The following is a 60626-nucleotide window of genomic DNA, read 5'->3' as shown; positions in this document are numbered from 1 at the left end:
TTTCTGTCTACCAAATCCACTCACAAGGCTTTGGTCGGTCTGAGGCTATAGTAGAAGACACTTGCCCAAGGTGTCACACAGTGGGATTGAACCCGGAACCATGTGGTTCGTAAGCAAGCTACTTACCACACAGCCACTCCTACACCTGAAAACATATTGCAGAAAATATAAATTCTGTTTTTTGGTGGATAATTAATATCATTATAGGAATCATACCTGCCGCTAAGGGTCTGCACTGCCCTTTCACTATTCAATATTGTACCCTCAGATTTACAATGATACACTTACTTCGAAACTTCAATTTAGCATTATTACAAATTAGTAGCCACCCAAAATATTCTGAAGCACCCCTCGACACCAAAGTCTGGTGACAAGCCTGATAGGAATAATCATGAAATTTAATTATGGAGCCAAAGGTTTAATGTACAGCTGCTGTGTTGTGTTGTGTTCCTCAGAACAGATCATGCCGGAGAAAAATTGATCCTCCAAAGCAGTTGGACATTGTTTACAACCTTGTTCTAGCAATTCCTGTGGTGATGCCAGTACCAAATTGTAATGGCTGTACTGTTCCTTTGGATCCATCAGTGATGTCGAGAGAGGGGACATGCTGTATGAGCAATGACCTGTCCTCCAAACCATATTGCCCAAGCTTGAATCCTATTAAATACCCTAAATGGAAGAGATAACACTATTGTGGAGCACAATACGAGTGGGTAACACAACCAAGACTGTCACTCATGGTCATTAATGAGAGACAGAAGCAAAAAATATGGTGCAAAACAGCTTTTACTTCTATTAAAAGTTTGAGTCATAGGTTGGAGGAAGGAATGTTCAGCTGTCAAAACATGGTGAAAAAAATAAGCAAATATTCAAACACAGACACAGGCATGGTTGTGTGGTAAGAAGTTTACTTCCCAACCACATGGTTCTGGGTTCAGTCTCACCATGTAGCACCTTGGACAAGTGTCTTTTACTATAGCCCTGGGCCAACCAAAGTTTTGTGAGTGGATTTGGCAGATGGAAACTGAAAGTCTGTCGAATGTGTGTCTGTGTGTGTGTGTGTGGTGTGTGTGTGTGTGTTTGTCCACCATTTGATGATTAGTGTTGGTTTGTTGACATCTCTGTATCTTAGTGGCTCAGCATAAAAAAACCAACAGAATAAGTACCAGATTTAAAAAAAAAAAAAGATGTGCACAGGATGGATTTGTTCATTCAACTAAAACCCTGCAAAGACAGTGCTCCAGTATGATTGCAGTCGAATGACTGAAACAAGTAAAAGATAGAAGATATGCAAAAGTAAAAACTAAGGAAAATATGGTATTTTGTCTGTGTAACAAGAAATAGATAAAAATAAACAAGTCTCTGTCAAAAGGAACAAAACAAAGTGTAGAATAATGTTTTATTATAATTCATGTATAGTTAAAAGTACAAGAACAAAATTTTGAACAGAATAAGTTCAACTCACATTCAGAACAATCCTTTAAAAAAAAACTCAAAATTTATTCAAGTATTTGGGTGAGAGAGTGTGTTAAATTTTGGTAAATAATTTTGCCATCACACGCAGATTGTCAGTTCCAGGTTTATGAAGATTGTTATCATGCTTGAGTATTTGCTCTTCAATATATCACAAGAGTTTTCATCATCGCCAGAATGTTATAGGAATTGTTTGAGAGATTTTATTCAAGAAGCAATATGGCTTGTACTTGGATTCATTACAGAGTTTTTTTAAGAGGAACAGAAATTATAGGGTTTGTGGTTTATGCCAGTCTTAGGAGATTCATTCCACAGTTATTATTTTTTTTTTTTGAGTTTACTATAGAGTAGAAAAGATATAAATGAAGTAGGGCTTTGGTGTTGTTAACAAAATCATTATGGCCCAAAACCACAGAGGTTGAATTCACAATATGAACCAATGGGATAAAAGGAAGCAAAAAATCCCCTAAAAGAAAAAAAACTGGTAAATTTTGCAATGCACCACTGTGCATTCTATTTTAACATCTTACAGCTAGATCAACAGGGTTCATAACAGCTAAGAGCCTTAAAGATAAACACAGAGCAGCAAAGGTAACAGGATACAGATCAATCATTTAGCTGATAGCCTCTTTTGTCTGTCCAACTCAGCAAACCCCTTCTTTTGTTTAAGGGTGTAAAGAATATGATGAATATAGTGAAATGAAATGGCTACAACTGGAAATTAAAACCATCTTATTGCAGTTTCAGTTTGTTGGGAGAACTTGCAGCACTTGTCAATGTGGTTTGTATTAACATGTTTCAGCTTTCATTTTCACAGTAACAGCAACCACTAAAAACCAACAGGATGTACAAAGAAACCTCTACAAGCCAAAAGGTGACAATGTCATCACATACATAAACAGGGAACCATAACAACATATAGCAGTTTAATTCACTCAAACACTATCACTGATCCCAGTAGAACTATAACTTGCCTGCCACCACATGGACATCTTCCTTATAACCTAAAGCTGGCTCATTATACAAATACAAAGTCCACCCCTCTAAGATAACTGGTCTGACATAACACAGAGGTACCTCTAACAACTAAAAGCTATTCTGTTAACACAAATTATACTGAATATTACAGTGAAAATGCTGGTCCACCGTCACTTAATACAGATAGAAATATGATGAAACTATCTTGTTTATAATTTCAACAGAAACCTTTCTAACCTTTATCTTTTAATATCATATATCATGTACATACATGATGACCATTAACAAACCAACAACTGAGAAGTTATATTTTCTACTACTTCTATCATATCAGAGGAGAAAGGACAATATCCAAGACCTTTTCAGGATTTCCAAGAATGGTAAGGAAAAGAGACTGGAAACCTCAACAGATGTCCATCATGTTTAGAACAAAAAATAAGCAAATATTCTACAGCTACTGAAGATACAGGTGGTGGTGTTAAACTGAGTAGTAGATAGGGCCTATAACTAAAGAACTGGTATTTTCCTTCCAACAAACTGCTACATCAGTGGCTATGATAAAAAGATACCCAAAGAGCTGGCCTATGGGATAGACCCCAAGCTATGTAATTTCAAAACAAACTTCTTAACCACACGGTCATGCCTACATCTATTCATAATCACATAGCTATGCCTGTGACTGATTCACTACTGATAAATGGTTAGAATTTCATCATATACACCTCAGAAACCCATTCCTAAAAGGCATTGGATGTCAGTAGACATTACTCCTTCACTGTGGTCAGTACCAAAAATATCCAAACAATAACAACAAAAGATACGATTAACAGTTTAGAAGAGATTATTTGACTCTGTTCTAAACTGCGAAGAATTAATTTTGAAATATCAAAATAATTAGGTAAAAACAGAAAGAATCAAAATACAAAAGAGGACACGTTATTTGAATATAGACCATCATCATTTTCTGTTCACCTTTTGTGATGGCATAGGTTAGACAGGTCATCATGACTGAAATCAGCAGATATTTGGGAGTACTGCTCACCTAGATGGTTTAGGGAATCTAGTTTCACTCATGTTTCATTTTTGGCAAGGTTTCTAAGGTTGGATGTCCTTTTAAATAACACACACATAGATATATTTTATAAAGGACACATATATGCTTCCTCTCTCTCTCTCTCTCTCATACACAAACACACACAAACACACACACACACACACACACACACACATAAGGAAACATGCTGCTAGAGTATTTAGGGTATAAGCCATACATTCAAATCTTTAGTTGAAAGTTTATATGTATCATTAGTTGCTCACAGTAAAAATGTGTTTTTTCCTCAAATAACCATTAAGAACATTTGGGAAATAATGGTTTCAGATATTTGTTGATTACATCTGACATTTGTCAAGCATGTATATATATATGTACACACACACCGTTGAAAGGCATGCTGCTGCCTTTGTTTTTGTCTGAGAAAATCTCTTCATAGACATGCTGTGTTAAAAAACAATACATATAAGAGTGAGATTAACGTAGTTCCAGAAATGACCCATAACAATATCAGATTCATTTCCATTTCAGCTTCCTTGGTCCTTGTCAGCGACGTGTATCGGCTAGTCTCGTGTCACAATAAAAACTGTCCCCTCAAGTCTGATAATGTACAAGGACAAAGAGAGATAAATTGAGACTTTTGTCAAATATTGTAAATAGAACAAATCAGCTGGGTGAAGCCATACCTTTTCTACATTGGACGTAACTGGAAGATCTTAATTTAGTTGTATAATGCTGCATTGACAGCCTTTTCCCCTACTTTCTTTTTGCTTGCTGCTACTATGGTCATGTAGCTTTGTAATTAGTGTATGAACTTTCAATACTTGTTTATTTACAACTGAATAGAACTCGAAACAATGGAATGAATTGTATGCTTGTGTATTGTAGTTACTGACTCAGCATAGTGCTTTTAGTATAATACAAACTGTTAGCTATTCAGATGGTAGACCAACACTTATTAACTCAGCAAACTTCAACATTCTCACAGAGAGAGAGAGAGAGAGAGAGAAAGAGGGAGTGTGTGTGTGTGTGTGTGTGTGTGTGTGTTGAGCATAGCCCAATCTTACATATTACTAATGTGTGAAAACATTAAAGTACTCAATATTTATTTGTAGAGAAATTTCAGATTTACTATATGCATAATTATATTTAAAACTCCAACAACAGCATAATTATTACATACATACATACATACATACATACATACATACATACATACATACATACATACATACATACATACATACATACATACATACATACATACATACATACATACATACATACATACATACATACATACATACATACATACATACATACATACATACATACATACATACATACATACATACATACATACATTGTGACGGCTAGTGCAGGGCAACACCTACATTTCACAACTAAAAGTAAAAGTAATCAATATGTACTAGTAGGTATAATTATTCATTGGTACACAGCTGGTGTACAAAAATTCTTTATGCTTGAACAAGCATGTAGAGTAGGAAACACCAGGTAGCAATGGAGTGAAATGCCAGTTTTGTGTGTGTATTTATAAAATGTATATGTATAAAAGTATAGCTGTGTGGTAAGAAGCTTGCTTTCCAACTACATGGTTCCAGGTTCAGTCCCACTGCATGGCACTTTCGGCAAGAATCTTCTACTATAGCCTCGGGCCAACCAAAGCCTTGTGAGTGGATTTGGTAAATTGAAACTTTAAGAAGCCCATTATATATATATATATATATATATATATATATATATATATAGAGAGAGAGAGAGAGAGAGAGAGAGGAGAGAGAGAGAGAAGTTGTATACTGTCAACTTAACATGACAGTCCCATAAAGGGAATCACACCACCACTATTTAGCCCTAGGAAGCATCAACGCTTCCTGTCGGCCTTGACACATTTCCTGTGTCCTTATGTTTACAAAGGGGAGACAAGCACCCCTAACAGCTAAGCCTGCATTCAGAGATATATTTCTGAGTCTTGCTTGTCATCAGTCTGGAACAGCAAGGCCTGCAGCTGAAGATACTTGTCTAGACTTTGTAAACATATATATATATAGATATATTTTCAGTGAAGTATATTCACTGACCTTGGATTCTGCTGTGGATGCACACAAAGTTTTAACATTCTAGCTCACATCTGCTGTTTACAGCAGTGCTTGGAAGGAACATGTGTAGCATGTGTTAGGAAAAAAAATGCCATGCAAGCATTTGCTCTGGTATTTCATGTTCTGGGTTCAAATTCCACCAATGTCAACTTTGTCTTTCATTCTTCCAAATTTGCTGTGACCCAGTCAAACCGTCTGAGTGTATGGGCTGCACATAAATGTACAAGTGGTTCAGACGTTTTCAAGATGGTCAAAAAAATGTTGATAGTGACAAACATTCTGGGAGACCCACAACCAGCAGAACTGGAAAAAAAAAATAGTGTAGATGTGCATGCAGCTGTAAGGAGAAATCATCGAATCACCATCTGTGAGTTATCAGAAGATGTGCAGATCAGTTATGGTTCAGTTCAGTCTATTATCACTGAAGACTTGGATATGAGACATGTGTCTGCCAAGTTTGTGCCAAAACTACTTTCAGCTGTCCAAAAAGACACTTGGATTTCAGTTGCACAAGATCTTGCTTTTGTTGAAAATGATGGAAACCTTTTGAAAACAAGCACTGCAATAAACAGGAGAAGTGAGCTAGAATGTTAAAACTTAGTGCACATGTACAACAGAATTCAAGGTCAATCTGTGCCAAGCAGCTTCACTCTGCATGTCTTAGCTTCATTACTATGACATCCCAACTGACTGTATATCAGGGATGAGCTTATGACAACTACACTTCTGTTATTTAAAATATGTAATATCATAGAGATTTGGCAACTATTTTTAGCATGTCAAGTGACAATACACAGGCTCCCTTGTTGCCTCCTAGTGAGTTGCTTGTTTCGCCACAGATCAGTTCTGATAATGAAAGGCATTTTAACCACAACCATCCTATCTATTTTTTAACTGGAATAGTGAACCACGGATTACATTATCCAATGTGTCTATTTTTTGTTTTTAAAAATCTATACAAAATGAGGAAAATAATCCACAATTATGCAAGACAATAATCGAAACATTGCTATTTTTAATTAACCTAAATGAATCCAGTTTTTTTTGTTGTTTTTTTCTTATCTTTCATGTTAATGGCTCAGAAGAGGAAGGCAATCCTCCTAGGCTTTATCATAACTCCTGAGATTGGTGGGAGACCTGGACCCAAATACCTGCAACAGACTGAACTCCACTAAATGCACTCAAGAACATGATGATGGCATTAATCCAGGTAACAGGGGTTCTTTTTAACTTATTCTTCCGTTCATTCATTTTTAAGCCTGTTTTCCATGATGGTATGGGTTAGATGAATGTATTATTGAGGGCCTTATTTTATAGCAGGATGCTCTCCCTGTCACTAACTCCAAACTGTTTTTCAAGTAAGAGATATTTTACTTCATACCTAGCGGACAGTTTGTTGATAAGAAAAATAGCAACATCATCACTTGTAGCTTGCAATTTTTGGAGGAGAGCAAATACACACACACACACACAGATAGATAGACAGACACATATGATTGGCTTGTTTCAGTTTCTGTCTGTCAGATCCACTCACAAGGCTTTGGTTCAAAGATGGCTCAGTAGTGGAGATATCATAGCCATAGCTCAAGAGTTGTTATAGGCATTTTGGTGCATTTCTTGGTAGAATACATTGTTACATTACCAAATAGACATCAATTGATTTAAGAATGTTACCTGCAATAGTATGTAATCCCAGCCAGATAAAAATATTTCTCTCTCATTTGTTCAGTGAATGCACTGAAATTAGAATTTATAATACCGACCCTAGAATGCCCTCTGGGGAGGCCTAAGATGCATTTATTCTACTTTGTACCTTGTTATATTTTAATGATTTGGAAAAAAATTACAAAAAAGAGAAAAAGCAGAAAAATTGTGGAACAAAGAATTGAGGTTATAGAAGAGTTAGCGATGAGCAAAATACCGCTAAGAATTTCATCCAGCATGCTAACAATTCTGCCAGCTCACTGCCTTTTTAATAATAATGCTTTCTGCTATAGGCACAAGGCTTGAAATTTGGGCGTGGGGACTAGTCAATTTCTATAAAACAATTTTCCTACTTTAAAGTGAGGTAAATCAAAACCTATTGAAACTATTTCATATTAGTTTATGTTCCAGCTTAATAATGATAAAGTCATTTTGCTAAATTCTTCATTATCTTCATATTTAATTGAAACAGAGGTCAAGGAATTTCAACAGAAATACAGTAATGATAAGACTGGACATAGAATGATGTATTTGTTTCTTTTGAACTTTGATAGTTTCAATTCACAAATGAAAATGATTGGTGCTGAAGTGGTGGTTGTAGTTAAGCTCAATGTCAATTTCAAACAAAACACACCTATGATCAAAGACATTCCAGTCACGACCATCCTGTCTTTTTCCTCTGAGCAGAGAACAAAGCCAGGGGTAAATGATCCAACATGTTCTATTTTTAAGACAGGAAGTGTGGTATTTGAGGGAAGCTTTGCTACTGTTTCTAGCAAGTAGAATAACCGTGTAGGAGCTATCTCAATGGCCCACAAGGTTGTCAATGAAAATGTTTCTTTAATGAAGTAATTGGAACAATAATAATCAACAAAAATTAACTGGGTTACCAATGACAGCAGCTTGTTAGTCAATTTATTTGGCTAAAAATTAAAGCAATTTTCAACTTCATTAGGTATTGTATTGCATTACTGGAACAAATAATAATAGAGGTTTCAAATTTTGGTACAAGGCCAGCAATTTTGGAAGCAAGGGGTAAATCAAATACATCAATTCCAGTTCTTGACAGGAACTTATTTCATTGACCCCAAAAGTAGACTTGACAGAATTTGCACTCAGAATATAATGGTTTAGAAGAAACACTGCAAAGCACTTTTTCCATCTACTTTGCCAGCTCACCTCCTTATTGATAATAATAATAATCCTTTCTACTAAAGACACAAGTCCTGAAGTTTGTTGGGAGGAGATTGGTCAATTACACCGACTCTAGTGTTTCATTGGTACTTAATTTATCGACCCTGAAAGGATAAAAGACAAAGTCAACCTCAGCAAAATTTGAACTCAGAATGTAGCGATGAGCAAAATACCGCTAAGAATTTCATCCAGCATGCTAACAATTCTGCCAGCTCACTGCCTTTTTAATAATAATGCTTTCTGCTATAGGCACAAGGCTTGAAATTTGGGGGTGGGGACTAGTCAATTTCATCGACCCCGGTGTTTTACTGGTAATCTATCAACCCTAAAAGAATGAAGGGCAAAGTTGACTTTGGCAGAATTTGAACTCAGAATGTAGCAATGGCGAAATACCACAAAACATTTCATCCAACATGCTAACAATTCTGCTAGCTCGCCAAAATTTTAATAATAATAATAATAATAATAAGTGTTTCAAATTTTAATATAAGGCTAGTAATTTTGAGAGGAGTGGGTATGTTGATTACATTGGTCCCAGTACTTAACTGGTACTTTATTTTATTGACCCCCAAAAGGATGAAAGGAAAAGTTGGCTTCAACTGGATTTGAACTACAAGAAATGCTGCTAAGATTTTGTCTGATGCTCTAAGGAATTTGTCAGCTCGTCTTTAATAATAATTTTTTCTACTAAAGGCCCAAGCCCTGAAATTTTGGTTGAAGGGACTAACTGATTACATCAACTGGAATTTATTTTATCGACCCTGAAATGATGAAAGACAAAGTTTTCCATGGCAGGATTTAAACTCAGAATGTAAAGAAACACAAGAAATGCTGCCAAGCATTTTGTCCCATTTGCTAATGATTCTGGCAGCTTGCCACCTTAATAACACTAATCTATATATATAAAGTGGAGGCGCAATGGCCCAGTGGTTAGGGCAGCGGACTCGCAGCCATAGGATCGCGGTTTTGATTCCCAGACCGGGCGTTGTGAGTGTTTATTGAGCGAAAACACCTAAAAGCTCCACGAGGCTCCGGCAGGGGATGGTGGTGATCCCTGCTGTACTCTTTCACCACAACTTTCTCTCACTCTTACTTCCTGTTTCTGTTGTACCTGTATTTCAAAGGGCCGGCCTTGTCACTCTCTGTGTCACGCTGAATATCCCCGAGAACTACGTTAAGGGTACACGTGTCTGTGGAGTGCTCAGCCACTTACACGTTAATTTCACGAGCAGGCTGTTCCGTTGATTCAGATCAACTGGAACCCTCATCGTCGTAACCGATGGAGTGCTTCCATCTATCCATATATATAAAGCTGAAGTTGTCTGTGTGTGGCAGGTTTGGTAGCCTTCAACTAACACTATCTCCTCCGAGATCCTGTGGCACAAGTTGACCAAAATTGAAAGTATGATAGAAGAAGGCTTGCTCTTCATTCCGTAGAAGATAAAATTCAAATCGGACCATGTTAAGACCAAAAATTATTTACATCAAAAAGGTGCTTTTTTTTCTATGAAAATCCCTATTTTTTATGATTTTTTTACTACATTTTTCAGTGTATTTCAACCAGAAAAATGTTTAAAGAGAATAACAAGCTACATAATGCAAAATTTTTACTTCTCAAAAATTCCAATTCCAAAGGGTCGAAACAAACCCGAGCAATGCCGGGTGATACTGCTAGTAATGATAATAATGGTATTATGGTTTCAAATTATGGCACAAGGCCATAAAGTTTGTGGGTAAGTCGATTATATATTGACCCCAGTAGTAGTCAATTGGTACTTATTTTATTATCCCTGAAAAGATGACAGGTAAAGTTGACCTAGGTGGAATATGACTCCAGAATGTAAAAACGAACGAAATGCTGCTAAGCATTTTGCCTGACATTCTAACAGTTTTGCCAGCTAGCCACTGTGCCGGTGGCATGTGAAAAGGCATTCAAGCAAGATTGTTGCCAGTGCCGCTGGATTGGCTCCTGTGCAGATGGCATGTAAAAAACACCATTTGATTGTGACAACTGCCAGTGACACCTGACTGGCCCTTGTGCTGGTGGCACGTGAAAGCACCCACTACACTCTTGGAGTGGTTGACGTTAGGAAGGGCATCCAGCTGTAGAAACTGCCAGATCAGATTGAGCCTGGTGCAGCCATCTGGTTCACCAATCCTCAGTCAAATTGTCCATCCCATGCTAGCATGGAAAGCAGATGTTAAACAATGAATAATAATAATAATAATAATAATAATAATAATAATAATAATCCTTTCTACTATAGGCACAAGGCCTGAAATTTTGTGGGAGGGGGATAGTTGATTGCATTGACCTCAATACTTAACTGGTATTTATTTTATCAACTCCGAAAAAATGAAAGACAAAGTCAACCTTGGCAGAATCTGAAGTAAGCATTTACTCCAGCATGCGAAGTATTCTGCCAGTTCGCTGCCTTAATAATATTAATAACAAGAGCACTCTGAGAGTGCAAACCTCTGCCAAAGCAACATCAACGTCCTCAATGATTAGCCAGAGATGATTTTTTTTTAAATGAGAATATCTGAAATAGACTTGACTGCTCTCACAAACGTGAATACTAAAAATGAACCAGACTGCTCTCAAAAATTAAGTAAAAAAAAAAACAGGAAAAATAATCCAGAATCCTTGTCTGGGACCAGATCGATCCCAAAATCTAATCAGTTCGTGCCAGTCACGAGGCCAAACATCCCTGAAATTTCATCTGAATCCATTCTGTGGTTCTTGAGATAGCTTGTCCATGGACAAACAAACAAAACACAAATGCAAACAATACCTCCACCTTAGCAGTAATAATAATAATGGTTTCAAATTTTGCCACAAGGGCAACAGTTTTGGGGGAGGAGATGAGTTAATTACATCGACCCCAGTGTTCAACTGGTACTTATTTTATCAACTTCAAAAGGATGAAAGGCAAAGTCGACCTCAGTGGAATGATAATTTCAATAATTTGGTACTCAATATCTAAACTTGAATAAAAATAAAGCAGCAACTTGTCCTCTCCTCAAAAAGAAAATTGCTTCCAAAGTTTACTATGAGCTTTAGACTTTTGCTGACTGAATTGATACACATATTTAAACAACTTGTTCGTCCACATTCGTTCATGACATTGCTCATGAACATTTCAAGGAGTGGACAAGTCTGTTTGTCTCCCCACCACCCAGGTGTTGGCAACTCTGGACTGTCTTAGCTCCCACTTTTGCCCAGCACATTTGGTGAGTCTACTCAAACACAATGGTACCTTTACTTATAAGGTTTCATCAGTGGATCTCTCAATAGTAAGACTCTCCTTTGGCTCTGAATTGATGAATTGATGCTGAAGTGTTTTAGAGTGGTCAGATACATACAAAATTTTATACACACACAGACATGTGTATATATTCTTTTATTCTTTTACTTGTTTCAATCATTTGACTGCAGCTATGCTGAAATACTGGCTTCAAGGGTTTTTAATTGAACAAACCGACACCAGGACTTATTTCTTAAGCCTAGTACTTATTCTATTAGTCTCTTTTGCTGAACTGCTAAGTTACAGGGATGTAAACACACCAGAACTGGTTGTTGAGCAGTGATGGGGGACAAACACAGACACACAGATATATATATATATATATACACGAAAGGCTTCTTTCTGTTTCTGTCTACCAAATCCACTCACAAGGCTTTGGTTGACCTGAGTTTATAGAAGACACTTGCTCAAGGTGCCACACAGTGGGACTGAACTCAGAACCTTGTAGTTGGGAAGCAAGCTTTTTACCACTCAGCCACACCATACATACAAAATATATACATGACCACCAAGCTGATGTTTAAATTCCAATGAAAGAATCTTGTTCCAAAGGTAGTTCCTCTGAGACTAATTTGAAAAATGAAACAAAAACATTTATTGGTTTCAAATTTTGGCACAAGACCAGCAGTTTTGGGGCTGATATACAAGCATTTGCTCTTGCAAATGCACCACAGTTTGGTATATATCCAAACCACAGTTTGGTATATTTCAAAGCATCACAACACTGGCGGGACGGTTTCCTTCAGCGACATGAACTTTCTCTGAGAAGGCTGACAACTGTTCAAACTGGAAGATACAGAGATTATTAAACGTGCACTTGCATTTAAGTCCTTTGTTGATGGGATAGACTTTTCTAAATAGTGTCTCTCCAACATGATTGCTATGGATGAAACTGCAGTGTTCATGGACCAAGGATTTCAATCGACAATTGATCAAAGGGGTGTGTTGTCAATTTACATTCCCACCATTAGTTATGAAAGTGCACAAGTTACATGTATTTTGGCAATTCGTCTTGATGGAAGTAAAGCCCCACCTCTAATCAGCACTAAAGTCAGGAAGGATAAAATTGAGTGCGTTTCAGGTTCTGGAAACTGAAAAGGCATGGTGCACACAAGCAGTTTTAAGAAAGTGGATCAATTTCACGCTCCCATTTATTTTGCAAGAAGGCCAGTGCAGTCTGATAGTCTGGAATTCAGCCAGCATGCACTGAGCAAAAGACATGAAGATCTTCCTTTCAGAAAGAATAGATCAAATCATGATTCCCACATGACTGACTCTTGACATTGCATTAAATAAACCATTCAAAGACCATTTATGCATGGAAATCAATGACTACATTGAAAACAGAATGGTGAGTAATCAGTGTGGGAATTCTGTGAAACCCAGCCTGCAAGAGATTATGACTTGGGTGACAAATTCATAGAATAAAATCACAGACAGCTGTGTCGCCAATGCACTACAAGCAGGCTGCCTGGACAAGAACTTCTCATTCAATGAGACTGCAATTGCTCGAGAGATTGGGGATGAAAGTTCTGCAGAAAATAGAGTCACACAAAAACTCCACAGGAATTTTGGAATCTGATGATTTGCAGAACAACATTCCAGAAGATGATGACATGACTGTTTTTGAATAAATTGTTGTTAATGAGTTTCAGAGTAGAAGAACATGTAAATCATTAAGTAAATATAGATCGTTTTTCATAATTTCAGTTAAATAAATTTCTGTTGTAATAAATCCTTTTTCGTCAATTTGTAATTTTTCCTTTTGCAATGTTGTTTTACTGTACATGAAAAAATATGAGCTCCATTGAAAATAACCACTAGTGCGTCTTTTGGAGTGAAAATTAATATAAGCCGTCTTATTTTCAGGGAAACATGAATATATAAGTGTGGATGTGTATATATTTGAAAAAATGAGTAGAGATGGCATTTTTGTGGAGATAATTTTTATTTTAATAATAATGTTTACAGCAAGTTATTCTGTTTATGAGTTTCAAGCTTCAAATAGCCCTTAAAATAGTAAAATATATTATGAAAATACAAAAAGCATGTGAAGAAGATGTGTGTATGTATATATACATATACACATGTATGTGTGTATGTAGGTGTGTGTGGCTATATGTGGTGTAGACGTGTAGATATGTGTGTATATGCATGCATGCATTTGTATGCGTATTATATATATATGCATGTATATATATGAGTGTATATATGTGTGTGTGTATATATATAAATGCATATATGCTTGTATGAATGTATGTGTGTGGGAGTGTATATGTGTGTATATATGTATGTATATACATATATTTGTTGTATTTTTGTGTGTATGTGTATATATATATATATATATACATGCACACATATACATACACCCACAAGTTTTTTTATTCTCTCTGTTTATTTCCTCATATTCCTTTCTGTTGAAGAGCATATGCTCAAAATGTAAAAGACTTTCTAACCTTCCCGAGCATCAAACTAATATACCTGCTTGTTGTTTATACACCTGTCTTCGTTTTTTGTTTCTCTGTAAATTTCAACTATATATATAATATATATATATATATATATATATACACACACATGTATATATATATATCACCATGACCAACCAGGCTATCAGATGTTGCTACACATTGCTGGTCACAATGCGCTTTGCATTGCTTTAACCTTCAAATGATGCCATCCCGCATGCTAAGCGAGCAGGCTAACAGAAGAAAGAATGAAAGTTGTGGCAAAAGAGTACAGCAGGGATCACCACCACCCCCTGCCGGAGCCTCGTGGAGTTTTAGGTGTGTTCACTCAATAAACACTCACAAAGCCCAGTCTGGGAATCGAAACCGCGAGTCCACTGCCCTAACTACTGGGCCATTGCGCCTCCACACATGTATATGTGTGTGTATGTATATATATATATATATATATATATATATATATATGTACATGTGGGTGTGCATATGGATGTGTGTATATGTATGTGTGTATATATGTGTATGTATGAGTATGTGTGTGTGTGTATGTATATAAATATACATATATGTGTGTATATGCATGAAAATGTGTATATGTATGTGTGTACATCATACCAACTATGAAAACTGAATGAAAAGGTTACCTGAAATCAGCAGACATCCCACTGGTCATCTTCTGACAGGTCAGTAATACTGACCACTCCAAAGTATTCCATTTCTTTATTCTCTCTATACTTAACTCTTCCTCCCCCTATGTTCTTAATTACTATTTTCATATTTACTTTTACTTTCAGCTTTATTTCATTTTCCCCTTTCCTTTTTCTTTCTTTCTTCTTCTTATACACAAATGCTTTTGTATTTTTACTATCTAAATTTTTTGCTACTTAAGCAACCAGTAAAACATACTGAAACTCATAAAGAGAGTAACTCACTGTAAACATTATTATTAAAATTATTCCCACAAAAAAGCCATCTCTTCTCATTTTCTCAAATATATAATACTGTAACAAGAACTTTCTTTTTATTATTTTACTCTCTCTCTCTCTGTATGTATATATATATATATATATATATGTTGTGCATGTACACATATATAAATATACACTATACATGTTGCATGGTGTGCATATATTTTAAATAAAAAATATTGTTTATTTTTTTCTACTGCACAGTGGAACAAATAGAAAAACAAAACAAAGGAAAAAAAAAAGACCCCAAGGAATAATAAATTAGTGGGAGTTTCTTGATCGGAACCCCTGATGATTAGATGATCAGCCCTATAGATTTCAGCAAAATTCAGAAATGGAAGTTATGTTCTTGCATTTCCAAGAGTGGCCTTAGCCAAATTGTGTGAAGTGAATTGGAGTGAAGTATTGTGAAATAACTACAACAGAAGATTTTTCAAGAATATAAAAAAAGAACAACAAAATTTTGACACAAGCCCTATTAAACTGGAGCTTACTTCCTCCTCTACTGTGCTCAACAAACACAGACCGTTCACACACAGATGGGTAGACTAACAAACACATACAGATAAGGACACACTACACTCATAGATGAACACACACACAACACACAGATCGCATTTTTTTTTACCATTTATTCAGGAGGAATGACAGTGCTTGTGATCCGTTTTAGGGCTCCTGATACTGGTAGGATGTTTTCCTTAAACTATGTACCCAGCCTGTATACCTACAATAGAGTAATCTGCCAAAGACAACCAAAGGGCCAGATGGTTGGGTCAGACAAGGTGACAGATTAGGTCTACCACATTTACATGTCCACAGATGAACACACTATACACACACACAGATGGACAGATACACACACACAAGGATGTCCTATACATACAGATAGATGTCCAATACACACAGATGGGCATCTTACATCTTGCTACATATTAATGTCTACAACAGTGCCATGCACATTAGTCCTATATCACAGCTGCTAGAAAGGGGAGGGTCTGAAAGGTTTAAGCTCTTTGACAATCTTCACAGAGATACTGCCAATAGCTATGATGTGTAAATGGCAGAGGAAAAAGCCAAAAGAGCTTTCAGACCAGTTGTAATTAAGCAGGTCAAAGAGTCAAAAGCATTTCAGCAGTGATCATTTCATTTTTTTTTCCAGCCTTACTATGTTATATAAAGGCATGTGGCCTAGTTAGGGTGTTCAATTTGCACTCATGGGAGTTGTGGGTTCAACTCCTGAACCAAGTGTTGAATCCTTGATCAAAGGACTTTGTTTCACATTGCTCCAGTTTAAGCAGGTGAAAATGAGTACTAGTTGAGTGCTGTTGCAGCATTCTCTCACTGTCCCCCACCTTCCACCAATTGTTATGGCCTGTGTGTGCCACTTGGTCAAATGGTGGGAGAAATGGAAGGGAATCTAACTTTGCATGACTACACAGGATCCTAAAAAACAACAAAAGCATGGTACATGTTATCAAGCTGTAGGCATTTGTGAATTAAGGCTGGTTCTGATAGTATGTCTAATGATATATTTATTAAGCTTGTATTTACCTTAAAAAAAAAAGTAATGCATATGGACTTTTGAGTGCTATTTGTAGCAGGCAGAGTGACAAAAGAACACTACTAATTGCCTTATCCATACATATTCATATGCATACATATATTCACACACACACACATTATATACATATATATACATTACATATATGTACGTATATACACATATATATATGTATACATACACATATATATACATTACATAGGCATAGGAGTGGCTGTGTGGTAAGTAGCTTGCTTAAAACCCACATGGTTCCGGGTTCAGTCCCACTGTGTGGCACTTTGGACAAGTGTCTTCTACAGTGGCCTCAGGTCAACCAAAGCCTTGTGAGTGGATTTGGTAGATGGAAACTGAAAGAAGCCCATCGTATATATGTATATATATGTATGTGTGTGTATAAGTTTTTGTGTCTGTTTGTCCTCCCAACATTGCTTGACAACAACCGATGCTGGTGTGCTTACATCCCCCTAACTTAGCGGTTCAGCAAAAGAGACCGATTGTATAAGTACAAGACTTACAAAGAATAAGTCCTGGGGTCGATTTGCTCAACTAAAGGAGGTGCTCCAGCATGGCCACAGTCAAATGACTGAAACAAGTAAAAGAGTAAAGAGTATGTATATGTGTATACATACATGTGTGTATATGCATGTATCATCATCAAAGCAGACATTAAACGATGATGATAATTATACATATGTACACATATATTTACACACACACACGTGTGTGTGTGTGTGCACACATAAACTAGATCTAGCATGCAATACTGTCATAACATACATGTGTCAAATATTAATAGACCAAAACATATCTCCAGCTGTCTCCATTCCTGCAAACAAAGACCAAATTTTTTCAGAAGTGAATGAACTTTGAGATTACTTCTTAATGTCTTTAAATTATCTCCCCTCCTATTCGAAAGTTGCTAGCAACTGCCTCCACCACCACCCATCTTTTGTGGCTTAACCCTTCTGTTTTTTCTTTTTGTTTGCTGAAGTAATTCAGGGTGAGGGTGGGGAATCTCTTGGTAGTTTAATCTTTCATGCTTTTAATTTTTCTTTCTTTCTTTTCTTACGTAAAAATACATTGCTAAATAAAAGTCCATTTTATCACTAAAAAAAATAATTTAATATTACTGTTATAGTTTTGTCTTTCTCCAACTAATTTATTTTTTAAAAATGTATTCACAGTTTAGTTTAAACAAGTGTTTATGAGTCTTAGCCCTTCAGGATTCAAATTACTCTGTCAAATATAATGCTTATTATTTCAAGATTTTGATAATGTGATTGCTTATTTTTAGAATGTCATTGTGTAGGGTAGGTGTGAGTGGCTGAATTTGGCCAGTCTGAGCATAACACAGGTAGAATATTTGGGCCTGATATCATCATCATTTAAGTTCGTTTTCCATGCTGGCATGGGTTAGGTAGTGAGTGAAAACTGGTAAACTGGGGAGCTGCACCTGGTTCCAGTCTGATTTGGCATTGTTTTTACAGCTGGATGCCTTTCTTAACACCAATCACTCCATGAGTGTAGTGGGTGCTTTTTAAGTACCACTGGCACAGGTGCCAATTACAAAAGATCAATACTGGCCACTACTACAATCTCACTTGGCTTGACAGGTCTTCTCAAGCACAGTATATCGCCAAAGGTCTCAGATACTTGTCACTGCCACCACGGGACCCAAAGTTCAAAGGGTGTTTTTTATGCACCACTGGCACAGGAATATGGCTGGTTTAAATACTAAAGGGTTAAAGTGTGATGTCAGAAGCGACGAAATTAGAGAAAGCGTATGTAATCTATCAAGAAAGACCAATAGGTTACACACAAGTATTAACAACAGCAATTACTATAAAGTGCTCACAATAATTGTTGGCTGAAGAAAGTAATTCACTGACAACATAGCTTATGATTACAATAGGCTGTAGTCACTATACATTGGTATATAACAGGGTGTGGTCTGTAGAATGGTTAGCTAATGGAAAGAATTTACAGCTACAGACACACATAAATAATCATCATAATATGCATTACTTCAGCATCCACTTTTCTATGCTTGCACTGGTAAAACAGAAATTGTTGAGGCCAACCTTTCTATGGCCTGATGTCCTATCTATCACTGACTCTCCTATTTCCAAGTGATGTATAATATTTCTTGATGGTTGGACATGTTTTTCTCGGAAGACTGCACTGCAGTAATGCTTATTTACAACAATCACATGATGCCAAGTTAAGGACACACACATACTTGTATGTATATGTATGTGGAGGAGTATATCTTGTTTTAAAGTCAGTTTCTTTTGCTGAACTGCTAAGTTACAAACACACACACACACACACATATATATATATATATCTGAGGCCCCCTTCGGTCACGACACTGACCATGGGATTGCACCTAGAAAGTTACCCTTCCAGGCACAAGTCCGGGCAAGGTTGTTTACGGAAGACCAGAAGTCACCCATGCATACCAGCCTCCTCTCTCTACGCTACCAGTGTTATCCAAGGGACAGGCAAGGGCCGATACAGCTTGGCACCTGTGATGTCGCAACTCATTTCTACAGCTGAGTGAACTGGAGCAACATGAAATAAACTGTCTTGCTCAAGAACACAACACGCAGCCCGGTCCAGGATTTGAGCTCAGAACCTCACGATCATAAGCTTGACGCTCTAACCACTGAGCCATGTGCCTATATATATATATACACACACACACAATGGGCTTCCATATAGTTTCTGTCAACCAAATTCATGCACCATGGGATAATAGCACAAGACACTTGCCCAAGGCACCATGCAGTGGGACTGAACCTGAAACCATATGGATGCAAAGCAAGCTTCTTAACCACACAGCTATGTGTGTGTGTGTTTATGTACAGATATTCATTCATTTTTAAAACCACTGTATCGTTTCCATGCGCAGATGGGTTTTACAGATACATTAATGACATATTGCCTTGCAGCCAGATATACTTCCTGTTGCTAACTATTTATTCATTTTTCAGGAAAGGGATCTCTTAATCCACAGGTCTTCAAAAGTAGTGCCTACAGATGATTCGTTAATGAGAGAAATAGCATCAGCATCACTGCTTCTAGCTCAGTGATTTTCAGGGAAGCATAAATGTTAAAATTAAAAAAAAAAAAAACACACACACACACACAAATACACACAATGGCCTTATGTGTTTTACACACACACACACACTAACGTTAAAATATGGTTATTATTTAACATACACTTACAAGTACAATCCTTTAATTTTAGTTGTAAAGATGTTCCTAATAAAAAGAAAATTATACATGGTTGTGAGATAAGAAGCTTGCTTCCCAACCAGATGGATCAGCCCCACTGCTTGGCACCTTGGGCAAGTGTTTTCTACTTTAGCCTTGGGTTGATCAAAGCCTCGCGAGTGGATCTGGTCAACAGGAACTGAAAGAAGTACATCGTGTGTGTGTGTGTGTGTGTTTGCCTCCACCACTGCCTAACGTTAGGTGCTGGTGTGTTCATGTCCCTTTAATTTATGGGTTCAGCAAATGAGGCTTTAAAGAGATAAGTACTGGGGTAAATACATTTGACTAAAAGGAGATGCTCCAGCATGGCTGCAGTCTAATGACTGAAACAAGATAAAAAATATACAAATACACATATAAGTATGCCTGTATATATGTATGTACGCATGCATGTGTATGAATATATGCATACATATATGCATGGGTATATATACTCTTTTACTTGTTTCAGTCATTTGAGGGTGGCCATGCTGGAGCACCACCTTTTAGTCGAGCAAATCAACCCCAGGACTTATTCTTTGTAAGCCTAGTACTTATTGTATTGGTCTTTTTTGCCAAACCACTAAGTTACGGGGACGTAAACACACCAGCATCGGTTGTCAAGCAATGTTGGGGGGACAAACACATACACATACATATATATATATATACGACGGGCTTCTTTCAGTTTCCGTCTACCAAATCCACTCACAAAACTTTGGTTGGCCTGAAGCTATAGTAGAAGACACTTGCCCAAGGTGCCACGCAGTGGGACTGAACCCGGAACCATGTGGTTGGTAAGCAAGGCTACTTACCACACAGCCACTCCTACGCCTATGTGTATGTATGCATATAAACATACACATTATTACATATGACAAGATGAGTTCAACAAACTCAGCTGAACATCGACGAAAAGCAAATTGTTATAGATGTCTCTTTCTGTGTATCCAGACTATATTATTTATTCCAGTACTTAATTGTCATTATAGCACTTGTCATACCTCTTTATATATACCATATATTAAACTATTTGCCCTCATCACGGCATGTTTTTTTTCTCCTCCTCTTATTCTCACACGTGAAACAAAACCAGCTTACCACACAGGAAACACCTGCAAACACATTACATGCACACACACAGACATACACATCAATTTACACTAACAAATACTTACGCAATTATTTGCTGACACATTTTAATTACTGTATAGCAAAAGACTTTTATATAGTAGTCTGTACACAATTTGTATAAATACCCCATCTTCTATACATACAGCAGCACAAGCATAAATTAAATGCATCAGATATGTGTGTGTGTTGTTTATAAATATATACACATACTACACGGGAGACAACAATGTATCACACACACACACACACACACACATACATACATAACATTATATACGACATATGTTGATGCAATATATATATATATATATATATATATGCACACACACACACTACACAGAACAAAACAATATATGGCATATGTCAATGGAATATATATATATATGTATATATAAAACATTATAAACGGCATATGTAAATGGAATATATATACACATATATGTATACATAAAACATTACATAGGGCATATGTCAATGGAATATATATATATATATATAAATATATATATAAATATAAAGAAACATGTCTGACAAACGGGAACGTGAAACTCTGAGTAATGGTTTTGTGATATTTTGGCTGCTTTTTAATAAAGTATATATATATATGTATGCATATATACATTTATGTATGTATGCACACATATATATATATAAACACTTATACATATATATACACATATATACATATACAGACACAAATATGTATATATTTGTATATATATATATATATATATATATATATATATATATATATATATACCGGAGTAAACACATAAATGTGAAACAAGGTGGAAAAAAGAGTACACAAATACCAGGGGTAGAGTAATATGCTTTATTTAAAAGCAGCAGAAATTCAACAAAACCTGTTACTCTGAGTAACGTGAAACTCAGAGTAACAGGTTTTGTTGAATTTCTGCTGCTTTTAAATAAAGTATATATATATATATATATATATAATATATATATATATATGTATACATATAAATATATACTTATATATGTATATACATATACACATATGCACAAGCACATAAACATATAAACACACACACACACACACACATATATATATATACACACACACACACATAGATATACACACACACATATACACACACACATACATACACACACACACACATATATATGTATATATATATATATATATATATATATATATATATATACACACACAGATATACATATATAGACATAGCTATACATATATACATATATATATATACACATATACAGAACGCTATTAAGTTCTTTTTATAAACTTGTAGAGGAAATAACATCAAAGGTAGCCAATAGAAAGAGGAGGGGTAAAGGAAACAAATAAGCAGGAAACTAATAAATGAGAAATATAGAGCGATATGTGAATCAAATAAAAACTTAAAGGCTTGGAAAAAGATATATCTAGGGAAGTGAAATGTAAGAAGAAAATCAATGACCTAAAGTAACAATGTCTTTTTTTATGTAGGTAGTTCTTTTCAGTTATCTAAAAGAATTTCTAATCATTACTCTACATTAAGGGATAGTAATAAATGCAAAATGCTTAGTAAATTAATTTGGTATCTAAAAGACCATAATGAACAATTTAATTTAAATTGGTTGATTCTCTCTATTTCATTCCCATATGATAAAGGTAAAGAATTCTGCCAACTCTATAACACTGAACTATTTTCTATTCTTTTTTCTAAGAATACCCTTGTAAACAAGGTTTTGACGTTATATCCTCAAACGGTTTATGATAAAAAAAAATTAATAGCATTCCGTTCATCATTCTACGCATCCATCACATTCTGCTAAACAGTCTTATTAATGAGTTTAGTTTCTTTCTTTCATTCTCTGATGAGAAGATTGCATTGTTTTACATCATTTTATTCCATTGGAATAATACCAATGTTGTCTTCGAAAAGTGTCGGAAGTAAAAGAATTTGAAAAACACCTGCGTTTAACTCCATTTATTTAATTTATATATATATCTATACATATATATGCATGTATATATGCATATATATATATATAATATATATATATATATATATTATATATATATATATGTACATATACATATGCATATATATATATATATATATATATATATATATACATATATATGTACATAGATATATGCATATATATACACATATAAATATATACACATATATATATGCATATATATATATACACATTTGAATATATATATATACATATAAATATATATACATTTGCATATATATATATACATTTGCATATATATATATATACATTTGCATATATATATATATATATATATACATATGCATATATACATATGCATATATATACATATGCATATATACATATGCATATATATACATATGCATATATACATATACACATATATATATACATACATACATATACACATATGTATACACACACATATATATATACACATAAATCTATATAAATACATATATATATATATATATATATATATATGACACACTTGTATACATTTATATATATATTATACACACATTCATGACATATACATATATACATTTATATACATATATATATATATACACATATATATATACACACACATATATATATACATATATATATGTCATACCCAGACATAGATATATGTACATTTAATACGCATACACGGATATATATACATACATATACACATACATGGATATATATACATGTCATACACACACAAACACTCACACACACACACACACACACACACACACATATTATATATAAGCAATAATAAATCTCTGAGCGAGGTATAAACGGTAGCTGCACAACATTGTTAAGTATATTTGCCACTTAAATGTGCTGACCCTTAAGGGTGGATGCTACTGTAGCTTGTAGCTACAAGCTGCATCAGCATCCACACTGAAAGGTTAGCCACATTTAAGTGACAATTATACTTCACGATATATATATATACATACATACATACATACATATACACATACACAGATATATATAAATTCATATATATATCATACACATATATATATATATACATACATATCAAACACACATACACACACACACATATATATACATTCATATATATATCATACACATATATATATATATATACATACATATCAAACACACATACACACACACCACACACACACACACACATATATATACATACACATATATATATACATATATACATACATATCAAACACACATACACACACACACACACACATATATATATATATATATACACATACATATACACATATATGTGTGTGTGAGACATATACATATATATATGACATACATATACACGAGGTATATATATTTACATATAAATGTATACACACACACGACACACACAGATGACATATACATATATAAATACATATATATACATACATATATGAGACATGCACACATACATCCACACCAAATATATATATATATATATATATATATATATATTATATATATATATATACATATATATATCACACACATACAATGTGTGTGTGTACACACAAGTTTAATATCTCATATACTGACCACCAACATTACACTATAATACAAATGTTCTGATTGGTTGTTACATGACATGAAACAACCAATGAGCATCTTGGTAATTTCATAACCTTGCATAGAGTGCATGAGATTGTATCTGCACGTACACATACATAAAAAACATCTGTATGTCCGTGTGTGTGAGTGTATATGTGTATGTGTGTGTATGTATATATATATATATATATATATATATATATATACATACATATAAAGCACACATATATTCACACATACACACAAAATAAATTCTATTAGTAGGGAAAGAAAAATATAAATACACAATCACTTATACATCGATACACACACTCACACGCACTTGCACTCATGCTTAAATGTATATATGCAGATACAAATGCATATATTCATGTATAAGTACATAGTAATACAAATACACACACACACACACAGAAATAAATACACACACACAAATATATAATTAAAAATATTAAACAACTGCTCTTTTTTTTAGCCTTAAAATTCTGCCATTGAATTCATTGTTAAATTATCACACACCACATTTTAATTCATAAGCTTCAGGTTTCAAAGAAATTTTCCAGCCAATTCAAATATCGCTTGGCTAAATGTCTTTGGAATAAATCAGGAGATTTCAGTTCTTGTTCAGCAAATTGAGTTTCTTCAGCATTCAATTCCTTAATGGACATTTCCCACTTGGTGTTGTATAGGTGCTTGCAGTCAGGCTGGTTAACAAAATCTTGTTGACAGTTCATCTGTTTCTTCTGTTTGATGGCACATGCTAATGAATGAAGTACAAACCTCCTGGAAAAAAAGGTACAAACGTGTAAAATAACAACAAAATATTAATAATATTTCTACTATAGGCACAAGGCCTGAAATTTGGGGGAGGGGATAATGGATAACATCGACCCCACTACTCAACTGGTACTTAATTTATCGATCCTGAAAGGATGAAAGGCAAAGTCAACTTCAGCAGAAGTTGAACACAGAACATAACAGCAGATGAAATACCACTAAGCATTTCGCCCAGCTCACTAACAATTCTACCAGCTTGCCACTTTATAATAATAATAATAATAATAATAATAAGCATGTCCAGCTGACAACAAGGTATGCGATAAGGAAGAAAGAAAAGTCGGGCGATAAGAGAGGTTAGCTTGGGAAGTTAAGCAGTTGTGGTCGATGAAAAACGTAGCAGTAGTACCAATAATTGTCGGAGCCCTGGGAACAGTGAGCAAAAATCTTGAGAAGTACATGGAACAAATAAGGGCTGCAATAAGGGTGGACCACTTACAGAATGCAGCATTGCTTGGAACCACTTGAATACTCTGGAAGGTGCTTGAAAAATAAGAGGTGTTACCTTAATTCACTGGTAGTGAACAGCTGACACCATAGTACATCTCCAGCGTTAGAAGCTGTGCAAAAGCAATGACAATAATAATAAATGTTCTGATGTAATACCAGACACTAGCTCTCATAGCTTCTGATCTTAACTGATTAGGGGTGTTATCATGTGCATTGTTTTATCTCAGTATAAAAGATGGGTTACAGCAAATATTCTGCTCAATACCACAGATTTGCTTGTCAGTTGTTTGACCTTAACCAGTTGAGCATGTCCCTTGCTGACTGACAATATGCGCATCTCTGATCATGAGGAAAAGAAGTGGGGGAGCATCATAGCCATGTGCTAAGAGGAATTCTTTGGAATTTGAACACTTCGCCTCTGGAAACATGGATGTTTTGTTTGACATCCTTAAACAAACCTTATTCAAGAACCTTTTGAGTGGAATGGGCTACTTAACCTGACGAAAATTCTAAGTGGGCCCCACCTGCAAGGTCATGGGATGTTCATCTTGATATGAAATCACCATGTTGCACATGTTGTTGTGATGCATGTGCCTGGAATACCCTTATCAGACAGGTAGTCATGATGGAAATATTGGGTTTCATATATTTGTACCCCAGTGTCACTTTGATGGCATGCACTGCTCTCTCACTCAATAATAATTATAATAATAATGGCTTCAAATTTTGCCACAAGGGCAGCAATTGGGGGTGGGTGGGGATTGGTTGATTACATCAACCCCCAGAAGGATGAAAGGCAAAATCGATCTTGGCAGAATTTGAACACAGAATGTGAAGATGGATGAAATAACACCAAGCATTTCGCCCAGTATGATTCTGCCAGCTCGCCGCTTAATAATAACTATAGGTACAGGGCATGAAATTCTGGGGGGAAGGGACTAGTTGATTACATTGATGTTAGTGCCCAACTGGTTCTTATTTTATCAACCTTGTAAAAAATGAAAAGCAAAAGTAACCTCAGCCAAATTTTAACTCTGAATGTAAAACCAGAAGATATACTAACACAGACACATATGCAATGTCTTCTATACACATACCTCTTTTAATGCATGTGCACACAGAAACAAACCTATGTAACTAGAATAAATTCTTTATGGACCAACTCCACAAAAGAAGTCTAGCTTGTCATTTGATGGGACAAAGTAATAGAAGGAAGACCTCAATACCTTACATCATGAGAGAGAGGCCAACAACAATAACATGATGATTAACCCTTTCAAATTTCTTTGTCAAGTGACTTACTTATTAATCCACATGGTTTTGAATTAATCACACATTATCTTGTAGCTTCAGGATTTCAATGGTGTGTTTGTATTTTTTAAAATGACATTGTAGGATAGGTCTGAGAGGTTGGATCTGGTCAGTTTTAACATAAAACAGTTAAAATATTAGGGCCAGATACGGCCGGATTAAATGCTAAAGGGTTAAGGGTACAGGGAGGGATAGGAACTTCAACCTTCAGTTATGAAATAAATAAAAAAATAATAATAATAAATAAAGTTTGTGTTACCTGTGATACCAGAGAGTTTCATGACCTGGGTATGAGTGGATTAAGAAACTTATTAAGGACATCTCAGAGATGAAAGGGTTTTCGACTGGCAGTTGACTGCAGCCATTGTTGTGAGTATTGTTAACAGGTCTGGATCCTTCTGTGTTGTCACAGTGGTCTGACAGTGAGCATTGGTATTGTTGGCAAGAAGACAATTGCATTAAAAGAAACTGGCGGTACTGGAAACAGCTATGATCAGATATATGTTGTTGGATCCATGACTTAGACCAGGATAGCTCCGACAAAAACATCTAAAAAGAGTGAATTGAAAAAGAAATTTGGAGTAATTAAAAATTACAATGGGGTTATAATATTTTAGATTTATCAACTAACTTTTTGAGCAAATAGGCATAGCTATATGGTTAAGAAGTTTGCTTCCAAACCATGGGATTGGGGTTCAGTCTCACTGTGAGGTATCTGGAGAAAGTGTCCTCTACTATAACCGAGGGCCAACCATAGTCTTGTGAGTGAATTTGGTACGTGGAAATTGAAAGAAGCCTATTGTGTGCATATGATCATGATGATGATCATCATTTAATATCTGTCTTCCATGATGGATTGTTTGACAGAACAATGAGCCAGATGAATCACCGGACTCCAATGTCTACATTGGAATCATTCCTTTGGCTGGATGACCTTCCTACTGCCAACCACTATATAGCGTGTACTAGGTGTTTTTTCAGTGACACTGGCAGGAGTGAAGTAACTTGCAAGACAAAAGAATAAGAAGCCCTCTCAACGGTGGGACTGTAGCAGGAGGGGAGGTGGTTATTTGTCAAGTGGTGAGAGGCTAAATTGCGATAGAACAGGGACAGGTATTTCACTATAGAAGACATATGTAGCTACTTTACATTATGAAAGGTGTGGATGAGAGTAGCTGGAAGGAAGACAAATATATTGGTGACTAGGGTACAAAGATGTATAACTGCTAGGTAAAAACGTATAGTGAAGTAAAGAAATGGAATAAGGGTAAACAAAATACAGTGAAGGACAAATCTAAAAAATAATGAATCTTAGAAATAAGATGACAAAGAGCTGTCTGGTGAGTATAGAAAATAGATATTAATACACTGCTGCTGATGACGGTGATTACTACTACTACTACTACTTGTGAATAGAGAAAGAGGACTTACTGTGTAAGAATAACAGAGTATGAGTTTCATCACCCAGGTGCGATGATTCCAAGCATAATAATTGCAAGAGTATTTGGAAGCTGCTAATGTACAGGTATCAAATTCAGCCACGAGTATATTGTAGACAGGTGAATTGACTTCAGCAGTAGGAAGATGAATATGGTACATGTGATTGTTGTGACCATTACTGTTATTTGGCGACCATGGCTGGTCTGTGGACCGGAAGCAGTTTTGTGAATTAATGTCTCTGTTCTCTCTCCGATCTCTCATCAAAGCTTGAAGAACTGGACATTGCGATACTAGGTGATTTAATAACCATTTCCTGGGAATTAAAAAAAAAAAAAAAGCAGTTACATATAGTTATATATTCTCAGAATGGAAAGTATCAAGCTTCTTTGTTTGAAATAAAAAGGTTCCCTAGAATATCAAAAACTAAATGCTTGTACTTGGGATCATTATTTCCAAGATTAACTTTTATCTTTTCAGATACAAATAAAATGTTTAAATTGTTCACTATCTGTATATATTCTGGTTTTTAAAAGAGGTACTCAAAATCCTTGTGTATTGTAAGAGATGACGAACAGGGTGGAAATATGCTGAGATGGTCAAAAGTATGTGATGCAGACACAGCTGTTTGTGGTAAAGAGAGCTGTAGAACATTGGATTAGGGTTCTCAGTTCCCCATACTTTGACACATCTGGCCATAAAACAATACCTCAGAAAGTCCTGTCTAACCCATGCCAGAATAGGAAAACAGATATAAATGATAATGATGACAGCAACAATGTTTTATTTGGGTTGGTCTTGGTCATCATCAGCTGTCTTTTTTCCTGAATTGAAATTAATTAAAATGTAGTATAGTGATGAAATAACTAAGTCATTTTTTTTTATCTTTAACCCTTTAGTATTAAGATTATTCTGTTATTTATTCACATTGTTTTGAATTAATTCAGTATCATCTTGCAGCTTCAAAATTTCAATGATGTACTTGTATATTTTTAGAATGGCATTGCATGGTTGGTGTGAGACATTAGAACTGGTTTGTTCAAACATGAAACAAATAAAATATTTGGGCCAGATATGGCCAGTTCAAATACTAAAGGGTTAAAGTCTAAAAAGATTGTAATTTTATTAACAACAACTCATCTATTATATAAAATCCGTTCTATCTGTCTGTATGTGTGTCTTCTAGGATCTCGGGCATCCTCCATCTGATTGCACTCAAATTTGATATGTAGATACCAACGGTATCAGAGCGTGTATAAGTCTTGAAAAAATTACAAAAATCGATTCCAGGTGAGAATGCGATCGATAAAGCCGTGGGAACGTGCATTTGTATGTGCAAGTACATCAGCTGTTGTGATCAATACTACGTGTACACGAGAAAAAGTCTATCTTTATTTCTTCTTTTGCTGGTGTCTCAAATTTAGGTTAAATCAGTGTTTCTCAAAGGGGAGGCCTATGAGACAGTCGGACAAGTTTATTGAGAAAATTTGGTTTAAATGTTTGACAACTCAGCACCGTCCATTGGGCAGGGGGCGTTTTTTTAAAAGTTGAGCAAGATATTTTATCAGTGTTAGTACTGAACCAGTGTACACAGTATTTTTATTTGTCTTTTATATTGGACAAGGCCACTTCTCACACACATTAGAATTCTTCACTCTCTGTGACAATCCTGCATTTTATTCTCTGTCGTGTTGAATTTGATGAATATAAGAAATAAAAGTTACCTGTGGGAAAACACTTCAGCACTCTTAGGATGCTTTGTAAGGATCAGCGTGCCAAGCTTTAAGCAGTCACCAGCTTTTAGATCCCCAGTCAAAATCAGCTCCTTCCTACAAAAACATAAAAAACAAATACAAATGTAAGTAACTCTATTGATATATTCTCATCCTGCTAATCTCTTTACCCTTTAATCTGAAGAAACTATATGAACCAGGTAACATAAGAAAATGTAAAAATTAAAAATAAACAAACCAACTTATTCCATTGACATCAGAGCAACAGAATTTGTGTGAAATGGACAATTAATTGAACTGATCTCAATACACATCATGTGCTTTATTGATATGGGAACTATTTAAACTCCAGAGACAAAAAGGATGAAGCTAACTACTGCAAAGGGTATAGTGCAGTTTTCTAACATTTCTATTATTCCACAGTTTTGAACTCTTTTCTCTTTTTTGTTGGCATCCATTGCTAGTGGAGCGCTAAGAGTACCATACGAGTGAGATCGTTGCCAGAGCAACAAGCTGACTTCCGTGAGCATGATCATTACCTGTGTCACCTTACTAGCACTTGTACTGGTGGTACGTGAAAGAAAAAAAAAACATTCGAGCGAGGTCGTTGCCAGTGTCGCTGGACTGGCTCCTGTGCAGGTGGCACATAAAAAGCACCATTTGTGCGTGGCCGTTGCCAGTACTGCCTGACTGTCCCTTGTGGCATGTAAAAGCACCCATTACACTCTCGGAGTAGTTGGCATTAGGAAGGACATCCAGCTGTAGAAAGTCTGCTAGATCAGATTGGAGTCTAGTGCAGCCATCTGGTTCGCCAGACCTCAGTCAAATCATCCAACCCATGCTAGCATGGAAAGTGGACGTTAAAATGATGATGATGAACCAAAAATAGAGCTTCAATGTAGTCTCTCAGTTTGTTAAAAATAGCTGCCAAGTGTCCCTCAAATCACAATTCAATTATGTTAAAAAAAAAGGAAACACTGGATAAAGTAGTTGTAGATAAACTGAAAAATAAAGGTGAGATAGCTGCATGTTTGATCATAGGTCTACTGGATCAAGGTTGACCTGAGTGGGTTACAAAAAACAATAACAACTCTAACCTCAAACATCATCTGCTACTCTTCTTTCTGATGTTGGCAACATAAATTAACCTGAAAATTTTTTATGGAAGGTTTTTTAATTTAGATCATTTTAAAACACGAAGTTTGTATCATAAAACCAAAGACAGTCTCAGGGGGTTTGGTATTAAAAAAGTTTAAGACATTCAGAACATATAGAAGATAAACAATAAAGTACATAACTCACCTAACATTCCAGGCGGTGCTACACTCTGGATTAATCATCACCACAGCACGCGTGAGGGACAAGATTTCATGAGGTTCTGAAAAATAATAAAAATAATAATCCTTTCTACTAAAAGCACAAGGCCTGAAATTTTGGGGGAGGGGGACTAGTCGATTACATCGACCCCAATATTTCACTGGTACTTAATTTATCAACCCCAAAAGGATGAAAGACAAAGTCAACCTTGGTGGAATTTGAACTCAGAACATAGCCGCAGACAAAATACCACTAAGAATTTCACCCAGTATGATAACAATTCTGCCAGCTCGCCACCTTCTTAATAATAATAATAATAACAATAAGAATAATAATAAAAATAATAATAATAATAATAATAAACTGAAACCAAATAATCACATGGAAATGTTATAAATAAAAAAAAAAAAAACTAAATAATTTACAAGTGACAAATAGTACAAAAGCCACAGATTTGTAGGGGAAGAGGTATACTGAATGGGTTCAACCCCAGAACATCACTGGTGCTCATCAACTCCTGAAGGACGAAAATTACAAGTCAGCTCTGACAGGATTTGAACTCGAAACTCTATATACCATATCTGATGGCATAAAAGACATATGGGCATATTAGATGCACTCCAATTTCAGCAGAACACATTCTTTTGAACATATTCAGGTAAAAAAGTTTCTTGTGCATTAAAGTAGGTGTTATAGGGTACAACTTTGCATGTAGGACCTGTATAACTTTTTTTTTTGTTGACATTTTCTGGAGTAAAATGTGCATCATATATGCTATCAAATATTGTAATAAGTTTAGTGCTTCGTTAATGCATCAATTTTTATAATGATTTCATTGCTTACTGCAACATATTTATACTGCTCTATGTACCTATTTATAGATATGTAGGGAGTGTTGCTAGAGAACAGGGTCTTTTTTATTCACAGTCAGAGCACTGTGTCAACAACAAAGTTTGAACCAGAGGCTCTTTGTCAGTAGCTCTGGTATACTATCAACTTGACCCCAATTTATGGCTCTTGTTGCCTCAATTTATGCTTACACAATAAAAGTTCCCATCCCAATCAAATGAACATTAAATTCATTCATCTGAAACACACATAAACTATACAAACCCTGGTCTAAAAGGTATTCTAAATAGAACATTTTATCAAGTATTTTTTGAGTTTTATAACAAAGTTTGGTATAACTTTCTCAAGGAATGTGAAAGAGTAAATTACTTTTTCAAAAATTTCACAAAAATGATGAATTAAATTTTTTGTTTAATGATTTGGTTTGGAGAGAAGGCCAGTGCTTAGCTCATGGATGTTGCTAGCCCACTGAGACTGATGAAATTAATGTAGTGGATGTTGTTCTTGAATATCTATAACTCCATAACTGCAGGAAGGGATTTCACCCAGCTCAAATCATAAAGTAGACCTATGATCAAAGGTACTCTAGCTGCAGTATAATATATTTATGACTCTACTACTCAATATGACCCTCCATTTTTAAAGATGTTAAAGTAAGATTTAAGGGAGATTTGGTTGTTATTTCTAGCAGGCTGAGTAAAGCATGAGCACCTGCATACAGGCTCTATTGTTAGTTCTGAAAAATAACATTTATTTTAATGGGTCTAAAGTTTCCAAAGACTGAAGACTTTGCATCAAATTTTAAAGCATTAAACTGGTCAGAGACAGACATACTTAATTTTGGAAGGTGCTAGTAGTCTATACAGGATACATTCTTTTAATGTCTGGTGCCTATTGCCAAACAACCAAGTGAACTAAAATCAGGAATCTGAGGGAAGAGGTGATGGACATTATCAGTAGTAGTTAGGAGAGTTTGGCAAGTGCAATTGCCATGAAGAGTATAGAATCTAATATTTCAAACTAGTTTTCTGTCTGACAGTGAAGAGGAAAGAGAGAGGGGGAATGAGAGGGAAAAGATGGGGGATAGGAAGAGAAGAGAGGTGGGAATGAGGGGGAGGAGAAAGGAGGGGAGGGAAAGGAGATGGGGGAAAATGAAATGTTAGTTTACTTTTTTAATCTTATAGTCAGAAAGGAAGGCAGTGCTCAGGACCCTTTATAGAGGCCTTGAGAAGGGAGAGAGGAACCTCTTCTCAAATCAAAGACCTGGTTTAAATGCTTCTCACAGAGCAGAATCTGCTTAAAACACCCAAGGACCAGGTAGTGATGTTAAACTGGGAAATGAATTACATCTACCACTTAGGTAGGCAACAGCAGGATTTGAGCTAAGAACATAAAGAGCTGGAACAAACAGCACAAGACAGTACTGAATCCACAAGTCAACCACCCAAGTTGATAAGTTGGCCTCATTTTTTAACCCTTTGCATTTAAACTGGCCATATCCAGCTTAAATATTGTACCTGTTTTATGTTCAGTCATATGTAACCTCTCACATCTACTTTATAATGTCATTCCAAAAATATGCAATCACACGATCAAAATCTTGAAGCAACATGATAATACATCATTAATTTAAAACAAAGTTGCTGAATACACATAACATTTGACAGAGTAATATGAGTGCTTAAAGGTTAATCATCAAAACAACTTAATCTACTCTTTTATAACCTCTTATTAAAACATATAAAATTAACTATGACTGGTACCAGAAAATATATAGATGTTGGCAATATCAAGTTATGGATATATCTCTCCAGAGTGCCATATTTTGTCCATCAAGCTAGTCCACCAAATCATCATCATTGTTGTTTTTATATTTTTTTCTGTGCTATCATATGTTGAACAGGACTTTTGAAGCAGTATTTTATGACTGGATGCACTTCCTGATGATGCAGACCCCATTAGCCACTGCTTACAACACCCAAGGATAGTTAATCTATTCTAAAAACCAGGATACATACAATAATATACACTTTGTAAACATATTTTTCTAATAAACTAGAATATTACATTCCAGTAAGTTTGCTGTCATGAATTCACTGCAGGGAAATTTCACTGTCATCAATTCACCATTTTTTTTTTCAATAAAATGGTTTTTAGCTATTAATAATGATGCGATACTATGAATATATTTTCGTGGTGAATGGTGGTGTTTGTTCCAGCTCTTTATGTTCTTGGTTCAAATCCTGCTGTTGCCTACCTAAGTGGTAGATGTAATTCATTTCCCAGTTTAACATCACTACCTGGTCCTTGGGTGTTTTAAGCAGAGTCTGCTCTGTGAGAAGCATTTAAACCAGGTCGTTCCTCCCACCCTTCTCAAGGCCTTTATAAAGGGTCCTGAGCACTGTCTTCCTTTCTGACTATAAGATTAAAAAAGTAAACTAACATTTCATTTTCCTCCTTCACACCTGCAGTGAATTGATGGCAGTGAACTTAACCTGTAATCAGAATATTATGCTTACAAAATAAAGAAAAAGAAATGCAATTTCATCCCCAAAAAGAAAAACATAACCAAAAACACTATTATATCAATTAGTTAAGAAACATTACCAAAGCAAGCCTTGTGAAGGAAATATCTGTTCAGTAGCACAATTACTATTGAAAAGTACTGAGTGGCTGAGAGTAGAAACAACTTAGATTATTGCAAACCTTTAATTTTACCAGTAGCTTCTACGGCAGACAAGTTCTCAATTATAGCTTATGTTGGCAATAAATGTCCAATGGAGGCCACATAGTTTATTAAAAACCACTTGACAGCAATATCCATGATGATGATGATGATGATGACAGGAGCAGTGAAATGGTTGAATGGTTTGAGCTGAGGTACTGGATACTCTGAGAGATAGTGAGATCATATGTCAGTGCAGGTAGTTTATAGTAGGTCACTTAATTTTACATGCTTCGGTTTACTTGGCTAAGAGAACAGAGGCACCAGACCATGGTAATTACAACAGACTATGAGAGAGAGAGAGCGAGGGCTGCTTTCTTTTTGCTCAATGCCAGTGTATCTAAAGATAAGAATAAAATTAATAAGCTCTTATGCACTGTGGAAAAATTAGCCTAGAGTAAGCTAACAGATAATTCGGTTATATTAAATGTGTATTTAGTTTTGTTGTGTAAGGAAGTTGTTTATCAACAAAACACAACAAAACAAAAACACTGCATTTTAGAGAATATTTAAACAGTAGTACTAGTGTCATAAATTAAATATCCTTTTTTCCATGCTTGTATAGGTTGGACACAATGTGTTGAGCCAGATTTTATAAAGCTGGATACCCATCCTGTTGCCAACCTTCGCCTGTTTCTAAGCAAGATAATATTCCTTGTAGTCAGACGTTCCCAATAAAGATTTGAAATAAAGGAAACCACTTGTATGACAGTAACACTCATTTACAGTTACCATGTGATATCATGACAAAATGTGTCCATTTCTATAAGGTCTTTATGCACACTACCTTCAACCTTTTCAATATCAAACTCATCTGAAACTGCTGTTGGTTATATATATATATATGATACAAGCTTCCTGCTCAGTGCGACCTAAAACTAATACTTACTTACCTTTAAAATTTCAAATCTATATAAGTTCTAAATACCAGCTTAATAAATTGGTAAATAATTTCATTAAAATTCATTACTTTCAAAATTAATTGAAATATTAGGTAATGTATTTTAACCAAAATATGAGAATAAAATGATTTATTATTGATAGTAAATCCTTTTTCATGGTTAGCAAACTTCAATAAACATATCAGGAATCACTATGAAGGCAGCTACTGCAGTGTACAAAGAGGCTATCAATATGGTGTAAGGAATGAAGTGGAAGCAAGGCTCTTTGAGTTCTATGATGCAAACCACTTAGCCATTTGTAGCACTAGCTTTAGGATACTGGCTATTCTTCTGATCACTTACCAATATGATGAACATGCAAGCCAGAAAGAGAATTCATACACACCAAGAAATGGGACAGACAGCTGGTTGTGAATACTAAGTCTTTCCCCAAGTGAAGAATATACCAATATAGATTAGTGATATTACAATAAGAGGTAAATGGATTCAGAAATACAAGACAATTTGTAGAAGAAAGGTAAGGAAGAAAGATTCCTTAGTCACATCGAAGTTTGAAGATATATTAAGTGAAACATACAAAAAGGAAGGAGATGAGAGGGAGTCTCAAAAACAAAACTAGGAGTTCCAGCTGTAAGCCAAAGACTAGATCTGTGGATGGTGCAAGGTTGCAGATTTGTGGAAAGTGATATGGTGGTGGAATAGTACAGTATGGGTGGGCAGCTGAAGACCTGGGCAACAATGATAAAGGAGGACCTCTCTGAACTCTCAGGTCTGCACAGATGGAACCGCGAATGGCTCGCTGTCTCCAGTGACCTCACACAGGACCGTCGAGCGTGGGCCACCATGGTTCGTGATGCCATTAGGACCAAAGAAGAAAACGGCTCAACTCGCCCAGGGTGAACGCCGTCACAAGTACAAATAATAGTACAGTAGACATAGGCACAGGCATGGCTGTCTGGTGAAGAAGTTTGCTTCCCAACTTCATAGTTTCAGGTTCAGTGCAGCACCTTGAGTAATTGTTTTTCTACTATAGTCCCAGGCCGACCAAAGCTTTGTGAGTGAATTTGGTAGGCACAAACTGAGACACTCATTGTGTGTGTATGTGTGTGTGTATGTGTCTCCCTGTTTCGACAAACTTTGAAGAAAATAGAGATAGTAACAAAAATGGAACCTTACCAAGATATTTGGAATTGGCTTCTCTGTTCCGCCAAGCCAGGAGTTTTGTGTAGGCATGTTGGAAAAGAACTTTTACACTCCAAAACTCTATTCCAAGCTTGTGGCTAACAAGTGTCACCGGACTCCGATTCTGTGTGGCTTGATCAACAGGCAGGTAGTCATATTCATCACTGAAAAAGAACAACAACAATAATAATGGACACAAATTTTTGCACAAGGCCAGCAATTTTATGAAGAGAAGGATAGTGAATTACATCAACACTCCCAGCACATATTTTGTCTTTTTACATTAGTATCTCAAGCCCTGGGATTCATAGGGTTGTTACTTGGTTTCCAGAGAGTATAAATGACCAAAATCACAACATTCCCCCTGAATGAGATACTAGTCTATCACAGGGTTACCCACTTACAGCTGAGTGGGCTGGAGCAACATGAAATGAAGTGTTTTGCTCAAGAATGCAACACACCACCCAGTCTGGTAATGAAAACTATGATCTTGTTATTGTGAGTGCAACATTCTAACACTTAGGCTCAGTACTTTCACTTGACTGGTACTTCACTGTATTGACCTTGAAAGGATGAAAGGCAAAATTGACCTTAGGAGAACTGGAACTATGAATGTAAAAGCAGAAGAAAGGCCTCTAAGCAGTTTATGCAATACGTTAATAAATCTTATTTCTTTATTGCCCACAAGGAGCTAAACATAGAGGGGACCAACAAGAACAGACAAAGGGATTAAGTCAATTACATCGACTCCAGTGCATAACTGGCACTTAATATATTGACCCAGAAAGGATGAAAGGCAAAGTCGACCTTGGTGGAATTTGAACTCAGAACATAACGGCAGACGAAATACCGCTAAGCATTTCACCTGGCATACTAACGTTTCTGCCAGCTCACTATCTTCACAACAACACCACCAATAATAATAGATGCAATAGCAGGCAGTGGCTTTCTTGGCTTCTGATCGTAACTGATTGGAAGTGTTACCATGTACATGTTTTGCCCTGGCATAAAAGATGGGTTACAGCAAATATTCTGCTCAATACCACAGATTTGCTGGTCAGTTCTTTACCTTAACCAGTTGAGCATGTCCCTTAGTGGCTAACGATATGTACATCTCTGATCATGAGCAGAAGTAGTAGGGGAACATCATAGCCATGTGTTGAGAGGAATTCTTTGGGGTTTGAATACTTCACCTCAGGAGACATGTTTCATTTAACATCCTTAAAGAAATCTTATTCAAGGACCTTTTTTGAGCGAGATGAGCTTCTCGGCCTGAAGAAAATTCTAACTGGGCCCCAATGCAAGGACATGTGCTCTTCATCTTGATATGAGATCACTATGTTGTGCACATATAGCTGTGATGCATGTGCCTGGTGTACCCTTATCAGATGTGTAGTCATGATGGGTGTATTGGGCTTCATATATTTGTACTCCAGAATCACTTTGTTGGCATTCATTACTCTCTCACTCAATAATAGGAATGGTTTCAAATTTTGGCACAAGGCCAGCAAGTTCGGGGAGGTGTAAGTTCATTATATTGACCCCAGTGCTCGACTTATACTTATTTTATCAACTCCAAATGACTAAGTTGACCTCGGTGGAATTTGAACTCAGAGCATAAAGACAGACAAAATGCCATTAAGCATTTTGCCTGAATTGCTAACAATTCTGCCAGTTCACTGCCCTCACAATAATAATGATAATAATAATAATAATAATAAAGGTTTCAAATTTTGCCACAAGGGCAACCATTCTGGGGGAGGGGACATGTCGATTACATTGACCCTAGTGTTCAAATGGTACTTAATTTATTGACCCCAAACAGATGAAATGCAAAGCTGACCTCGGCGGAATTTGAACTCAGAACATAGCAGCAGACGAAATACCGCTAAGTATTTCACTAAGTATGCAAACAATTCTGCCAGCTCTCCACTTATTTGATATTATTATTAATAATAATGGTTTCATTTCAGCACAAGGTATACAGTGTGCAAGATTTGAAGACAGTTCTTCAGAGCTCAAAGGATCCTTTCCATGAAATAAGATTCTGATTGAACACAGTTAACTAAAAGCATGGGTATTAATTTCTTATATTGGTTCAGGCCACCCATGTTGTGAATGGGTGCAAGCAATCAAATCAAACTCCAGTACATAACAGGTACTTATTTAATGAGCCCAGGTGGTATTTGAACTCAAAATGGACAATGACTTAACTAAATACTTCATGGTATTTCATCTGGTATTCTATGAATTCTGCTTCCCAATATCCTAACAACATAGGTACATTTAGAGGTGGGTACAGTTTATTAAACTGACCCCACCAATATTTAATTGGGTTTTTTTAAAACTTTTTTAGGAATTCCCAAATGCTGGAGCCTCCATGCAGTCACTCAAACTGTTAGAAATAGCAGATGGATTCTCATAAATCACATTCAACAGTCTTAAAAATAAAAGGACACATCTGGCTAATGTAGTCTTAGATACACAAAACAGTAGGATGGTCATAGCTAGAATGTCTTAGCCTTGAGTTAAACAACAAAGGAGGATAAAAGTAAAAGACTCCAACAAGATTTGATCTTAGAATGCAAAGTAACCTAGCAAAAATGTCTTAACACATTCTGTCTGGTGCTCCACTAATTCTCCCATTCCATGTCCTAACAACAACTGCAATAATAATTGTTTCAAATTTAGACACAAAGTCAATTGAATCGACCCCTCCCCGCAATACTTGACTGGTATTTTATTTTATCAAGACCTGAAGGTTGAAAGGGCAAGGTTGACCTTGGAAGGATGTGATCTCAGAATATAGAAAGCCAAACCAAATACCAAAAAGCATTTTGTCCAATGAGCTAATTATTCTGACAATCTACCACCCTAACAACTGCAATAAAAATTATTATTAGTCTTTCTAATTTAAGACAAAATGTCAGCAATTTTGAGGGGAGGGGGCAAGTCAATTACACTGACCCTAATACTTGACAGGTGTATTATTTTATTGACTCCAGAGAGATGGCTAAGTTGACCTCGGTGGGATTTGAACTCAGAACATAAAGAGTTATTAGTAATACTCTTATGCATTTTGTCCAATGTCGCAACAATTCTGACAGCTCACTGCCTTAATAATAATAATAATAATAATCCTTTCTACTAGAGGCACAAGGCCTGAATTTTGTGGGAGGAGACTAGTCAATTTAATCGATCCCAGTGTTTCTGGTATTTAATTTATTGACCTCAATAGGATGAATGGCAAAGTTGACCTTGGCAGAATCTGAACTCAGAATGTGCAGACAGAGGAAACGCTGCTAAGTATTTTGCCTGGCATGGTAACAATTCTGCCAGCTCACTGCCATAATAATAATAATAAAGAAAAGCTATCGTTGACTCAAAATCAATTTTGATTTTATCACTATTAGTACTTATTTTATTTACCATACAAGAACAAAAGCTACAGTAAAAACTCAACAGGATTTAAGTTAAAAGTGCATAATTAAATGTCACATGAGATTTATAAATACATTTTTCACATGGCTATTGTTACCAAACTTCCTTAATTTTTATCTCTTTCCTTAAACACACATTCATGTTGTCATCTTTTATTGTTATTATTTTTTTTGTTTCATTTTTGTACTGTACAATGCATTGGTTCCGCCATGCTTGCTGTGTTTCTTGACTTGTTTGGACTGTTTTTGTAACATGCTAGATTAGAAGAGATTTGTAACCAAGAGATTCTTGGAAGATGGGAAAAGCACACAGTGAGGGGTAGTCCATGAGCTACACATGGTACAACCAATTCTGCCGTGAAGAAGAGACAAAGAGAGGAATTAATCAACCTAGGTACTTGACCGATACATATTTACAATACAAAACTTCTTATTTAAAATATTCACAGTTTAATAAAAACTTCCCATTATACTCTTATGTGAAAATCTTTTCAATACATCATATTCCAAACCAGCAAATTGTAACAAAATTATTTTATAGAATCACTCTACAACTCTTTATTACTTTTCAAAACTAATTGAAGTACATATGTAGTGTGTTTTTGTTAGAAATATGATTAGAAATTAAAGAGCAATGGATTGGCAGAATTGGGAAAGCATTTGAAGGATGAAGGGCAAAGTTAACCTTGGAAGTAATTGAACTCAGAATGCAAAAAAAAAAACAGAACACATAAGTGCAACATTCTACAGATTCTGATAACTGATTGCCCAAGTGCTATCATAATCTTTCAAAAACAATTATATCTTCCCTCACAAGGAATACAAACGTACAAATCTATGATAATAACTTTGCTGAACTCTCATTCATTTTCTTAATCCTTTTGTTCCTATATTTCTTTTGAAATACACTGCTTTTGTTTCAACAATTAATTCTAAAAACATTGTGAATTTAGTAAAACAATTTTGTATTATAAAACTGGTGCTTGGAACATAAATTAAAAAGAAATAGACCACTTTAACCCTTTTGTTACTGTATTTATTTTGAGATGCTCTGTGTTTCTTTCAATTACTTTAAATATATCAAAGAATTTAGTAAAATAACTTCGTCATCATTCACCTAGTATTAGGAACATAAATTGTGAGTAAGGTTTGGTGGAAGATTTTAATTCAAAACTTATGAAAACAAGACATTTGTACTGCCAGAGCCAGTTTCAACCAGGTTGATAATGAAAGTGTTAAAACAGGGAGTGTGTATCATATAATGATATTAAAGTCATATAGTCACACAAGAACACATTTTTTTCTTTCTTTTTTTGTGGAGAGTGGAAATTGATTAAACCAAGCCCAGAAATTGATTAGTATTTATATGTTTTAATGACTCTAGAAAGATAAAAGGCAAAGTCACTTTGGCTGGATATAAACTCCTAACATAGAATCACACAATAAAATACTCCAAGGTATATTGTCAAATGCTTTCCCAACTCTACCAATCCATTGCTCTTTAATTTCTAATCATATTTCTAACAAAAACACACTACATATGTACTTCAATTAGTTTTGAAAAGTAATAAAGAGTTGTAGAGTGATTTTATAAAATAATTTTGTTACAATTTGCTGGTTTGGTATATGATGTATTGAAAAGATTTTCACATAAGAGTATAATGGGAAGTTTTTATTAAACTGTGAATATTTTAAATAAGTTTTGTATTGTAAAATCAAGAGTGAGTTGGTATTGAACAGTTTAATAACAACAGTTTATTTTGATTAATCACAAATGTCATTTTTAACAAACTCTCAATCTCAGATAGAGTCACTACATGTTTGATCATAGAATCAAAGATAGATTTACAAATGCTAAATTTTATTATTATAATTCTATTCATAGTATAGCTACACATGTGGTTGTGTGGTAAAAAGATTGCTTCCCAACCACATGGTTCTAGGTTCAGTCCCACAGAGTAACACTTTGAGCAAGTGTCTTCTACTATAGCCTCAGGCTGAAACAAAGCCTTTTGATTAGATTTGGTAGATGGAAACTGAAAGAAGCCCGTCATATATGTCAGTGGTTCCCAACCTGTGGTCCATGAACCCCTGATGGTTCGTGAACTAAATTCAAAACTTCATATATATGTACGTACATTAGGATAAGCATATTAAAAGAGGTCCTTGGTAGTGAAAAGGTTGGGAACCACTGGTATATGTGTGAGTGTATGCCAAAATCCCTGATAACCCCACTCTCCCAAGTGTGCCTATATCAGACACGCTGGACATCAACACCTCCCCTTTTACCATATTTGAACTAACAGCAGCCACCAAGCAACTAAAAGCCTCGAAAGCATTTGGTCCCGACAACATTCCGGCTGTGATTTGGAAGGATGATAGATTTCACACACTTTTGCTTAACCTCTGCAACCACACACTTTCCACCTTTGTCGCTCCAAAGATTTGGCACCAGTCTCAAATCATTCCAATACCCAAAAAAGGCGATTTGTCCCTCGTCACCAACTACAGGGGCATATCTCTAATGTCAATTGCTGCAAAACTGTACAACAAACTGATCCTAAATCGTCTTGTCCTTTTTGTTGAACCTTAGCTCCGAAAGAACCAAAATGGATTCAGACATGGGCGCTCAACGCTGAGCCAGATACTATGCCTGCGCAGACTTATTGAAGAATCAAAAGCATTTAATCGCGATCTTGCAATGGTATTTGTAGACTTTTCTAAAGCGTTCGATTCTGTGGATAGGTGCAAGATGTTTGAAATCCTTAAGCTCTATGGGATACCAGACAAAATTATTTCTGCCATCAAGGTCCTCTACACAGATACGTCTTCAACCATCTTAACCCCTGATGGAGAAACATCATCTTTCTCGATCGAGGCCGGAATACTGCAGGGAGACACACTCGCCCCATTTCTTTTCATCATTGTTGTTGATTATGTGCTACGTATGTCAGTTGATACCATCTCTGGCAAGGGCTTTGAAATAAAACCAAGAAGAAGTTCCAGACACCCAGCTGAGTACTTGACAGACACTGATTTTGCTGACGACATCGCTCTTATCAGTGATTCTCTCTCCAATGCCCAGTCTCTTTTACAATCTCTTGAACAAGCCTCAAATTGTGTAGGTCTTTACCTTAATGAGACCAAAACTGAATACATAAACAAGTGCCTGTCCAACAGTGATTGCATCATCCACACTCTCAACAGTGCACCTTTAAATATGGTTTCTGATTATAAATATCTTGGGTCATACATATCATCATCTGGAAAAGACTTTCTAACTAGAAAGGGTATGGCCTGGTCAGCCTGTAATGACATGCATAAGATCTGGTCATCAAATCTAAGTAGAGACTTCAAACTTGAAATATTCAAAGCCACAGTCGAACCAATCCTACTATATGGCTCAGAAACCTGGACGTTATCAAAGAAGCTTGAGAGGCGGTTGGATGGAACCTACACTCGCCTCCTTATGAGAGCTCAAAATCTCTCGTGGAGGCGCCATCCAACTAAAATGCAAATATATGGGAAATTACCACCTGTGTCATCTCTTGTGAAGGGTAGGAGAGTCCAGTTTGCTGGACATTGTTGTAGAGCTGAAAAAGAATTAATTTCTACTCTTCTCCTCTGGAAGCCATCTACTCGCAACACCAGAGGGCGCACACTCTCCTACCCTGATGTAATCTCCAGGGATACAGGCATCCAGCAACAGGACCTCCGTAATGCTATGATGGACCGTGAAGTCTGGCGCAACATGGTAAATTCCATTGTCTCGACCACGGTCGAACAATGATGATGATAATGATGATGTCTTTGTGTCTGTATTTGTCCCTGCTCACCACTTAACAACCAGTGTTGGTCTGCTTACATCCCTGTAACTTAACAGTTCAGCAAAAGAGATTGATAGAATAAGTACCAGGCTTTAAAAAAAATACTGGAGTCGATCCATTTGATTAAAGATTCTTCAAGGTAGTGCCCCAGCATGGCCGTAGGCTAATGACTGAAACAAGTAAAAAATATTCATACTTTAACCTCTCATCACTTAGCATAAAGATTCCTCACTCTCTATTGCGTCCCTCGCAGTTAAAGGGGCTTAATCTTGTGAGCTACATGATGACCCCACTGGAACTGGTGTCACAATAAAAAGCATTCAGTACATTCTGTAAGGTGGTTGATGTTAGGAAGGGCATTCAGCTATAGAAACCATTCCAAAGCAAATAGTGGAACACAACACAGTCCTCCAGCCTATTGGATCCTGTCCAAACCATCTGACTCATACCAACATGGAGGACAGGCATTAAAAGATGATGAGGACGATAATGATTCAGAATGCTTTTTAGGGGTAATAAACTAACCTTGTTACTTTAAAAAGATGAATGGCAAAGTTGACCTCAGTAAGATTAGAACTCATAATGTAAATGGTTATAATTAAATAGTGCCAGCACTGTGCTTGGTGCTCTAATGATTTCGACAGTCTGCTACCTCATATAATGCTAGTCATAAACAGCTGCTAACCTTTTACTTACAACCTACATTTGACAATTATTTGCTCGCATATATGGGACAGTGTAATGACTACATACACACACACACACATACACAGTGAAACATGCACAAACATTCCAAATAGTAAAAGTATAAAAAGGAGAGGAAAGCAAGCTGTTTGAGAGTCAAACCTTCACTCACATCACTCTACAAACAGTTGTAGCATTTCTTTCTTCTTTAATGTTGTTGCAACAGCTGCTTCTATTTGTCTGAACTTGCAGACACAGCATACTCCTACTATCCAAAATTTTATATTAAATACTACACCAAACCAACCATCTGGAACTTCATCTGTACCACACCATCTCCACCAACAAACTTTTAAAAAATTCAAACTAAACATTCAATCCCATTAACTTCTCTATTCTATTAACCCTTTCGTTACCAACCCAGCTAAAACCGACTCTGGCTCTGAGTACAAATGTCGTGTTTCCATAAGTTCTGAATTTAAATTTTCCACCAAACCTTAGTCACAATTTATGTTCTCTAACACTAGCTGAATGATAACTAAGTTACATAACTAAATTCTTTGTTATATTTTAAATTAATTGAAAGAAGCATAGAGCATCTCAAAATAAATACAGTGACGAAAGGGTTAATGTACCTCAAGTTCCAAAGGGAATTTTTAAAGAGATGATAAGTTCTGCTAAAATGGCACTAGATAAAACATCAATGCTTGTACACAAAACATTCCCAGATGATCAGATTCCTATTCCTCACACGTAGTGAATTGAAATTATGTAGAATAAAGCATTTCTCCCCATAAACACAAGGAAATATCTGCATTGGGTTTGAACTCATGGCTTATGAGCAAGTAGCCCAATACCTCATCTACATTGCCACCTTCCATCTACACATTACAAACTACACTTAGCCATTCCATCATATAGCCAACACTGGCCTGAAAAAAGCTCTAGTCATTGCTATGCCTCTTCAGACTAACAAAAGTACATTTCTTTTCTCAACCACATCATCATTATCATAATTTCATGCCTGTTTTTCCTTGTTAGCATGGGTTGGACAAGTGTTCTAACACATTGTCTAGCCACTTATGTAGATTCTTTTTTATCATCTAATATAGGATTTTGTATAATTTTGTGATTTTGCAAGATGTCTTTCAACAAAATTTGATAAAAATTCATCTCATAAAAAAAAAAAATATTCATTTTTAAACTATTGTATGAATTTTTATTATCATCATTGTTGTTTTCATAATGCTTACATTTCCATTCATGCATGGGTCAGACAGAATTTGCTGAGGCATGTTTCCAACAGCTGAATTCACTTCCTGTTGCCATGCCTCACCTATTTCCAAGCAAGGAAATATTTCTCCCAACCAGATATGTTTTCACAGAAGATTGAAAACAAATGACATCGCTTGTATGATGGCGAAACTGGTTTGCTTACAACTATCATGCAATGCTGGGAGAAAGAAACACAAAAACATGCACACACACACACACACACACATATATATATGTATGTAAACACACATACACACAAAAAGCTTTTTTTTTTCAGTTTCCATCTACCAAAGCCACTCACTGACTTTGGCTGGCCCATGGTGCTACACTGAAATGGAATCTAAAACCATGTGGCTGGGAAGTGCTTAGGCCTGTTTTAAATGAATAAATTCTCTTACTGAAACAATTTTTGTTTTATTTAATGTCATTAGAATAAGTGTCAAGAGTTCTCCATAAAATATAGTTAAGGATCCTTATAATTTCTTTGAAAATCACATAGAGGACATACAGCAACAAGTTCTTTTAACTGCTGATTTAAATACACACAAAAAAGAAAAACTGCCAAACTTTGTTGCCATTTTTTGTTTGGGTTTTAGAGTTGGATGTCTTTCCTATCACCAACCATTTTTCAGTATGGACTGAGTACATTGTAATATGCCAGAAGCACTACAGAGGTTGTCTGTCAGGACTAAAGCATCCCACTTGGAGTGAAGGTGTAGACGAGCAGTTAGTGACTCATTGTCTATGGATCCAAATTTACAAACATCTTTTACATAATGTTGACATTCGTTTTCTCTCCACCCCCTAACAAGGATTGTTCCAACCAGTGCAGCTTCTTTACCGGGATTTTTTTTAATTATATTTTTTGGTATATTACTGGTATTGGTTTCACAGTGATGGAATGGAATCAGTAGTTACTAAAGTGATTGATACTCAATCTCAAAAAAGGCAATGATAGTATTTGAAAGTTTATGGAATTAAAAGGCTATAGAACAAATTCTAAAACTGTGTCGTTAATTTATGATAACGTGAAACTTTTCTATTCTGCTTTTCCTTCTTTTACCCTGTTACATCCATTTTCTCTTCCACCGATTCACACACAACACACATTCAATCATATACACTTGCTTTCAAAGTGAAATATGAACAAAAAAAAACTTAATAAATCTTAAATAATACCTTTTTGTCAAAAGAATTGCGTTAACTGAAATACTTATTTCGAAAGTGAATCGTAAAAATAAAATAAAAATAGAATAAAAACTACCGTGACTGCATCGAAATGTCTAGAATACGACCGAACATAGCAAAGTCGGTAAATAAATACAACGATATTTGGTATCTATCATAATTAAAGAACTTCTACATTTCAAGGGGAAGAAATGAGATTATACGATTCTCGTGCTTTCCACCGAAATTTTAGTGACATAAGAGGAAATGTCGCAGTTACACCCAAGAATTTAAAGCCGGCTTGACCAGAGCCAAATAACCTTGAAATTTTAAACCTCAAAAGCCGGTTTTCTGAGTAAACATGTAACTAATGATGATGATGATGAGTTTACTTCTGTGTAATACTAACATTTATTTTATGAGAGACGCTGGACAAAAATTAATTAACAAATAAAATAGGGATAATTAGACATAATTAAGGTAAGAATCTAGAAGATTACACATGCAAGTATAAAATTTGCGGTGGGGTAATCGAGATGGTGGTGAGTGATTGAGAATATATAATGTTCATGCCTTTTCCAAGGACATAAACAATATAAGTAACTGCAGAACCGAAACTGCACCTCGTTAATTTTTGCTGTATGCGGGGGGAGGGGGTAAAATGCAGGTATGAAAGTCACAACTTCCCATATCTCGGGATTCATTCCTATACAAGAAACAATTCCACACACGATGATAATTCTTAGGTCTGTTGAAATTACTGTTTACATTATGCTTAGGAATCGTTAAAAAACAACGAAATATATATAAATATATATGGGTGAAAGAATCATGTTACATTTTCCAAAGACACACACACACAGACATTTTGGTGCTGTTTACCATTTCTCAAATCACATTACATACGAAGTATGTTTCTCTATCTTCTCTGATATTACACAAATAGAAGTGACAGAAAATATTGGCATAACTACACAATAGTGTCCCGCCAACTTTTAAGGAAATATTGCAGAAATATGTTTCCCATGGTCTAGGTTATGATTATCGCGACCACATTAAAAACAATAATTTTTTTCTTTTCAACAGGGTTTCGAATCATCCTCACTCTTTCGACTTTGTTTCTTCATGTATATTTTTACATGACACTTTACAGAAACATGTTTTTCAGATTGTAGATTACATAATGTTGACGTTTAAATCATAGGAATTCGAAAAAGAAAAAAATAATAGTGAAATGTTAAAGTTAAGACATTTGTAGCAAATCAGGTTGGAGAGAACAAGAACGATCTCCACAGAAATATCTTATTTTGTTTTTCTAAATTCTATAAACACAATCATAATCTACAACGTATCTCAAAGAACATCCATTAAAAAAAATATCCCTTTTTCGGAGAGTCATAGGGAAATAAAATCCAGGGCATCAATCTGTAGTTATGCCTGAATTTTTACTGATCACTAGCATTTGTCTGCATCGTGACATGAAAAAGTGCGTGGTTGCACTAGTTGTGTATTCTATCGTTATTCAGTTAAATGAACACACACGTACATATATATCTTCATAAACACATCTGTATATGCATGTCTTGTCGCTAATTAAAACAGTGACAAGATGACAAATATATCAACCACTTCTGCATCATTATTTTGCCATACATATACAATAATTATTATATGAATAAGCCTGTGGATTTATAATTGGATATTTATTTGTATGTCTGTGCGCGCGTGTTCATATAATGATCTATATATATATATATAGATATAGATATATATATATATATGTATGTATATGTATATATATGATCATATCGCTAACAGTAATGCGATAATGCAAACACACAGGCAAAAAGCTAGTTTGTATATTGTCATACACCTTCACTTGAAAATTATACACACATATACAATTACAGATGTAGCAATACTCGTAACGGAACACAATACCTTACGCATATAAATGTTAAACTGGTCAATGTATTGTTAACAAAATTAAACATACATACACACAGTTATAAGCACATATTTATTTATATCTATAGATCTATATCTAAACATATCTATCTACCTATCTCTCTCTTTATAATATATATATATATATAGATAGATAGATGGATGGATGTATGTATATATATAGACAGGCAGACAGACATGTGCATTATTGCGTTATATATGCAATCCAGTTAAACACTAACTGTTACAGTATATTTAATTTAGTTAGAAATGCCGCACCTCTTGTAAGCCTTACTCGCTTCTGCCCACTCCTCTTTTACACTCGGATCGTACATAAAATCTGACCTATATAACACTATACACGGTCACACACACACAGATATATACATATATACACGCGCGTGTAAAAGTTTGTTGTGTTTATACAGATATAGACGGACAGACGAACACGTATACACACAAGAGAAGAAGATCTACCTACATGGAAGGATCACGCTTGAAGGCCAAGTTGACGTCCGATAGAATCCGTTCGCCTCGTGCGTCCATTCTTGTTTACCTGCTGTCACGTGACCAGCTGACAGCCAGCGCCACCTTGAACGTGAGGCGTCGTAGAGTGCAGGGTTTCAATCCCCACCTCCGTCTAACCCTCAACGTTCTTCGTCATATATACGGCAGGGACAAAAATAATAGAAAAAAGTAAATAAAAAAATAGTGAAATCAGCAGCCAGAAACACACAAATAATAAAATAGCGCTTTCTAAAATAGCATTTTCATCGAATTTTTGTTGTTGTTGTCTACGCTATTTGGAGTGAGGAATTTAGCAGAGAGCCGTTTTTACGTAACCCTGTTTCGATTATAGGCTGTAACCTTTTTAGTTATGTAATTAACGTCATTTGCAAAGACATTTTATATCACATTCTGATTTTCATTCCCCAATAAATATTAGACGTATACGAGAGAATGAGTTTGTGTGTGTATAGAGAGAGGCAGACAGACAGAGAAAGAGAGAGAAAAAATAAGTTTTGAAATACATAGAAGCAAACAATTAAACAAAAGACACAAACACACACATCTATGCGTATACATCTAGACATACGCAGTATGTGCACACGTGTACATGTATGTGCGTGTGTGCACACGTGTTTATTTATGTTGATAATTTGATTTAACCTTAAAGATTTAATGCCAATTAGAAAGGTATAACTGGAATATCAGTTCACCTTCTAAATAATTTTTTTCTTATATATAATTAATCTGTCATTGAATGGCAACCACAGTACAGTTCGTGAACCGGTTTCGAGTCTCGGTCGAAACACTATTCACTCCACTTACGTCACAAGTTGTCCTTGTGAATTGTATGAAGGTCACAACGCCCTGTTTTTAACTTCCGCTTAAAATGTCAGGTTTAATGTCACTGCCACCAGTTGATTGTATGCGGATCTAACTTTTGAATGGAGATATAATTAATTAATTATTTAATTAATTGGTTGATTGAGTGATATATTGGATGTGTATTACATTCACTCAGACTGACTTCAGATGGATGAATGGGGAAAAAGTCGATCCCATCAGAATTTTGAAACCAAAACAACATGACCTTGAACCAGACAGTAAATCAGCTGGTATGGCTATCTGTTTAGTTGGTTGGTTCAACACCAGATAGTAGTAGTAGTAGTAGTAGTAGTAATTGTCTCTCGGATCTTTACCGGTCAAAAGGTAAAGAGCCTGTCTCTCATTTAGGTAAAAGGTTTTGTCTGGAGGGCTGGTTGATTACATCAATACCCAGAATTTGGTTCTTTATTTCATCAACTTTGGAGGGATGAAAAGCATAGTTCTCTTCTTTCTACAGATTTGAACATAGAACATAAAAGAGCTGGAAAGAACAGTGCAATGTATTTTTTCTGGTGCACTAATGATTTAGTTAGCCTGATGATGATGGTTTAAAATTTTGGCACAAGGCCTGCAATTTCAACTGGTACTTATTTTATCAAGCCCAAAAGGATAAAAGGTATATTTATCTTAAACCAGCAGTGCTTATCCGTGGTAGTGGGCACAAGGCCTGAAATTTTTTAGAGAAGGGGGCTAGTCAGTTATATTGATCCCAGTTCCTTTCATCTTTTGTGGTTAAGAAAGTAAGTACCAATTAGACACTGGGGTTAATGTAATCAACTAGCCATCTCCCAACAAATTTCAGGCCTTGAACCTATTGTAGAAAGGACTATTTTTGTCCTCCTTCCACAGAACATTGATCTTCTGGAATCTCTTCTCCATTCAAGTCTTTTCACAGATATTGACCTGCAGCAGTTTAAATGTAGCATTAACAGCATCAAGCTAACAGGATCTCAGAGGGCCTGCAAAGATCATAATGTAATCGCTATCTGCAGACTCAACCAGTGAAAAAGAAAAAAAGTGACCTGGAAATAGTAGACAAATCACCTTCAAGTTACTCCAAAGAACACATTATATAGTGTTATCTAAGGTGCACTATGTCTGAAAAAATCAGGATGATTGAAGCAAGAGTGTCTTCAATCAAAGATTCACTCATTTACAGCCACCTTGAGACTACATTACATAAGATCAGTCAAGCAGAACCAACAAAAGGGGGTTTTCTGAGGCTGTTCAATCTTCCAGAAATAGTAGCTCTGCTTTTCTATGATCTTATCAGATGTTTCTCAGATGGAAGTCATTGATGAAGATCCACCCAAAGAAGTCAAGGACACAGCCTCATTAAAAACTCCTTTGACCTTAGTTCTGTTTGACACAATGGATTGAGGAAAAAGACAATAAGGAAATCTAAAAATCACAAAGGCCACACAAAACCATAAACAACATGCCTGGTATGTAGTTGCAGGTCACTTAAACCTGACCTAGGCTATACACCCACATCAATAAATATTTTCTATATATTATTCATACGATAAAAAGAAGCATCTGCTTAGATGCTTACCACTATCATCCTCATCATTTAACATCCTTTGTCCATGCTGGCATGGTTTAGACAGTTTAACCAGGGCTGGTAAGCTGAGGGTCTGCAACAGGCTCCAATCTGATTTGGTATGGTTTCTACAGCTGGATGTCCTTCCTAATGCCAACCACACTGAGAGTGTAATGGGTGCTTTTACATGCCATCAGCATGAGTGCCAGTTGCCCGACACAAGTATCTCAAACGACTATAATTTCACTTGGCTTGACAGGTCTTCTCATGCACAGCATATTGCCAAAGGTCTTGGTCATTTGTTATTGCTTCTGTGAGGCCCAGTGCTCAAAAGATGCTTTTTAATTATATCTCTAGCATGGGTGCTAGCAGTTAACTCTCCCTTACTCCTTTTAACACTAACATGTCTGAGACCACCCCTAGTCCTATGATACAAATGTTCCCGTTTTAAAGTGAACTAAATTAAAACCTTCAATCAAAATATATTAATTTGTCTCAAACATCAATTTAATTGCTAAATGCTTCATTATTTTGAAAATTAATTGAAACAAAGATAGCACATTTCAATAGAAATATGCTAACATCCACTATCTTTAAAAAGGGAAAAGCATTTATATAATGTAGAGATAGACCACTAAAAGACAGGGTGGTCATTGCTGGAATGCTTTTGTCTGTGATTGATCTGGGGCTCAATGATGGATTCTCTATATGGTTGGTCAATCTAGTGGAAACAGTTGCCAAATCTCCGTCAAGTCACTCCATAAAACCCACCTTAAGAGAAAAAAAACATACTAAAGGTGCAGGAGTGGGTGTGGTTAGGTAGCTTGCTTACCAACCACATGGCTCTGGGTTCAGTCCCACTGCATGGCACCTTGGGCAAGTGTTTTCTACTATAGCCTCAGGCTGACCAAAGACTTGTGAGTGGGCTTGGTAGACAGAAACTGAAAAGAAGCCCATTGTATATATGTATATATGTATGTATATATATATATATATATATATATATATATATATATATATATATATATATATATATATGTATGTGTATGTATATGTTTGTGTGTCTGTGTTTGTCCCCCCAACCTCACTTGACAACTGATGCTGGTGTGTTTACGTCCCTGTAACTTAGCGGTTCAGCAAAAGAGACCGATAGAATAAGTACTAGGCTTACAAAGAATAAGTCCTGGGGTCGATTTGCTCAACTAAAGGCGGTGCTCCTGCATGGCCACAGTCAAATGACTGAAACAAGTAAAAGAGTGAAAAGAGAGAGAGTATACTGGATAAGGTACTTAAAATGGCTTAAACTTCAGTGAGTTTCATATATGAAGAAAGAGTATAGTTGGGCCTTACTATTATGGTATCATTGGGACCAGTGTACTGGACTTTTGAGAGATGTGTTTAACTCATTCATCAGACTGGAGTCAATGACTATCTACTGGGCCCCACCTCCTAAAAAAGAAAAAGTTCGGCACCCTTGAATTCTGAGAGAATCCCACCATTCTTGGGACCAGGAAGTAGTTTTGTTGTAGCTTGCCAAAATTCACTTAGAAGATTGGTGAGTATGTTGGATCCCTAGTCTTCAAATTAACACATTCTGTTTACCCAACAACTAGGCATTCTGTCTTACTTTTTAAACAACTTATAAACCAGCACAACACAGTAAATAAAGAGAAAAGAAGCATTAGATGAAAACCAAGTGAAATTTCAATGAGGAACAGGTAAAATAAAGAGTATAGATGTAGTAATTCTTTAGACTTGTTTAAGGAAATTTATTGCTGTCACTTTCAAAGTGAAGAACTGGAATTTACAACTAAGCACTTACTACATATCAACTTCAATGCAGTTAGTCCTAAACACAGTTGAGAAAGGAAGGGAATAGTAGGTGTAGGCTTAGCAGCCCTGCACTAACAAGTTTTTATATTGCTACTGAAATGTCAAGAAGAGAACATATGAAACCAGTCTTGGTAAGGGGGGTGGGTAGTCCTCAGAGACTGCATATGATGCAACATAATGAAAGTCAAAAGGAAGCTATGATGTAGCACAACCTTTTTTTTTTTAACCAAGGACAGCCAGATGGCTGGGAACATGGAATGTCAGGACCCTATTCAAAATGGCCCAGATTGCTCCACAACTGGATAATCTTTTTAAGAAGCAAACTGCATGAGACATGATTCATTGTCAAGCAGATTGCACTACTAAAAAAAGACTCAAGGTACTTTTTCAATTAGGCATGCCATCCAAAAAGTACCATGGGCTGCAATTTGTCCATGACTGCTCGACAAGCTTGCAATACAAGACCTGTGAGATGAGTTAGCTGAAGTCAGTGTGGTGTATGCAGGAGATTTGAAATAAGGACACCTACCTTCTCTTCATCGATGCAGACTGCCCCAGTGGTAACGCACCCTTCCACGCGGCCCGATCCGAATGCTAAAAATAGTAGCTGCTTTTCCCCTACCTTGACAAAGTGCTCACAAGTCCAGCTCTGTCGGCAACCCCGATCGAAGAGGCCCGATGCTCCCCTACTTGTGCGCGTCACTCTTGCCCCTTCCTCTTCTGGTCAACCCCAAGTTTCAGTCAGCTGCCCAGCTGCTGATGTCATCCCACAGTCAGAACAGATGCACCTAGCCACAGAGGAAATTTGCTCTACTCAGAGCATGAAGAGGACAAAATACCACAGACTGAAGGAGTTGGCTTTACGCTCTCCAGAGAAGCAGCAACATCTGTAGGCTCAAGAACAGGGAGTGTGAGTGCACTCACTAAAATTTGGTGTGTGTGTGTGGTGGGGAGTAGTGAAAGCATTTTGAACATTTTCCTGAAAAACTGGGTTTGCATCCCCAAAGCAAATTTCATTCCTGGACTTATGGCAACATCCTTGATGGGATAGTCAGGATCATCACAACAATAGCAAGACAAGGAAAAGAGCATAATACAGTACCCTGCACTAACCAATGATGCAGAAAGCACAATAAAAACATCCGCAATCCACCATTAGCTGAATAAGCTATGAGAAGCCTGGTCATCCTCATAGGAGATCTAATTGCAAAGGCTGTATCAAGCAACAGTGGCAGGAGAAAAGTGATAGGTAGGAAAGGAAAGTGCGAAATAAATGATGGCAGAGAGATGTTTGCAAACTTCTGCACATTCAACAATTTGGTTGGGGTTGGGGTGTCTTTCTGCACAAGAAATTTTACAAGGTGATTTAGATCTGAATATCAGATCAATCATATCACTATCTGCGCCAAGTTAAAAAGATCCACGTGGTAAGTCAGAGTTTACAGAGAAGTAGATGTAGGATCAGACTATCACCTCTTAGTGGGAACAGAATATAAGGGCTTTCAAACCAGGGTATTGATACAACACTCCCCTGTTAAATGATGAGCATGCCAAAGCCAGATATACAGTTTATGTCACCAATAGATTCCAGGCCTTCATTAAAGAAGATACATAAGTGGGGAGACATAGTTGGAGATGGAAGCAGCATGAAAACATGCCTGTGAAAACATTTTATGTGAGAGAACCAAATAGTACAAAGACTGGATCTCAACAAAGTCTCCAAATGGTAGGTCTTTATAAAAAGAAGGAAGAAGAACTCAACATCTGAAAAACAGGAAAGCAAGCAAACTAGAGAAACAGGGGGAGAGAGTACATCAAAATCAATTAGGTGGTGAAAGTGAGTGAAAAGTGAAACAAGAGAAAATATGTAGAGGAATTTTCCCAAAAAGATGTGGCATCCCAAAGAAATCTGGAAAAAACTTTTCAACATCACCAAGGAATTTCAGGAAATTGGTAAATCACTTCCTACCTAGTCGAAGACAAGGATGGTAACGCTCTTACAAACTAGCAGAATCAGTTAGAGAGATCAGAGGAGCACTTTCAAGAGCTTCTAAATTGTCCTGCTATAGTCAATGATCCAGACACACCTCCAGCAGAGACTTAGCTGAAACTCCAACACAAGGAGAAATATGGAAAGCAATCCTCAAAATGAGAGACAGGAAAGCACCAGACCCAGATTGAAGCCCAACTGAACCATTAGAAGAGGATGTAAATTTATTGGTTGAAGTCTTCTACTACCTGTTCAAAAAAAATTAGGAATACAGAGAGGTTGCCAGATGACTGGAAACATGGCCATATCATTAAACTTCCAGAGAAAGTAAACCTAAGGGACTTCATCATTTGGAGAGGTATCACATGCCTTTCCATCCTTGGAAAGGTATTTGACTGGGTGCCTCTTGACAAGATGAAAGATGAGGAGGACAAACTTTTATGTAATGAAAAAGATGGATTCCAACAGGAGAGATCATGCACTGATCAGACAGCCATACTTTGAATATTAATCAGCCACTGGAATCGAACACCTCCTTGTATGAGAGCAGTGGGGCTAAAAAGTTCCTGACTTTAAGGGTATCACTAAAGGCCAGGCCGGAGGCCCAACTTTCCGAGTTCTTTTACAGGACTTAGAGAAACTGAAGGACTACTGCAATAAATGTGTGAACCTGAGAGGGGAATATGTTGAGTAAAATTATAATTAACTGATCCTCCTGTATTTTCTTTTACCCAAAGCAAGGAACTTTTCAGCACCCCTTTGTACACAACATTCATCGATTATAAAAATTTGACAGCATGGACAGGGTGGCACAGTGGAAATTGCTTTGACATTTTGTTATTCCAAAGATGATTACATCGGTCAGGGCTGCTCATGAACAATCAACATTCCAAGTAGTATGTGATGGAACTTTGATGAAACCAGTCATTATCCTGATGGGAGTGAGACGATCTCTTTTTCTTTTCTTAATGGCAATTGACCGGGTGATAAAATAAACAACCAAAGTATAACCCAGAGGAATATGATGGTCCTTCTTCAACCATCAGGAAGATATTGACTTTGTTGATGACATTACACTTCCCTGTTAGCACCAAATTTACATGGAGGAGAAGGTCACAGAAATGAGTGTAACATCAATGGAAATTGGTCCCAAAATCGACATCAGGAAGGCAAAAAGCATCAGAGTACACACAGTCAATAATATCAGCTTCACAGCCAGGAAAGAGGAAACTGAAAATTTTAGTAATTTAGCATATCTGAGAAGCATTGTCAATAAGGAGGGCAGAACAGATCAGGGCATAAAAACAAAGATTGGTAAGCTGCCTTCAGTGTGCTTAGACCCATCTGGAGACCACAACACTCAGGATCTTTAACATGAATGTGTAGATGGTTCTGTTATGCACATGTGAAACATAGTGAGTCACAAAGCTCCAAACATTTGTGAATAGATATCTCTGAGATATCCTTTGAGTGAGATGGCAGAAGAGGCTCACAAACAAAGCCTTGTAGAAACACAACCTATTGAAACTCAAATCAAAACAAATAAGTGTGGTTAGCTAGGACATACACCTAACAGAAACTAGTTTCCAACATTACAAGGTAAGCTCTCTGATGGACACCCCAAGAGAGATAGAAACATGACATACCAAAAGCAGCAAAGAGAAGGCCCACAGAAACTGAAATACTGGCAGGTGGTTACACCTAGGGACAATTGTATTCCATTGCCAAAGACTGAGGCAGATAGAAATCCCTTGTTGGTTTTATATGCGCTACACAGAGTCAAACAAATTAATATAATATAACATAACATACTTCTTACATATCAGGAAGTTGGGGCAGTTGCTTTCTTTGAGGTGTATGACCATATGAGGCAGCCTCTTTGGTGAGAGTAATGGTCAAACGTAGGCTGATGGTAAAATATATTTAAGAAAGGCGGCGAGCTGGCAGAAACGTTAGCACGCCGGGCGAAATGCGTAGCTGTATTTCGTCTGCTGTTACGTTCTGGGTTCAAATTCCACCGAGGTCCACTCTGCCTTTCATCCTTTCGGGGTCGGTAAATTAAGTACCAGTTACGCACTGGGGTCGATGTAATCGACTTAACCCGTTTGTCTGTCCTCTCTGTGTTTAGCCCCTTGTGGGTAGTAAAGAAATATATATTTAAGAAAGAGGACCACCAATTTGGCTATCATGTGAAGTGGCCAAAACTCGTGCAATGTCCCTGATACACTACTGTGTTAGCAATGTCAGGATCACCATTATAATATTGAAAGGTGCCAGGACCTGATGATGGAACAGACACAATACCTTCTTTAGAAATTGGTGATGATGCTGGTAACATATCTAAAATGAACAGAAGTTGATGGCACTGAGCTTTCAAATGTTCTCATCTCTGTTTCATAATTTATCTTTAGCTAGGTTTTGAAAAAGAATTTTCTAAGCTAAACCTCTTTGCGTATAAGCTAATTAAAAGGCACTACCTGTACCCTTTGATTGGTTTATCCTGTAGCATGTAAACATTTGGTATTTTTTGTTCAGTTAACTGCATTGCTCTAGACCTTTTAGCACTTCACTTGTTAACTCAGTTAAAGAATAATGATTCTTTCTGATATGTATTCCTCATTTTCATCATTACTTTATTCTCCATTATCTCCTCTCTCCAGACATACAAACACCTGTACAATATCTGAGTGATTTATAATAATGAAGATTAGCTATAATAAGTGTGGTTAGCTAGGAAATACACCTAACAGAAACTAGTTTCCAACATTACAAGGCAAGCTCTTTGTATCTTAAGATCTCATCGCCACTATTTTTACCTTTTTCCAGTTTCACCCCAATCACTCCTACCCTCTCTTTTATAGTAAGAGAAGCTATCTAGCTCCCCATACAGCAAGGAAACATTATAGATCATTCAGAAATTGTACAGGTATTTGTATGTCTGGAGAAACAAGATATTGGAGAATAAAATCATGATGAAAATGAGGAAGACAAAACAGCAAGAATCATTATTCTTTTATTCAATAAACAAGTGAAGTACTAAAAGGTCTAGAACAGGAAATACCAAATGTTTACATGCTATAGTTTTTTCTGTCCTGTCTCTCTCACTTTAACCCTTCATCCCTATTGAAGCTCCATTCATTCGAAGAGGGTCTTGGTTTTACAGGCTGCATAGCAATCTCATTAGTATTGGTGCCAAAAAAGGGCACCCACTTCACACTGTATAATGGTTGGCACCAGGAAGGGCATCCAGCTGTAGAAAAATTCTTTCTCAGAAATAAATGCCAAATTTCTTGCCTTTTCTCTTCTCCATGAGGTAGTGATACTGTTCTGAAAGTTTGACAATCAGTTTATACCTGTCTCATGAGATGTGTGTAATAGTAAAACTATACCTCCTATGCAATAAATATGTAAATATGCTCAGGTTCTAGTTTCTAGTGTCCTGAAAAGTGACACTGAAAATTCTATTCCACTAAAATAAACTGTAGCCTTTTCATTGTTCAAAGTGTCTAAGTCGTCTATTATAAATCCATTGATGTCTAGAATACACTCATTACAGGAATAAAAAATGAAGCTAGTACATGACTGCTACTGTATTCTTTAAGTGCAGAAGGATGAAAGATAAAAATCAGCTTGGTGGGATTCAAACTCAAAATCTAAAGGAGTAGTAAATACTGCAACCCATTTTGTCTGACACTAATGATTTGTTAAACCCTTTTTAAGGTGAGAAGATGTGATTTTAGTAAAATTTGGCTGTTATTTCTAGTGATTAGATAGAGCCTGCATGAGTAATTGTGTCACTCAGTCCATATATAATATTTCACATGGTTTGGGCAATGACTTTTTATCATAATGGTTCGCTTAACCTTTTTGCTATCATATTTCTGTTGTTTCAATTAATATTAAAGATGAAGAATTAGTAGTATAACATTGTCATTATTAATCTGTTGTTTTGATCATAAATTAGCATGAAATTTTGAGGGAAGGTTCTAATTGATTACTTT

At 36.0% G+C, this 60626-nt stretch overlaps 1 protein-coding gene across 2 annotated transcripts; it reads right to left on the bottom strand.

The window, feature by feature from the left end:
• Window positions 1-25247: 25247 nt before the first annotated feature.
• Window positions 25248-50824, bottom strand: LOC115217971 (protein prenyltransferase alpha subunit repeat-containing protein 1). 2 transcript variants are annotated; one of them, XM_029787701.2, is made up of 7 exons: window positions 50349-50824; window positions 37522-37691; window positions 31855-31930; window positions 30544-30648; window positions 28814-29135; window positions 27642-27931; window positions 25248-25567 (listed from the first exon to the last, which is right to left on the bottom strand). In XM_029787701.2, exons 1-7 carry the CDS (start codon window positions 50411-50413, stop codon window positions 25324-25326), a joined length of 1272 nt encoding a protein of 423 aa, XP_029643561.1. In that variant the 5' UTR covers window positions 50414-50824; the 3' UTR covers window positions 25248-25323. The 2 variants fall into 2 exon arrangements, with proteins under 2 accessions (XP_029643561.1, XP_036363927.1); XM_036508034.1 differs by lacking the exons at window positions 37522-37691; window positions 50349-50824 and adding an exon at window positions 32398-32492 and having other exon boundaries at window positions 31855-32007.
• Between the last annotated feature and the right edge of the window lie 9802 nt (window positions 50825-60626).

The sequence above is a fragment of the Octopus sinensis genome, linkage group LG12 (genome assembly GCF_006345805.1).
Source record: "Octopus sinensis linkage group LG12, ASM634580v1, whole genome shotgun sequence".
NCBI lineage: Eukaryota > Metazoa > Mollusca > Cephalopoda > Octopoda > Octopodidae > Octopus > Octopus sinensis.
Note: the sequence above shows the minus strand (reverse complement) of the source record. Positions and strands in the feature narration are given on the sequence as shown.

Excerpts from the sequence above, each read along its gene's own strand:
- LOC115217971 (XM_029787701.2), bottom strand. The coding sequence starts at position 50,413 with ATGGACGCACGAGGCGAACGGATTCTATCGGACGTCAACTTGGCCTTC. Across the intron at positions 37,692-50,348 it reads TTCAAGCGTGATCCTTCCAT|TGATGAATATGACTACCTGC; the intron begins GTAGGTAGATCT and ends GTTCTTTTTCAG. Across the intron at positions 31,931-37,521 it reads AGCCAATTCCAAATATCTTG|AACCTCATGAAATCTTGTCC; the intron begins GTAAGGTTCCAT and ends ATTATTTTTCAG.